The sequence below is a fragment of the Physella acuta genome, unplaced genomic scaffold (genome assembly GCF_028476545.2).
Source record: "Physella acuta isolate Inbredline_101_S28 unplaced genomic scaffold, ASM2847654v3 ptg000496l, whole genome shotgun sequence".
Lineage (NCBI taxonomy): Eukaryota > Metazoa > Mollusca > Gastropoda > Physidae > Physella > Physella acuta.
Genome location: NW_026732015.1, coordinates 436,112 through 508,200, shown reverse-complemented (window position 1 = coordinate 508,200; position 72,089 = coordinate 436,112). Strand labels below are relative to the sequence as shown.

Here is a 72,089-nt window from a genome sequence, read left to right as displayed (position 1 = left end):
AGAGATAGAGAGATAGAGAGATAGAGAGATAGAGAGATAGAGAGATAGAAAGATGGAGAGATGGAGATATGGAGAAAGAGAGATAGAGAGATAGAGAGATAGACGGATAGAGAGATAGACGGATAGAGAGATAGAGAGATAGAGAGATAGAGTTGTAGAGAGGTAGAGAGAAAGATATAGAGTGATTGGGAGAGATAGAGACAGAGAGATAGAGAAAGAGATACATAAATAGAAAAATTGATAGATCGATAGATCGATCAAAAGATTTAAATACATGTTCTTGAATGTATTGATTCGATTGATGCTGTTGCAAATAAAATGCGTATATATAAAATGCTTATATATATATATATATATATATATATATATATATATATATATATATATATATATATATATATATATATATATATATATATATAATACACATTTTTAAAAATAGATGTTAAAAGGTTTTTTTATATAATTAGATACTGGATCAATCAAAGTAGCAGTATATTGGGATATCGAAAACATACAAATACCAAGAGGCGCATCCGTTGCACGTTTTAAAGAGCTAGTTGATGAATTCATGCTCACAAAACAAGAAACGTCTAAAGAACTTGAATATAAGGTTGAAACTTTTGTGGCCTGCGCAGCCAATTTTGATCGACTGAATGTACGGAGAGAGGACTTTGAAAGTTTACAGGTAATTTTATCTATATATGTAACAGTAACATGGGAGATGTTTGTTTGATTTGTTTGTTTGCTACTCACACCTATTAGATCGGGTACTTGCAGGTACGCTGCAGGGGAGAGGTTCTAACCGAAGGTTGCTTTTGATTTTCTTTCTAATGAGTAAATTAGAGTCCTCTTAATTATCGAGTTTAAAATCACCGAATTGTAACCTAGTCTGACCGCGACTATACATTTTTTTAAAAGTTTGAATTAGAACGACTATTTGTAGATGTGACAGAAAGTTGGTATTAGAAAAATACTAAATTCTCAGAAATGTCAGGTTTAGGGTTTAAAAATTGAAACGGTTTACTGTTAATTAATAAAGGGATGTACCATGTATTTAAACTTTTAATTTCCCACGTTCTTTGACTGGACAGACAAATAAACAAAGAAAATATTTGGATAAACGTATATTTCTTTTAAAATGTATACTAAACGGTTTTAAATAGTTGTCAAAGTTAATTAATAATAAAAAAAAAATTATTGATAGAATATGTAAACAAAGCATATGCGACACAAACAAACAATGCCGTTTATTGCATATTTTGCGCATTTTCCATTATACTTTTTAAATAGGGCAATGCAAAATTATTTAAACACTGCTATTGCATTATTAAAACGTGCATTTAGTACAACGCGTTAATACGAAAACTCAAAGAAAGAGAAATGCAATCTTTGACGGTTAAATATATATGATTAATTAATAATTAGAATAATAAAATTGTGTAAACTTATACGTTGTTGTTTAACGAAATTTTTAAAAAAATAGTAATGTGAGGTGTATATATAACGGAGAGTCCACATATATTAAAATATACGAAAAACACACACATGTAAGAAACAAACATTTATACATACATACGTGAGTACGTACATATAAAAATAAACTCAATCAATTATTATACAATTTTTAAATTATTTTTTTTTATCCAGATAACAAAGGTTCCGGTGGCACAAGGACGAAATAGTGCAGACAATAAAATTATTGAATTAGCAGGACAATTTTGTAGTAAATACAAAAACTTTGCACAAATTTGGATCATTTCAAGTATGTTATCACCTGTTTCATTTATGTAATTTATATTTCAATCTGTGTATTAAAAAAGTTCCCATGCATCATTTATATAATGGTTAAAAGGATAGTGAAAATCCGCAAGGCGAAGTGTATTTGTATGTTTATTTTCGATTTTAAAGAAAACATTGGAACTGGGGCTACTACTCGCTCTACATAAAACATATTAGAAAAAAAAAATTAAAATAATATTCTCTCTCTGTAAACATTTGTTTAAAAACTATTTATCCGTAGTTTTGCTGTTGTAAACTCTATTTGTAAAGAACTCAGGCAGAACGAATCAACCTAATCAGCAAGTCTCTTTTTGGGTTACCTTATTTTCTTTCTCTACGGCTGATATATATATATATATATATATATATATATATATATATATATATATATATATATATATATATATATATATATATATATATATATATATATATATATATATATATATATATATATATATATATATACTATGTTTGTGTTTAATAATTTGCAGGTGATAAAAAACTTCTGAAAAACGTAGTTCAATTGGCAAGAAGACAAAAAACGACAATTTATTTCATTTTTAAACAGGAACTTAGAGATATTCTTAACATAGTATCGGAAGATTACCGGTACTCGGTTCAAGGAATTTGGAAAGTATGTACCTAAGCAACGTTAAATCCCAGTATTATGTGGTCAGTACAAATTAATTTAAGTTTGCTTTTTCAGCGCTTTCGCTTATAAAATACAAACATGTTATACGGACTGACACGTGTAACATAGGAATATAGTAAAAAAAAGCTCGACATAATCGAAATAGATTAACACATCTAAAGTGTTCAATATATAAATTAATAATTTACAAACTTAATACTAAATGTTTTATATAACACAATTCATTTTCCAAACTTATAAGGTTAATACACGGCATGTGCATTAAACAAAATTAAAGAAAATGATCACCCTTTAAAAAAATTCTAGTTGTTTCTGATAATTAATACTTTTAGTCATTTAGTTTTAATTACTTCCCTTGAAGTACAAAAAAAACACAATTAGTTCCCTTTTAAAAATATTACATCAGGGGGGTGGGGAAATACGTTCTATTACTTTTTTTATGTTGGGAAAAATATTTACATAATTTAGCATGGATTGATAAAGTGCAATGTAGTACGTAAAACAAAAATCAATTTGCCTTTTATTTAATGTATGCACTGAACGTACTGTTTACTAAATATAATTTGTAATACATAACAGTTTAGAAGCCGTTCCTCTATGTTTACTTCTATCTTTCCGTTTGCGGATAAACTTGGGTATTATAGTCGTTCACTTTATTGTATCATGAACACCTAACGGCGACCGGGCAGGGTGCTATTTGGCGTCCCGGGCCTATGATGCCTAAGTTTGTTTTAAACAGTGCGATAAAATATGGATTAGAAGGGTTACTATAATCGAAAACTAAATCGAATCCAGTGCGTCCTCCTGTGCCCAAACAGAAAGCTATGTGGCGCCCGGGACTTTCTTCAGCGCTATTGCTACCACGTTCGTTTAATTGAGTGCAATAGAATATTGATAAGTTGGGGTAATAAAAGTATTTGCTAAGTTGAATCAGGATGTTCCGCCGGCGCCCCGGTAGGTAGAAATTTTGGCGCTAAACTGTGAGCACTTGCGTTTATATTTGTATTTTAGTTTGTATTTATAGTCTGCGTTATTGTTTGCGTTTGCGTTAGCGTTTGTATTTGTATTTGTGTATTTGTTTTTGTTTGGTTTTCTGTTTCTGTTTCTGTTTGAGGTTTTGTTTGGGTTAGTGTTTGTATTTGCGTTATGTTTGTATTTGTGTTTGTGCTTTGGAATTAGTTGGTTGTGGTTAGGATTAATTCGAAAAGTAATATATTTCATAAATCTGGGTATTGCCAGATATATGCCGCTTAATAAACAAGCAAATCATGATCCTTTACAGATAGGTAATTTTACAGAGGCCTGTGTTGGGCTTGGCCGGGACGGCTAGTATTTTACAAAGTGTGAAATAAGTACAAAAAGACTTCCGGTTGAATTAAGGCTTTATATAATTAAACAAAAAATTACTAGCAATATAAAATAATTTAGCTAACAGTTTTAATTTTAATTTGAGCTAAATTGGATTAGTAGTCAGTGTGTTGAGATGATAAAGGATGTTATGTGACTAAATATAAATAATTGATTCCGCTATACCCCATTGAGCGCTATTGTGTATTTTATCACAGAAAACAATTGTTGTGATTTTCATTGTTTTACTTTCCCAGGCTATGCCGGAAAAATATGGTTCCCAAACAGCTTTAATATTTTTTAAATGTAGCTATAATTTTATTGTTTACCATAATTTTTTAAAGATTTAAATAACTAACCAGCATGATTACAAAGACGTTCAAGCCTATTGATGAAAATGAACCCATGATAAGTTGATTTATGGGGTTGTATATTTGTATAAGAAAAATTGTCAGGAATTAATTTCAAGAATTAACTAAAATGGTAATTAAAGAAATGCGAGCTGACCCGCGCCGTCAGCATACGCCGCTATTTAGTTGTTTTATTTTCTACTTTTCAGTAATTCATAATTTTTTATTTCAACACTACCAATACTGCGACAGAAAATATTTTGCTTTAAAACACTACTGCAGCTCGCGAAGGGCAATTATCCTAACCCTCCCTTCCTCCACCGCCCTCATCCACCCTTGTGAAAGCAGTTTACATACGACAATAAAAAGATCAAGCCGAACTTATTGTTACCTCCCCTTAGTTTAAGATAGTTTAAAAACGAAATTATCTGCCCCTTATAGCTTTCACGTATTCGAACCGGCTCTACAATTGTAAACATTTGGCGTGAGCCACATCTCACCAGACGGGTGCGGGTGGGATTGCTAGCGATCTGCCTACAAAGCGAGGTAGGGGGCGATTCCGCGTGCTTAAGTTGTGTCCCGAAAAGCCCCTCCATGAAGAAGAAAAATGTCAAGGTAGATAATTACTTCTCTTATGTGTAGAAAATCAATGTAAACATTCAAAGTTCTAAAATACCTTTCTAATCGTCAATTACAGCTACCACTTTCATGATCATTTCACTGTCCACATTTTTATCTAGCTTTTGATATTCGTAATACAGAAGTGACATAATAGACACATGTTTTGATAAATAAAGTAATTTGACTTTTTGAGAAAATCTTTTTCGTTAATCTTCACTTGTAATAGAATCTAGTTTTTGTTTTGAGACAAGTGATACAATAGGAAAATGATAATGCATTAAGCAATGTACTCGTGTTTAAAGAAATGTAATTTTTGTTATCATCATTTTTTTTTCTTCTTTTCTTAGCGCACATATACAAAAATGCCAATGGAAACAAATTTAAATGATACAGAGCTCATGATGAATCATACGGTGGATGTAGAGTATGCATAAAATATGTTTTTATTTCAAATCTTAACCATGCTAATAACAAAACTGATTCCATATATAAATATAACAAGAGCCATACGATTTGTACCTGGCTTATCTAGCAAATTATAACTCATAATCTTAAAATAGATTTTAAAAATAATTTACGGTTTAGCAAATGAATTTTCCAAATCAGCATTTTTAAATTTATTTTTAAAATTTTTAAATTTATTCCTAAAAACAAAATTTAATCGGTGTCTAAGTTACCCTTCCGATTTCATTTAATTTTCATTTTCAGCGTTCTAAAACTTGATTTAAAGAAAAAGGTTTACATCATCGACGACATTAAATATTTTGGTATGCATGCATTTGAAATTAAAATTTCGATTAATGCAATAGTAGAATATATTTGTAGATTGTAGGCTACTTTTATTCGATTTGAAAACTAAGTATAATACCAAGATTGTCGAAAACTGGGTGAAAAATTGCAATTTAAAAATTTACTAATAAATAACATTTAATATCTACAATTTATTATTACAATAAATGTATTTATCATATAAGTTCGTTATTATTTTTCATGACTACACGTGAGTATCCTAAAATAGAAATGCTACATTATTATACATAATTTTAATACATATATTTACTTTTATTTTTTAAAAAAACATACATTTTTTAATATAAAGGTTTTAATTGATTTTTTGCAACTTAAACTATCTACTTTACAGATGCTGACCATGACGTAAGTGATCACAATATGTTGTTTTGTAGACCTTAATTATAAAATGTAATATTGTCACTTTTTATCAGTTATTTGAATAAAAATTCAAATTCACATTCATATAACCAAAATACATTATATTAACATAAATATACAAATTACGTCTAAACTTTTGTAGTTGTATACTTTTGTAGTTCTATTGATCTACTAGGCATGCTGCCCAGCTTCGCTTAGGCTTTCAAAAACATTGAGAATTTGAATGCTTAATTAATTCGCCCGAGGGTCGGTCTACGACCTCAGGAGTTATAAAGAGGTTCATACGTGGACAATTTTTTTTTCGATTTATAGCTCATATAAGGCGCCGGTCAGTTGAGGTCTGTTTTGACCCCCTCATCGTAGACCCTTAAGCCAACCGGCATCGGCCCCCGTGTTCTGTCGCCCCAAGGCAAGATCCTGCCAAATTTGAAGCGCCTGCGGCGCCGGGAAGTGCCCGATGTCGGGCACCCGAAAACGTTTCTTCATATATTATAGAGATTAGCAAATTGCATAGATAAACAAAGATTTCCAAAGTAGTTCCTTTCTTTATAGTCTAAAATAGGAAGATTCACATATAAAAAAAATTAGGTTTGACTTGGTGTGTCTCTTGGTGCGTTCTTGTCCCAAGTTTAAATACTTTTCCGGTTGCATAAATAATACTGTTTCTCTACATTCGAATACGCCTTTATTTTTTATTTTTCTTCTTTAAATAACATTGTGGTTATACATTTAAAACATCTAACATATTATTTTCAACAAAAGTCCGTATAAAAATCTCCATATAGCGCTGTAGTTTCTGACGTGATGTCCGGCGAAAATATTTTGCGGACAGAGAGAGAGAGGTGCGAACGTGGCCTTTTATATATTAGGATACTCTTTAACTTTGATAGTTCCTTAATTCTAATATAAACATTTATACTTACAAAAATTCACGAATATACGAATACAATTATTCTTTTATATTATTATGTCCTTATGTACATATAAAAATGTATCTATGTACTAATATATTAATATGTACAGATAAGTACTATTCTATATATATATATATATATATATATATATATATATATATATATATATATATATATATATATATATAATTTATATATATATATATATATATATATATATATATATATATATATATATATATATATATATATATATATATATATATAATTTATATATATATATATATATATATATATATATATATATATATATATATATATATATATATATATATTTATACATATATGTATATGCTTAGATGATTATATGATGAAATGCCAAAAGATAAAAGCTATTATATACATATAAATAAATGTTTAGCATTATTTACACATATATTTATATATATATATATTTATATACATACACACTTATGTATATTTATAAATATATATATATATATATATATATATATATATATATATATATATATATATATATATATGTATGTATACCTGTATAATTGTATATGGATATATGTTTACATGGTTTAAACTTTAATACTTAGACAATTAAGTCACCATTTTTACTTCAGGTTAGACCACCTCAGGTTTTATCTGTTTGGAAAGCAGGAAGGGTTATATTATTCTGCAAAAAAAGGAACACAACTAGGTATTTTGTAATTTGATTAATGCGCTTATTTATTTAAAAATTTAAAAAAATAAATTGCCAGTAATGACAAAACTTAATTTATGCAGTCTTATCTGTGCACTAGTTCGAGCTATCACCCGATCAAAAAAATCTTTAACTCAATAGTATTTGAGACACATTTAAATACACGATCACAGCATTACCAAGCTAAATCATTTCGAGTGTAATATATGACTAAAATGAATGTATATATTTTTTTCACGCATTTTTTTCTTTCTCATATGCAGAGTATAGAGAAAGTATTGAAATCGTGCAAAAAATATAGAGATGTTTGCAAATCTCGACGATTTACAACTCCCTGAGTCGGAAAAACCTAGTTTTGCAATATTGTCCGTATAACTGTCTTTGGATGTGTATGTGTATGTGAGCATGTGTGTCTGTGAACACGATAACTTGAATACCGTTATAGCTAGGTTGATGAAATTTCATTTACAAGTATTATGTCATATTCGTAGTTCTATATCAACTTTTCAGCGATTTCTGATAAACGGAAGTGGAAATTATTCTACTTTTAATTTTTCAAAAGCCTAAAACATGAGACCGATAAATGTAATTTCATATGTAAGTAAAATATCTAATTATCTGTCTTCTGTAAAATTATGAGTAATATCCGTTGACTGGAAGTAGTAATTTACGATTTCTCAAAAAAGGCATGTGAATTTATAAAGTACTATTAATATTCCGCACTACTATATACAGATTTTTTGGCGTTCACTTATTGTGTAATTCTTGTTTCTACGAGATTCTATTGTATTTTTAAATGTTTCAGTAATTAAAAATGGATTTAAAATCATGTCTATAACCCGAGGTGCCATCCCCCTTAGTGTTATATAAGAATATTCCAGAAAATTTAGGAGAGATTACTCCTGGTTTATTATCTTAATAAAAAGTTGGGTGAGACTATTTTTTTAAAATGCTATTCAAAAGTGTACATTTTTAAAAAATTTATAAATGTATTTATCAATTGTTAATTTATCAATTTAAAATTTTTAAGATACTAAACTTAATAAAGGAAACCTTAAGAAATGACAATGAGCAACAATTTAATACAACTGGAAGGATTGACACATTTTGTTATCCATGAAAATAGTTGCCAAACATCTTCTGACAATTAATTTAGTTTGCTACTAACATATGGTATTTGTTGCAATGGATTAAGTTAAATTATGCTAATTTGATTTCGAATTTAGTATAGTCTACCTATAAAATATAAAATATGTCTGGCCGATTAAAAGTATGAAAAACTTCTCTTTGGGGGCTTTATAATTCATTTTCTTTAAAATATGGATCTAAGTTTAGCCCAAAAGTGCCTATCTTCAAAAAATTATATAGAACTGCATCAGCCTGATTATAAACCATAAAGGCCTATATATATATATATATATATATATATATATATATATATATATATATATAAACACATATATACTTATAGCATCTTTTTTCTTAAGGTATGGGGCGGGTGACGCCATTTGGTGCCCCACACGGCCTAGCAATGCAAATTTTAGTATTAGGCCTACATTGTTCATTTTAACGCATTATATAAACTAGTATACCGCTAGTATATTATATACTGTTTTAAAAATAGATATAGGCCTACTTCAACTTACTACTTAAGGATCAAAGAATACGCCTAAGCCTTACTTTCACTTTATTTGTACTGGTGCTAATTATTTAATCATATGTGTTGTACAAGTAAGTAGTGGTTAAGTACCCTTTCAAACCTGACGGTCTACAGGGCAAGTGAAATAGAATTCACCTGTTTCTGTTACCTCGGCATATTCAGGGATAGTGTGGTCAGCACTATGCACAGCCGCCTCTACTTACCCTAACGCGAGTTAGGTACCCATCAGAGCTGGGTGGACTGAGGGACGGTCTACTGACTTGAACCAGGATTCGAACTCGAGACTTACGAGTGACTTTGATTCTAATAATGTTTGATTTGTGTTTTTTGCCTTTTTTCTCTCCTTATAAAAGATCACATAGAATATCACATCTCTATTAATAATGTATTTGCATTGCTCACTAAAATTGGTCAAGTATTGACATAACGACTAAAATAAGTATTTATAAATAAAGGCTAATCTTTTAATAACTTACCGCGTATGTGTATAAAATGATAAATAAATTCAAATTGGCATTTTATTGTAAAATATGTATGCTATGTACAGTTTAAGATCGGAAATTGCATTTAATTTGCAGCTAATCTAAGGGATGCATTAAACTATAGTTAGCAAAGAAAATATCTGCAACTAAATTCACACTAAGTGATGTACAATTTCTTTATTTCAGAGTTGATAATCTCAGGAACGTGAAAAAATTTCAATTGAACAATCTTAAAGTTCATCTATGTATGTTATTGCAATCATATATTTTGCATTTATGTTATGTAGTTTAACATAATTTACACTTTAAATACATTTTCTAAGGGGTCTTCCATAAATGACGTCACGCTTTTTTGAAGATTTTTACCTCTCCCCCTCCCCTCCGTCACGCGTCGTCACAAAAAGCCAGACCCCCACCCTAAAATGACGTCACACCTCAACCTACAACCCCCCTCAAAATTGCAGTTGATTTTTTTTAAAACATCGATATTTTTCCAAAATCTTGTCTAAACTATTACAATTTATTAAAACATTTATCTAAAATGCGAAATAACGTCTAAAATTCGTTTTCTAACATTGCTTTTTTATAATGCAAAAATGTGACGTCGCAACAGCTGAACCCCCCCCCCCCCTTTCTCCCCCTCATCACACATCGTCACAAAATTACGGACCCCCCCCTCCCCCCTACAAGTGTGACGTCATTTATGGATGACCTCTAACAACATATACCCAATTTTTAAATGGTACATTTTTACTTTTAATTATAAATTATACAGCTATGCATGAAGAATTCATGGATGCCAAGAACTTATAACAGTATGTTAACGTAAGTATATTTTAACTATGTTATATTTAAAGCACAATAATTGTTTTCAGTAACGTTAATCCCGGTTAATATTTTATTGGTTTCTTTGCGATTTACCAAATGTGATCAACTCGTTTTTTCAGGAAGCTCCATACATCGTCTTACCTATTTCTTTGATCACATTTTGAGAAAGTGAATTCCTGTCTGCAAAATAAGCGCCTTAGTAAACTTAGTAAACGGAAATTATAAAATAACTTCTCAAGCTCATTATTTATTACCTTTTCTGATTATGCAAGCCCACTTTAATATATAAAGAAAGTCTTAGATATATAGCCTACTTATTATTTTCTCACAAATGTTTCACTCATATACACAGTATTTAAAGCCTTTGTTTTAATAATAGCAAACTTGTCTTAAATAAAAATTATGAATGAACTTTATTTAGCTATAAAAAATGAATAAGTAAATTTTATCTTTTATTTTATTTATTTTGATTATAGGTATACTATATGTTTACAAAGTAGTTATTTTGTCATATGCCTATAGTAGGATAACTTTCTAACAATATGTGTACGGCAGTGTACGCCATTTAGCTTTTGGACAAATGTCTCATCGCTGTATTTTTAGGAGTTCATAAATGTTTCCTTAATAAGCCGCTAGATCATTTCTTTTTTAATAGAATATACAGTCATATAGAACAACTTTTCTGTAAGATGTTTTCGTCTATCCTATATCTGTTTCTTTATATTTAATAAAATACATTTGAATGTACTGAATGTTTTTTTTTTGGCTTACAATTCATGTTTACACAGTGGTTTAAAAATATAATTGTGTTTCACATAAAAATGTATCAGCTGTGTTGGATGAATAATCCCCTCGTTTTATAAAGCGGTGATTCACAAAAATAAACCGGGAGTGATCTCCCCCTAAACTTTCTCGAATATCTATTTATATAATTCTCTTCTGGGAGCCGTTATAAAACAAGCTGCAAGTGCGCCTTACAATCCCCTCTCTTCTTCATCCTTTACTAGGTATAAATCAACCTCCCCCACCCCCACATGGCCTGGTGAGCTGTGGTTCACGCTTAATGTTTATATTATTAGAGACCGTCCAAATAAATGACCACATGGCCTCAACCTGCACAAATTACGCCTACCCCTCACTGACATTCTTCCGATGTGTCATTCATCTTCCGTCTTTGATGCTCAGGCTGAACACTCCCACGCTATAGAACACTACGACAAACTCAACACAGAACAAAAGCACGCTGTTGACACTGTTTTGGACGCTGCATACACAGACTCCCGTCCGCGACAAACTTGCTTCTTCTTAGATGGTCCGACAGGAACAGGGAAAACCTTTGTCTATAAAACTCTGATCCATACCATCAGAGCCAGGGGACTTTCCTGTAACAGTTGCATCTACAGGAATAGCAGCAACATAGTTACCGGGTGGACGTACTGCACATTCGGTATTTAAAATCCCGTTGAAGCTCACTCATACTTCCACATGCAATATCAAACATATTTCGCAACACGCCGAACATATTCTGCAATCCAAATTCATTATATGAGACATGCATACGTATTTCAAGTAGTCGACAGATTGTTACGAGACCTCACATGTGAGACGCACCCATTTGGAGGGAAAACAATTCTATTTGGTGGAGATTTCCGACAAATACTCCCCGTCATTCCGCGTGGCTCCCGAGCACTCACTGTCGCCAGTTACGTGTAAATGCAGTGTGGACACGTTGTTTAAACTACGTATAAATGTACCGTGGGAACGAAGATTAAACTCATTTTATAAATGTAGTGTGCATACGTAACCTTGATTAAACTTAACAAAAATAAAAGTAGTGTGGGGACATAGTGTGAGTTTTTGTTTCATATTTTGTAAAATATTTACCTAGTTGTTTCATGCAATACGTTTCCTGGGCCTAATCAAATTGTATTTTTAAAGATTATTTGTCGTAGTACACATAACTCTTATTGATCAAAATTTTAACTACTATATTTAAGTAGCACAAAGTATCGAATGATATTCCGTGTTAAAAAACCCTATTAAAAAACCACGTGATCTAATTGTGTCCTAGCTTGTACAGCCATTCATACTTTTCACACCTCTAATCCTATTAAATGTAAGCTAACGACAACGTCGATACTAACATTTTTTAAAGATTGGTATCGATTTTCATAAAATTCGATCCAGATTTGGTGAGTGAAATAAAGAAAAAAAACTGACATACAAGTTGTATCAAGCCCGGCTTCTAAAGAGAAATTGTTATATAATAAAAATGCATATATAACTAATACACCAAGTTGTGGAAAACAATAACTTGCTTTATTTTTAATGGCTTTTTTTTATAACACAGAGAACGTGGCTAATATAATAGTTCGTGGCTTCGCAAATATTGGAATATTAATTTAGCTCACTGTCCATGTCAGTTTAAGCAGAATTTTCGACAATGATAGATCGTGGATGATAATGTGAGAATATCTCTTGTTAAAAAAAATAAACATCTAAATTTAAAAACTACTATATCCAAGTACCATATACTCTAATAAATGTGGAGACAACAAGATAAAGGAAATCTTAACAATAGCTGGATAAGATGGCGATAGAAGGTGAATTCATTTCACGGTTTGCTGATTTGCTGATATCGTAGATTGAGAACTTAAAAGGGGCAAATGACTAAGCTTGAGAGATCACAAGCTAATAGATGAATTTGAACACAAATATTTTAGTCTTAGCCTATTTAGTGTCGACTTCATTTTTAATGAGTAACTAAAAATGAAAAGAAATTATCACAAGACCATTTTCATGACAAATTATTTTACTTTATTCACGAATCATAAGAAAATTTAAAAAAAAATGTATTAAAACGTAAAAAAGTAAATTTCGTATTGTATAACTTTGCTAAAGCTAGATGGTGGTATAACTACAGATAAAAGTCTGGACGCTTGCTAATGGAGAATATATTTCCTTTAATGGGAAGTTCATTGACAGGTTTTAGCTCTACAACATACAACCTGTCTTCAATGTTTGTCATTATGTGTGTTTTGTATTTCCCCTCCCAGCTCTCGTTTGGAGCTAACAAGCGTTACAGTAGGTAATGACACCAGGGCATAGTTGATTTTACAGTTTTAACTTACAAAAAAAAAATACACTATGTGCTGATAGATACAGCATAAGGAATAGAATAACTGGAGTAACACATAGGCTACAAATTTATAATTACACATAGACAATTTTTACTGGAATTGCCCACATACACCGTTCACAATGGCTGTAGTGGTTTAGCAGCATTGAATCATCAATCATTAATTTTTTTGTTTTTTTCTAATATCCTTACCTATTACTTTTCTAATTTGCCTTATCTTTGAACAGTTATTAGTCTTGTAAAATAGCAAGGTAAAAGAGCAACGTTAAATAAACTGCATTTACTTCCCTTAGATTGTTTACATGTTGTTACATTTAAATGTTATATTTCTGACTTTTCTGTGACGCGACCATTTTAGTAGGAACCAATTTGAAAACAACTAAATAGTGAGTGACCAGATAATAGCATAACTTTGCTTGCTTGGAAAACCTTTAAATACAATTTATTTCCTTGTTGTAGTTCTAGAACGGTTGCACACGACCCAGATGTGACGTCATCAGCAACACTAACACTAGTTATATAATGTTCTATGTATTTGCCACCATGATGAACAGAGGCCTTGTCTGTACAATCTGGAAGCGTTGTTGGCTCTTGTGTTTCTGATGCCTTGGTTTTTGCTGACAAACTTTTGCGGTATAGACCGATTGTTGCTTTACATTTGACCAAAGCATCTATATTAAAACTGAGACAGTAAAGTCCGTCTGTGGGTACTGTAAACTCTCCAGTCGTTGGTTGAAAACATCCGCCAGTATTACATAACACTTTACTAAACTTTATAATGACATCTCCAGTGGTTAGAAAAAAATAATGGTTTATGCTGGCACTAAACGCCACACCAGATCGACAACAACTTGTTTCTGTAGGAAATAAAGAGACGATCACGTTACCACTTGTTCATTGATAACATATGACCTTATCAAGTTAAGTGAAGGCTTAAGGTACTCTATAATGCTTGTGTGTAAAGACTCGCATGATTACATTCGTACATTTAAACAAAAATGTGATATAATACATTTTTACCTGCATAATTTAGTTCTCTAGTGTAAAAAACATAAATAAATATATTTTGCCTATTTACTCACCTAATGCATTGAGCTTTTCAGTTAACTGAAAAAGTAGATGAAATAAATATAAAGACCCACTCTTATTGTATTATCAAGTTAGAAGAATTGCCAAGCGTGTCATATGGAAAATTGATTATAGTGTTGGAACCTAATAAAAATATCAAACAGACATTTTATCTTTAAAGCTATAGCCGACAGAAAATCAGAAAATTTAGTCGCCATGATAATAATTAAATAAATCAGTGACGTCACAAAACAGGTGAAACGTTTAAATTTTTCGTGAACATAAATACTTGTTTCGAACTTATATAATTATAGGTGTGTATCTACAAATGAATATATCAATACATAAATAGCGTCTTTAAATATTTTTTTTTAAGATTGGTCTCTACAAAAATACCTATTTTACAGTTCTACACATAGTACTAATGCCCTCATTTAACGGAGCAGACAAACTATTAAATAAATATACTCACGTATAAACATGTATATACAGTTATTTTATTTTTATTGCATTATTCACATTATTACACCTTTTTTACTTTCTCGTCTACAGAGTATAAAGGAGTATTGTAATCGTGCAAAAATCGATGTTTTAGACCTCCCTGAGTCGGAAAAACTTAATTTTGCAATCTTGTCTATGTGACTGTGTGTGTGTGTGTGTCTGTATGTCTGTCTGTGACACTATAGCTTGAGAACCGTTATAGATAAGTTGATGAAATTTCATATATCAGTATTGTATAGAATATGTAATTCTATATCAACTCAGTGATTTGATTTCTGGTAAATGTTAGTGGAACCTACTAAACTTTTGGTTTTTTTTTTTTAAATCCTATAATCTGTATACTGCTTTAAGTAAGATATAATGAATTTCCTATATTTTAGTAAAATATCTCATTTTCTATTTTCTGACAATTTCGAATAATTTCCGGTGAATGGAAGTAATACTTTACCCTATTTCCAATTTCTAAAAAAAACCGCATTAGAATTTATTTTAACTTGATTCCTCTGTCTTTGTTTATAAATAACTAATGTTCCGCACTATTATACACGGATTATTTGATGACCATTCGGTGTGCAATTCTTTTTGGAAAGATTCTCTTCTATTAATAAAAAAATCTCTCCCGGCGGAACAGATGTTTATTTCTCTAAAAGCGAATAAAACTAACAATAACACTGTCCCGTTGAATTATTTTAGTGTTTGGGGTAACACTATTAGATACACCTAGACAAACGACGAACTTAAAGGCTAGTGCCTGATTCAACAACCGAGCCAGTCACGGACTAAAACTCAGTATCACTTCCTCTTGGTACAGTTAAGTGTATTATGCTATAAATATTTATCAAAGATCTTACATGCAAAGAATAAAATGTTCTTATTAAAGTAGTTTTTCCTGAAAGACCAACATGCACCCTTTAGTTATTCAAGCAAATCAATTAATAATATTAGCAGTACTTCTAAACAACTGAGTTCATTTTACTTTTTCCATCTACAATAAATGATTGTTATGAAGTTATACTTTTTAAAAGAGGAACAGTTAATACGTTAGAAAGAGACAGTGAAGAATGTTTTTGACTAAGAAACATTTTACTTTATTTAACACATCGTTTTCTAACGAGATTTTGATTCTGGATTAACCATGGCCAATTAACTAAATATTTCTATTGCAAATAATGTGTCTTCTTAAATTTCCAAAATAAATAATATATTTACCGTTGTGATAAAATACCAGAATAACTGAGTTAAAAATAATTGTAAAAAACAGGTTATTCAGTACAGTTTACAATTGAATTTTCCCAAAGAACTAACGTAAAATAAACATATCAAATACCTGAACAGCGTTTTGTTCTCTTAATTTCATCAGTTGACTGAAGAGTTTTTGTAAAGACTCAAATTGTGAAAATCGTTTTGCCAGTACTTGACACATGGCTCCAGTCTGTACAGATATAAAAGTGTTAGTTTGGTTGTTACGGATATGTGGTTGTCTTTAATTTATAAGGGTTTATTAAGTTGTTACTGGGCTGTGAGTGTTTAAAATGTTACTAGCCATCAGTACCTGTTACACGTAAATTATACGCCTACATTTGTTTTTAATGTTATAGGCCTACTTGTTTTTGGACTATATTTCTTAAAATAGTTGTTGGTCAAAACGTTATGTTCTTTACACCACGTTGAACGATATTAGTGACAAATCAGTTAAATAACTAAATAGCTAAAATCCGACACATTTAATTTAACATAGGCTATCTTACCTTTTAGAAAATAATTAAAACGAAATTATATACATTATTAGTCTACACTTAGTCATACTAAATGCTCACACTGATCAATGACCTAAATGATTCCTTTAAAAACCAAGCAATTCAAGGATATTTTTGCTGTTTTTAAAATAGTTTTTTTTTTTGCCTGAGAAAATGTTATCAGTTTCATAGCGCACTTCTTCCTTAGTAGATTTATAGATTTAAATCAAACTTAAAATAAATAATTAATTTCTTAATTTCAAAAAGTGGAATATGTGGGCAGTAAATCATATTGAAGATGACATCATTCGTTTTTTTGTATCACTTTCGATATTAGAATTCAATTTGATATTTGTCCTAAGAGCAATGACTCTATAAGCGCTTTGTACTTTACGAAGTTTAAACTTTTTTATTTACATTGTTTTTAATTATATTTTTCTATTTATTTCAAGTGAAGATATTCTTTTTTGCCAGTAATAGTTTTAGTGCTACTAATATGCACTCTAGAGCGTTTTTGTCTAAGCAATAAACACTTTTTTCGGTTGCATAATCGAAGATCTGTTTCTATATTTCAACATTCATTCATTTTATTTTTCGTCTTTAAATAAAATTTAATTCATACATTTAATACATCATACATATTTCCTAAAAAGTCCGTATCTTTAAGTTTTCCATATATTGCTGAATGTACTGATGTAATAGCCTCGGAAAATACACTGCGGACATGTAAAGAGAGAGAGAGGAATGGGTGCGCCCATATGTTTTATATATAAATTAAGGGGATAATTTAAATGTTACCTATCTTAGCTTTCTATTTTCTAAATAAAGTTTTCTTTAAGAGATAATGTAATAGTCATCGTCTATTATTTTTAAGGGTTTAATTTCGAATGGACATAACAGAACGTGTTAAAGATAAGAATATATATCCACCTTTAATTCCCCATTTGTTAATTTTTCATCAGTTCTAGACAAACTTTCTGATATTTCTTGGACAGAAGTTTCATTATCATTTGTTTTCTTGACCAGATCTTTAGTGACCACACTTAACTCTTCTATGTGTTTCTTGTTGTCGCAGCTAGCTTCATTTATTTCTTGTATTGACGTCATCATTTGCCTCATGTTATCAGAATGTCTTTGTGTCGCGTTATATTGTTCTTCTACTTTTTCTGTCAACACATCCAAGTTTTTCTCTATTTCAGCTACCCTTCTGTCTTGTTGTTTTGATTTCTTTGCTTGAGATTTTTGCTTGCCTTCAAAACGTGTGAGTTTATCATTGACTGTGTTGATATTTTCTTCTATCTGGAGATATTTTCTTTCTAGTGAACTCGTTGTTGCGTCAGTGACGTCTAGCTTGTGTAGCAGAGACTGGATCTCTTCTATGGTCACTGGATACAACATGTAAAGTCCGATTTAAAATACAAAATATATTGATAAATTGATTAAAGGATGAAAAGAGTATAATTTAATTTAATTTTCAACCTATCATTTCTGTTTTAATTGTGTTTTATAATTCTTATTGCATCATATTACTGCGTTTTAAACATATAATTGTTATTATAATTTTTTGGGATGTTTAAAATCTATAGCATACAATACGTAATTTAAAAGAAACAAAACAATATGGATAATGCTATCTAAATAGCCGAATAATGATGCTATTTACTATTGTTAAAAAATCATAATGAATATCAGGTCGCATAGTGTCTAAATTCTAAAATCAAACATAATGTTACTACCACTGTAGTCTAATATATCACTCACCAAACTTGCTGCATGTTTTGTCCTCTATGTTGTATTGTTGTGACGGCTCTAGTGAAGCTACAACATTTGTTCTGGTGATTGGTGAGTTGGTGGAGGAAATGTTGGCTTCTGTCTGTCCTGAACTCTCTGATCCATACAGGTGGGCGCCTGATGTAAAGGTACATGATCGTTACGTTACCAAAAAATATCATAATGCGTATATTATAATTTATATATGCGTATTTTGCTACTTTAAGATGTTCAGATTTTCTTATTACTTTATGTTTAGAATTTTGCATTATAATATTTTGATTGTTTAAATAGCTATTATCTTTTTTCTAAGAGTTTATTCAACCGTGATATAATTTGACTCAACTAAATCATAGGTGCAGCCCCTCCTAACCCCCCCCCCCCCCAGAGGAAAGTCTACCTCACCCAAGAAAGAAATGGAATATATATAGAAAATATATACATTCAACAGTGTCCGACACCACCCCCCCCCCCCACCCGACCCCCGCCCTGAAATTTCAAGCGCTCCCCGAAGAAATAAGTCTGGAAAAAACACTGCATGTAGCACTGGCTTTAACAAAGCATACTTATAAACAAAAAGCATGAATAAATTAGTAACGTTACACCTAGTACCTAACAACGCCGACATTTGTTCTAATGTTGAACTATTTGTGTCCTCTAAGTGTAGCATCATTTCTTTAAAAGTTGTTCTGTCATCGTCTTTTAGCCAGCATTGGCATTCTGCAATGGTCTGTAATTAGACAAGTAATTAATTAAAGTGTCATTGAGAATGTGTTGCAATACTTTTAATTTAAAATATTTTATTAGTGAAGTAGTTTATTTAAGGTGTAAATAACAATGTTAACAATTAAATTAATGAAGACCTTTTAAAGAAAAACAAATTGTGTTTGACTTACTTGATTTAACGAGATTAACATCGGATTTATAACATCTCTCAGACTGTCCAGATGTTTTAGAAGCAGTGAAATAGTTTGTACCTGGTACAGTGGTCGCATCTAGTAAAAATCAACAATATAGGCTTATGTTAATCACCATACATTTGTACATAGACGACTGCTTGTATTTGATTAGTTTTAAAAAGTCGAACAAAAACCCAATCTTTTAATTGAAGAACGATGGAATAAAATATATTTTGACCTGCATTTAAAAATATACCTACAACTTACCTTATTGTGATGTCTTCTATAATAAAGGTTTATGTATTTGAATGTCTTCTTTCAGTGTTGTTTTGTTTGATGATTTGATAAAACACCACTTACTGTTTCGATTTCTTCAACTATAGTTGGAAAGAAAAGTATCAACGGGTTTTTCCGATATTATGTTTACGCATAGACTTGCCAGATTTTTAGAGATTAAATTAGACAAATTTAATTTATGCGTGCAACAGTTATGTTTTCCGCGACAGCACATTTAGATTTTCTTGTGATAACGCAACCATTGAAATTTACTTTTGGTATACAATTTTCTTTATTTTATTTAAAACATTTTAGTCTGTTAATTAAAAAAAAATCTTTTAAAGAACCACATCTTATGACTGCATACATGTGTTTAATCAACAAACAAGCTAATTATCATATTCTTCATTATAAATATTTGCGATAATAAATAAATTATGCAAAAATACATGTTTTAAATACTTATATTAACTGTTGCTTAACTTGTCAATGTTTTACCGGTTACTTCTCTTTAACCGTCACAAATCTCAGTGTTTTTGACTCCGTTTTATCTCGCCTACTCATTGATTAAATTTTTCATGTCACGCTTCTGCTTAAACCATACATCAGGGGCGGAACCAGAGGCTTAGCGACCCCTCCCGGCGCCGGGGACAAACGTTTCGATTTGCACCCCCCCCTCTCAAGATTTTGATTTGCACCCCCCCCCCCTCATAATTTCCATTTGCACCCCCCTCAAACTTTCAATTTCCACCCCCCTCAACCTTTCAATTTATTTTTCCAACCCATTTTGGCGCCCCCTAAGGTCGGCGCCCGGGGACATATGTCCCCCCCCGCCCCCCCTTGCTACGCTACTGGGCGGAACTACAGTGCCGCCAGATCCCACAATGCGGGAGGGGGGTAGGGCAGGCCGTTTGGGGCACACAACCGACCGTAATCAATTTTTTTATAGTGCAAAAAGAATTTTCTTGTAAAAAAAAAAAACATATGTACTACAGTAGTTATGTTCTACAGTGGCTAACACAAGCTGTTTCGTAAAAGAAAAAAATTATATATACATGAATAGTAGTGTGAAAGATAGGCAAACTTTCAAAGCACTTCCATGACTTATTTTGCTTGTTTAAATAGTCAAATATTTGTGCTCTTAACAACCTTTTAATAGATTTGCACTAAATAAATTAAGAAGCCATAACTTCTCTTAATTATTTTCTTAAATACGTAATAAAGAATGACATAGTATAAAAAGGAAATGTATTTAAAACTAATAATATAAAAAAATCAACATAAAAATAAACATCAGGCGAAAACCATTCCACAAACAAAGCTTTCATGCTTCATATTCTTTTGACCGACTTGTAATTTAGGAAGTATCATGTTACACATTAAACCATAGGATTTCAAAACAGACTAATATCACTCACATAAATAACGTGTTGTAGTAACACTTTTTAATTAAAAAAAACAATTAAGAATTAATAATTTTTTAAAAACTCAAATCAGCCCGTTTTGAGTATTCTATGTTCGCATTTTCATATTTTGTTTGTATATATATATATATATATATATATATATATATATATATATATATATATATATATATATATATATATATATATATATATATATATATATATGTGGGGCCCAAATTTGTTTTTTTGCGGGGTGTCCCTTTTTCTAGTTCCGCCACTGCCACACCTCCATCAAACATTCCACATGTAATGTTTTTTTGAATCTTCTATAATAGCAGTCTAACATACAAAGAAACATAAACCACACCTCCATCAAACAATCTAAAGTACTTTAGCAACAATAGTAATAGTTGGAAAATTCAAACAAACAATTACAACATTTAGACAAAACAAAGATTTACTTCAAACATTTTTTCTTACATTTTTCATTTTTTAAATAAAAATGTTAATCAAACTGTTTATCTCATTCAACTGTTGTCGTGTGTTCTTCATTAAACTGAATTACGACCTTTTTTAAAATAAATATCAACATTAATGTAACATGTAATATTTTTTGAATCTCCTAATAACACTATTCTTTTCTTAACACTTTCTACTTCAGCATATTTTGTACCGTTGCCCCTGAAACAGGTTGGATTACATCCGGAGACTTTTTATAATAGTAATATTCTTCTAATTACCAGCAACTTTGAGGATTACACATTGTGTCAGGGACGTCGAGGGGCGCTCTCGGGAGCCCCTGATTACACTAACGCAGAGGCGCCACGTACGGCCCCTGGCTACAACTAACGTAGGCGCCATAGTGCTCAATGAAAAACCCAGAGCGCAAAATAGCATCCGGAGACAATGATGCAGATTGCGTCAATCGCTTAAGTGACAAAAATCAACAGTATTTTTTCTTTAGCATGTAGATAAAATGAATATTTCACATGTTATAAACATCAGTGTGGCTGATGCGATTTTTTTAGCGTTACTAATGGTGTATTACTAGAAGCTCTGATTGGATCGTTTAAAAATAGATGCTAATTGCATCATTCGCAAAGTGACGAAACTGTACAGAAGTGTACCTTTTTATTTTGATTTGAGTTGCACATCTAAACTTAATTTTTTACGGAAATATTTTCATTATTTTGAGAACTGTAAGCTTTGGAATTGTTTGGATTTTTTACGGGCAAAAAGAAACAACCAAGTGTAAATAATATAAACTTTGTTAATTTTACTGATTTAAAGGAAAAAGGTATTACAGCAGCCCGCGTGAGCCTTTGGGGTCCGAAACTGAAATTTTTGTTTGCAGCCATATCACATCCTTCCACATCTACCGCACTGTTTAGAGCTACTTAGGTGCCATTGCGCGCACGGAAAAGCCCAGGGCGCCACATTTGAACATTGCAGGGGCGCCGGGGGACGCGCCTGGTTCGATATAGTCACTGATTATTGTTGCCTATCGTATCTTTAGTGTATAGTTTTTAATGAACATAGGCGCCATAGTGTTCGCAAGGAAAGCCTGGACGCTTTGGGTCTTGCAATCTACGGGGCGCCGACGGTAGAGCCTCTTGAAGTTTAAACGCTGAGTATAGTATTACTCCTTACCCGCTAAGCAGGGCGCACGATTAGCGGATGAAAAATTGTGTATTGACGAAATCAGACCCTTGCAGGCGCCACCAATATCATGTTTTTGTTATTTTGTTCACAGAAACTTTCTCGTGAGTATTCTCATCAACTCCCCAGAGTTTCATGGCAAACAGATGAAAGGTGTCGAACCGCAGCCGACTTTTATTTTATATAACGTGTATAGAGAAAAATCGAATCCTCCTGGGGCGCCGCCCTTGCCAAATTAAAAAAATATGTTTTTAGCAGAATCCTTCCTTGTAGTGTTCTAATCAACTCCCCGATGTTGAATATCGATCGGATGAACGGTGTTAACCTGCAATCGACTTTTATTTTTTATATACCGTAGGCCTATATAGAGAAAAATCGCTCCCTCCCGTGTCGCCGCCCTTGCGAAATTAAAACTTTTTTTCTACAGAACCCTTCCCCGGAGTGTTCTAATGAACTCACCAAAGTTTGATGGCAATCGGATGAACGCTGTCAAACCAAAATCGACTTTTATTTTTATATACCGTATATAGAGAAAAACAAATCGCGCCCTGCTGGGTCGCTACCACTGCGAATCTGTAATTTTTTTTTCGCAAAAACCTCCCCATGAGTATTCTCAACAACTTTCCAAAGATTCACGGCGATGTGTTGAGAGGTTTAGTATTGCATAAAAGACACAAAGACAGATATACATTGCTTTATATATATATATATATATATATATATATATATATATATATATATATATATATATATCTCAAAATATCTCAGACAAAATATCACACGGACAGATGATATCAGGACAAATGATCTTAGGACAAATGATCTCAAGAACAAACAAGAAAGAAAGATACCAGAGCAAAATATATCAGGACAAACGATATCATTGAAAATTGATATCAGACACAATATCTCAGACAAAATATCTCACAGCAGAATTTTAGTAGTATGTACGATGATTTTAGTTGATTTGATCTAGTTTGTCCACCTGAAACGGCAGTAATTATCTCGTGTTTGGCAAGCCCACCTACGCTGTCTATAAAAAAAAAATTATTTAATGTTCGCAGACTAATCTTAATTTCAAAAAGTTTAGTGCAATATAACAAATTCAACGGCAAACTTTCTCACAATTTTTATATAGTCCTATAAACAATATTAAACATAGTAAACAAAACAATAGGACACTCAATTAAAAAATGTTCACTGGGCAGGTGAAATAGATTTCACCTGTTTCTGTAACCTAAGAATATGAATGGATAGTGTAGTCAGACCCATGCTAAGCCGAAATCGGTGTTTTTGAAAGGCAAGAAACATGTTGTCTGAGGTATGACGTCTTTTTGAAAGTGGGATCTGACTTTTTGTCCACCCACACATGTTTGCTTAATTCTTCTATAATAGCAGTCCAACATACAATCTTATGTAAACCTTATATCCATCGATCACATGTTTGTTCACATTCTAGAAAATACAGACAACCAACAGACGCGATGTTATTTTTTACAATCTAGAAAAGACAGACATCCAACAGACACTATGTTTATTTATAAACCGATAACTATAAGTATTAGTCTGACCACAATCCACTATAATTTAATCCATTAAAATTAGGGTTATAGTTAACTTTACTGTGTGAATAGTCCGACCTGAATTTGCTGTCTTCCATATACGCAACGTGCTCTGAAGAGTGCTTGTTAGTGTTCCAGTCATCCTGCACCTCCTGAGAGAGAGCCCCACTGTGTGAATGGTCCGAACTGAATCCTAAGTGTATGCATTTTACCATAGACCAATCGTAATATGAATAGAGCTTGTTAGTGTTCCAGCCATCCTGCACCTCCTGAGAGAGACCCCTACTGTTTGAATGGTCTGATTTCAATCCTGTGTCTTTTTTTTCCACATTTCCACCGTACTCTGAACAGTAAATGTCAGTGTACTTGTGCCAGCCATCCCAGACATCCTGAGAGAGAGCCCCACTGTGTGAATGGTTCGACAACCACCGACACCCCAGTCTGTAGACCTCAGCCCCACTGCTACCTGGACAGGTACACGTTGTGTACGTGTACCTGGTCAAGTCTCGAATAACCACCTGCCTGTGTACCCAGTGACCTACAGAGACCTGCTTAGAACAGCCATGGGGATGTGACACTATAATGGTCAGCTTGTCCACTTTACTACCTTTGTATTTGTCCCTTACTTTCCTCCAAAGACCACCAAACCGCCACACCATTTTTTTCAGTTTAACCCCTACATCAAAATCATGTGTAACACAAGATACACTATACCAGTCTTGTGCAGTGTTTGACCCACCTACACTCCACCCATAAATCTTGACCACTGGACTTTTATCATCATCAAAGCACAACCTACAGCTGGACTGTCTCGCCTCACTCTCATCAAAAACCACATGTCTGGCTGTCACCACATTTACACACCACCACACTTTGCAGGGCGTGTCCGAGTGGTCACATTCAGGACATGGACATGTTCTGTAGCCGTACATTCCCTCTGTGTACTTGGTCACGTTTGACACCCTACCAGTCCCTGTCCTCAGTGAGTTCTGTCCCTTGGTGTTGTAGCAAGGATATGGATCTTTAGTGTCTGGTACAAACTCTGGTCTGTCTTCACTGGTGAACTTAACGGCTATCCTGACAGTTAGGTTAGCCTGGGCTTTAATGAGATCATAGAGGTCTTTGTCACTTTATTACTTTATTTCTGTAAACATTTGATAATTATAAAACATGACAACTATCGACAACAACCAAATGTCACAACCATCTCAACCATCACCATCGTGAAAAAATAAAAACTCCAAATGTTTTCACCACAAGGACTTCATCAGCACGAAATCATTGATCAGCCAAATTTATATGTTAAGTTTAATTAGAACATTTGTTTCTTTCAAAGTGGAATATCAATGCATTACCTGTATAATATTTTGATATGTTTTCTACAGGTGTCATCAAGTGGTGGGGATCTGGATTATGCCCTTCTTCACTTGCCATGCTGTTGTGATCATCTTCAGGTTTTGTAGCTGTTGATGAATTCCCCATTTTAAATCTGTAAACGAATAGGGTCAATATAATCAAAAGCCAGTATTGATAAGATTTGATAATTAAGAGTTGTGAAGTAATTTTTACTTTCTCGTTTATTCGTAGTTTAGAAAAAGTCTTTTTACAGCTAGGTTGATGAAATTTCTTACATAAGTATTATATCAAAATCTTAGTCCCGTACCCAATTTGTGCGATTTCCGCTAACCGGAAGTGTAACTTTTTCTACTTTCAATTTTTCAAAAGCCTATTACTTGAGTACTATTTCAGATAGACTAATGAAATTTCACATGTAAGTAAGTAATTTTCGCCATTTCCGATTTTAAAAAAAAAACGCATGTGAATTTATAAACCACAAATTATATTCCGCACTATTATACATATTTTGTTTTGCGTTCACTTGAAGTGCAATTCTATTTTCTACGAGATTCTATTCTTTTTAAAAAAGTTTAAGTAATTAGAATTGATTATAAATCATGCCTGTATCCCGAGTTGCCATCCCCTGTTGTTTTAGATAAGAATATTCGAGAAAAATTAGGGGAGATCACTCCCGGTTTATTTTTTTACATTGTAATAGATGTTGTTTTTTTTTTATTTTAATATAAACAAATTTTGATTTGAGTTGCCCTTCTAAACTTAATTTTTTACGGAAATATTTTCATTATTTTGAGAACTGGAAGCTTTGGAATTGTTTGGATTTTTTACGGACAAATATAAACAACCAAGTGTAAATAATATAAACTTTGTTAATTTTCCTGATTTAAAGAAAAAAGGTATTAACAGGGCCCTTAGCAGCCCGCGTGAGCCTTTGGGGTCAGAAACTGAAATTTCTGTTTGCAGCCATATCACATCATTCCACATCTACCGACAGACAGACAGACAGACAGACAGACAGACAGACAGACAGACAGACAGACAGACAGACAGACAGACAGACAGACAGACAGACAGACAGACAGACAGACAGACAGACAGACAGACAGACAGACAGACAGACAGACAGACAGACAGACAGACAGACAGACAGACAGACAGACAGACAGACAGACAGACAGACAGACAGACAGACAGACAGACAGACAGACAGACAGACAGACAGACAGACAGACAGACAGACAGGCAGGCAGGCAGGCAGGCAGGCAGGCAGGCAGACAGACAGACAGACAGACAGACAGACAGACAGACAGACAGACAGACAGACAGACAGACAGACAGACAGACAGACAGACAGACAGACAGACAGACAGACAGACAGACAGACAGACAGACAGACAGACAGACAGACAGACAGACAGACAGACAGACAGACAGACAGACAGACAGACAGACAGACAGACAGACAGACAGACAGACAGACAGACAGACAGACAGACAGACAGACAGACAGACAGACAGACAGACAGACAGACAGACAGACAGACAGACAGACATGCAGGCAGACAGACAGACAGACAGACATGCAGGCAGACAGGCAGACAGACAGGCAGAAGAATAACGTTAAATGAAAGATTCTGAAAAGCGTTGGTAGTTTCTTGAATTCTAGTAAAGGCAATCAATACATGTAGCTGGACGTTTTCAGGAAAGACACTTGACCAAATGCCTATTGCAGAATGAACTCTTTCCCGAAATCTAAAAGACCCGAATGGACACTTGCCCGAATATGACAAACGCCCGAAAGACACTATAAATCAGATACATAATTAATAAAAAAAAATAATAAAGTTAAAATATCGCAGAATTTACCTTCAGTCTGTTGTACACAGTTGACCAGTGCAAACAATAATTATTGACTGCTGACTTTATAAACGGATTTTTACACGGCCTGGTTCAGTGGGCGTAATCAACGACGCAGTTACACGGAGCAAACAATGTATTACACAGGTTCCCAAGGTCTTTTAGGGGGGTCGCCAACTGGTATACTAAACCTTAGTAATTTGAAACAAAACATATATTTTAGAAGAATTTTTGAAATTCGGCTTCATTAACATCACTGGAAATGTAATAGAGAAGAAACAATACGCACTGTACAAAGTTGTTCTCATTCACTAATCTATGAAATCTTCAAAACTAAAATGCCATTTGAGACGAGTCATTCGGAACACACCAAAAAATATATGGAGTTCTTTCGTTGCTATGAAGCTAGTTGCAAACGTCAGAGACTTGATCGAACAGGAAGTTTTCACCAGCATTAGTACAAACATCAAATGAAGCCGCGATAGAAAATGCCAAGCAAAAAAAAAAACGATATGAGAAAATCTAATCAAACGCTGCATGTACGTAAATGTTAAATAACACATTGTTATCGAAATTAAGCTTTCACCATTGTTTGCTTTTCAAGTTGATAAATCAACAGACGTGTGTTCGTGTTCGCAGTTGCTGGTCTGTGTCTGTATTCATGCGGATGATAGCAAAGATGAGTTGCTCTTTTGTGAAGATAGCATTAAGAAAATAAATACCTTTTTTGAAACTGGATGATTAAAATGGGTTAGAACGGCTGTGGGGGTTTGTACGGATAGTGTGCCATCTATGTTTAGCTCAAAATTGGGCTTTCAGAAAACAGAAAAGATTTTGCTCTCTAACAACTGCCCTAACCAATCGACATCAAGAGTCCATTGTTAGTATAAGTCGTAAATTATATAAAATATGGAGCCTTCAAAGAACTGAGCAAAAACATTAATATAGATCAGGGGTTCTGCTCTTCTAAACTACAATGCGCTGGCTGTCAAACGAAATGTTGTAAATTGTGTTTTTGAATTGAAATCTGAAATCAAATTGTTCTTGGAAGTGCAAAGCAAACAACAAGACTTTTTGGTATACTTAAAACGACATAGAGTGGTTGGAGAGAGTATCATACCTAGCAGATGTGTTCGAACATCAAGATAAGCTTAACCTGAAGCTTCAGGGAAAATGAACGAACATTACAACTTTCCATGATAATCTCGGGGCATTTTTATCAAAGCTGCAAAATCGGTAAAGAAAATAAATCTTGGAAATATTGTAAATTTGAGAAACTCTGCGGTGTGGTAGATGAATCTGATTGTGAGATAATTAAAATTTTGAAAGAAGCGATTTCTGGGCATCTTGAATCTCTTGAAAACGAACTGCATCGCTATTTCTCTGAGCTGAAAAAAGAAGAATCTGCATTTACGCATTACCCATTCTCTTCTTCCCTTGATGTTGCAAGTGCAAGCATTCCCGATGAATTACAAGATGAATTCTTTGATTTGAAGAATGATTCCGAGTAAGATGAAAACCTGTAGACACAATTTTGGTGTAGTATTCACCATTCATACCCAAACGTAAAATTGATTGACTTTTCGAGAATATATTTTCAACACTATTCTTCGATTAAAAATAAAATTAAGATAATTATAATGACATAGGTTGGCGTTAACAATTTTTTTTAAAAAATAAAAACTTAACCACGAAGGCTTAGTGAATAGTATGCATTTTTACTCATGCTATTGAAATAGTTATCAAGAGTAGTTCATATTGAAAGTCTAGTAGACAATCTTATTTTAGTGCTTATTAATTTCCATACTAATTTTGGCTTTTTAATTCTATGTGGGTCGCGGGTCAATTACTTTTTATAAAAGGGGGTCGCCACTCGAAAAAAGTTTGGGAGCCACTGTATTAACAGATCCTTGTTTGCACTGCTTTAGTAGGCTACTGTTTAGTATACTGGGAAATAGTGGGTGGCGGTAAAATGATGTAGCCAAATATGTTGGTAAATTAAAGATTTAAATTATTAGAGTTTATATATGTTTATATTGTACTTCAAGCAAGTGTCGATACAATTAGCATGTTGGTACTTTAAATTTTTTCAAATAAAACCTAAACCAAATAAACTAGTAATGGCTTTACTGCTGTCGATGCCCTACATATGTCTTTGTTCTACCTTATTTCCCCTTTCTGCCTAAACCTCTAATCTATTTTAACTATTAAAAAAAAACAACACATCTTAGAAAACATATTTTACATATTCCGTTTACTAATCGCCAAAGTATTGTGTATTACATTAAACCTCGTATGAATGTAGTTTTTGTCATCCATTATACAAAGACATTCAGTAGCGTAGCGAGGGGGGGGGCATATCTCCCCGGGCGCCGACCTTAGGGGCACCAAAATGGGTTGGAAAAATAAATTGGAAGGTTGTGGGGTGTGCACATCGAAAGTTTGAGAGGGGAATGCAAATCTCGAAATCTTGAGGGGGTGTTGCAAATCGAAAGTTTGAGGGGGGGGGGGGGTGAAAATCGAAAAGTTGAGGGGGGGGGATGCAAATTGAAAAGTTTGTCCCCGGGCACCGGGAAGGGTCGCTACGCCTCTGAAGACATTTATAATAAATAAACCAGTATCTTTACACAGAGTCTCTTGTGCTATCTTTTCGACACAACCCTGGTGAACACGGAAATGGACACTAAGTTCAAGTGGGGTTTTTTTGTTAGTCGTTCTTTAAATGTGTTTTAGTAGGCTTTTAAAAATATATCCGCATTAAATCTACATTAAGAAAAGCTCAGCTATATCAAATGTACGGGTGTAATTAATTAAATCATTGCAAACATTGCAGAACTTTAGCTTTTATTTAAATATTCTTTAAATGTCAATTTATGTAACTACGCTAATTTCATAAGATACTATGATAAAAGTCAGTGCAGTTGTTACGCCAGGAAACTACTTTGAAGGGAAGAGGGAAACATTAGACCTGACTGCGCCAGCAGAGATAAACACAAAAATAATTATCAAACAAAAACTAAATGACGAAAAACTGTTTAAAATGACATTAAAGATAGTACACCTGACACAACCTTTACCCCACCCACCAATTCCTCTCGAATTAATCAATTTCAGGTGGTTATGTATATCAACTTACAATACATTGGAGAATAAAATACAGGACCTGAAACAAACTGCCCTTTTCAAAGTTCACGTGATCTTTATTTTAATCTCAAGAGTTTATGAAATGACTATGCAACATGACACATTTTTTTCTAACAAGCACATGGAATGATAAATAGGATAAATAAACAATAATTAGAATAATTACTCTCTTAGACCGTGACGACACTCCCAGCGTCTGATAAAATTTTCTCTATTTAATTCGTTGTTTTTCAGAATCCAAGATTTTAATCGTAACTCTAGGTCAAGATAACGCTAAAGCGGCAATTTTTCGTTGTATTTCTTCTTGTAGATTTCTCGTTTAAAAAATTAATTCCAGTAAAACTTGAAAATAATTACATAATTTGAAGTTTAGATCCCCTCCTCCCCTGTCCATACGCGTCCATTATTTATTAGGCCCTCCCCATTGTTAACATACACACAATTGTAATAGTTCACTCAAAACAAAGATCTACTTCCAATAAACTAATTCGGTTTCACGTATAGTGCATATGCACAATCGAGACGCTGATAATTTAACACCATGTCATGTTTTTTATCAACGGATATTTCTACTCTTTCCACAATTTTATATTCAATGGAGATTCTAGAATGTGCTTAACATGATACGTTAAGTATTTATAGTTTGTAAAAATAAGTTGATTTTTTTCCATTTAACAAATAAAAATTGAATAAGGGTATAAAATATGCTGTGAATTTTGACCATGGTTTAGCTATTTTCAAACTAAATAATTAGTAAAATTGTGTGTACTATTGGCTTGATTTTTTTATGTCAGTAAACTGTGAAGTCTAATTGCCTTTGTTGAAACGTTGGTACAATTAGCATCCTAATTTTTTTTATCGGTATCACACAAGTGGATCATCAATGTTTACCCTTTGTATTATACATTAAATGGACCGACGCGCTAGACAGAAATTGGTTATATGGTGGATATCAATGAGTCGACACTCATAGGTTTCTAGTAACGTCTAAAGTTGTCTCGTGAGTATAGAACACGTGGAACTGATACATTCGAACACATAATGATACGTGGTGGAGGAAGTTCATCGTTCGTATTTGACAATTCTTTTACCTGACATACATAAGCAATAGCATCTTTAGGATTGCTAAGTATTTTGACTGACTTAAGATAACTTTCATTATTAAGGATATTTTATCAAAGAAAAAACAACATTGTATGCCATGTGGTGTTTTTTTATGATTGCGAATCGAAATTTAAAGCACGTATGTATAACTTTAAGAAAGCTATAACTATCAAAGACCAGTGTTAGGTGTCGTCCGTAAATCACGTCACGCTTAGGGGGAGAGATCCGTAATTGTGTGACAGTTTGTTGATGGGGAGAAGTTTCAAATGGTGTGACGTCACACTTTTGCATTTAAAAAAAACAATGTAAGAAAACGTGGTTTAGCCGTTATTTCGCGCTTTAGAAAAACTGTTTTAATGAGTTGTAATAGGAATTGATAAAAATACTCTATTTTAACAGAGTTCAGACTATATTTTGGAAAATTATCGATGTTTTAAGAAACATTCAACTGCAATTTTGAGGGGGGGGGGGGGGTCGTTATTGTAAAGTCTGGGAAACTTATCTATACATTGTTCCAGAATCATCCAAAATTGTCACTGCCAAAAGAATACCAGTAACACTCACTATCCTCGTTTTAAAGCTATCATCTTGATCTACACTTTAGGCTTCTAACGGGATTTATTTATTGTTGTATGGATAGATGTCTAATGAATTGCAAAAGCTTAATTTTAATTAAAATTGCAAAACTAGTGTCAGCTTTTACACATCTAAGGACTTATAAGTACCCTGCTAATTACCTTTAAGTGATAAAATATATAAGAAAAAAGCAAAGACTGGTGTCTATTTGTCAGTTTCTAAGTTGATAGTGTCATCAGACTGGCACTGATAGTAAAAACTAAATAAGTCCCTAATCTAAGATCTGTCAAACTCATTGAGTGAATTTGAAAAACCATTTGGCATTTACAACATAAAATAAGATATTTTGTAAACTGAATGTAAGTAGTGGGCTTATGGCAAAAGTGTCTCTTACGTAGCTCTATTGGTGTATAGTTAATAACAAGTAGACCACCCTGGGTGGGAGTGGGGGGTGTTTATGTAAACATTATTTTATTTAAAAAGTTTGAGTGGGAGTTGTAGGCTGAGGCATAACGTCACTTTTATATATATATATATATATATATATATATATATATATATATATATATATATATATATATATATATATATATATATATATATATATATGGAACTTTGCATTAACACATTTTACTTTTAGTTCACTACTAGTGAGATTAAGTTGTGTAAATTGTTACATCGAGTTTTTAAAACATTTTTGTCCCTCCCCCCCCCCCAACCCCCGAAGATGTGCGGATGAAAAACACAACGTAAGTGCCCTTTAAATATAGGCCTAGTTGTTAAGAGAATACATTTGCAATAAAATACTTTAAAAAAACTTTTTTCTTGTGGACTAAAAAGTAGAAAATAAATTTTTCTTCCGACCCTAGGGGATCTACCAATGACTGCTCGTAGATTTTGTGCTTCTTCGAGCTGTGCAGGTTCTTGTGATGACTGTTCATACATTTGATGACAAAAACGTGGGTACGTTCACCATCAAATTTCCAAAATTCGTGTGTTGTGTGCCCGACCCACATCACACACACACACACACACACACACACTGGGGGGGGGGGGGGGGGTGACACTACGAAGTGCCGCATCGGTTATACCCGGCCTAGCGACGTCACTGGCCTAACGGCTGACGAAGGGGCCCAATGATAATTTTTGCATAGGGGCCCGAAATTCCTCGCTACGCCACTGATAGATCCACAACAATAATGACCTTAATCCACAGTAATCACTGCAGACTTAATAGTAAGGATAATTATCTACAGTTTGTTTATAATACAGTGGGATGTACCATTGTTTTCTTTATAGTTTACGTTTACCACGTGGTGTCTCAGCACCCCCCCCCCTTTGAAATAATTTTCGATTAGTACTTAAAAGACTATTTAACTTTAATTCATCACTAATGGATCTGGAAAAAAAAGGCATTTCATTCTATAAATTTTGCATTTTTTTTGTCTTTGGGGTCACCCGTTGCGGTCTGCACCCCACCCCGCCCCGCCTTCGCTACGCTTCTGCGTTAGGCTACAGGGGAGTTAAAGTTAAACGAAGTGATCAACTTCTACTTACGATGGATATTTTTTAATATATAAATATACTGGAGGAAATATTTTGTATTTTATATGTCCTGATTATGTATTTATACTATATTATTTTGTAGGCCTACTAATGCTAAAAAATTATTAAAAAGTTACAGGCTTACATTTAATTTGTTCTTTTTGTAAGTAACCAAACACAGTAGCATCATAATGTGGGGGCAGGGATGCTGTACGCATCTGATGAAACCATTTATGCCTGACACCTTGACAATACATTGTGGAATTTACTGTCAAAGCTATGTTATATCCAGCTAAAATAATAAAAGATAAGTGAGATTGGGCTTAACCTTGCCGAAAATATAAAATTGTTGCGAACGATGGGATGACACCTTTAGCAAACGCACAGGGGAACATCCAAACTTGTAACGCCACTAACCATGCACATTTTTTTAAAATTGCTGATGATGTATACAGATATGTTTTGTTGGTTTTTTTTTCATGCTTTTAATTTTGCAAAATGGTCAATAAGTTCATTGCGATCTATTTCAGCTTCTACTGTAAGTTCCATACTTAGGATGACAAAGCTACTGACACAATGGGCATATCTACAATTTGTTTCATAACAAATTAACATTATCATAATGAAATTTAAAAATACCATCATAGATATTAGAATCTCCTTCTCGATCACCGTGAAATGTTAAAGAATGTTTAAACCAACTAGCTTACCCGTTCGCGTTGTTGCGATCTAGTCTTACATACCAGGGTGGCAAAACAATTTGTAATGGTTTCATCAACACGTTACCAATTGTGTATTTGTAGTAGTGTGTCCTTGTTTTTCTAAAACTGTATCACCCCGTGTCCCTAGTGTATGGCGCTCATTAAAACAGATACCGTGTTACACGACCGCCGGGGCGCCGGCCAAAGCGCTTGTGCAGTTTGACCGCTGGATAAAGTACTAACGCTGTTCCGCTCTTCCGGACACCTAACCAAGGTGCAAAGATAGTGGCTGGGAAACTCCGAGTGTCAAACCGCACCGCTTTACTGCCGGGGCGTCGTCGTTCGAAATAAAATAATTAATTGCAGATTTCTTCCCAAAAGTCAGAGTTTCTTTCATGCACCATTTCAGAAAAATATCTGGAATAAAAACACTGCCTGGAATATTCTCAACGACTTTCCAAAGTTTTTTGGCGATTGGATGAAAACTAAAAAGTTATAGTGTTAATAGTGCCGTATTGATTGAAGATTAATTAGATTAAAAAATAGTAATTATGGTAAAATTAGTAGAAAAACATTGATAAATGTTAAACTTCGCTTGTTGTGAAAACACTGTCCATGGTAGTTGTTTTTTTTTAAAAAATGTTCAGTTGTTAACATCGATGTTTAGTAGGATGGAATTTCGGGGAGGGCAGACAGTTGGGAGGGAGGTGCAGGTCTGTGGGGAGGGGGAGGGGGGGAGGAAGGTGGTGGTATGGAATGTTCCAGTAAGTTGAAGTTTTTAGCAATGCATTTTAACTTGCTAGTCAAAGTTCAAGTTTATTTATAGGCTGATTCTCTCAATGTCTTGCACGCACGACAAAGTGATATCGCCTGTAGTGTTATTATAACGAATGGGCTCTGTTTGACCCCCCCCCCCCCACACACACTGAATCCCACTGCCGATACGGGGGGGAGGGGGGCTTTTTGGAACTTTTAACCTTTTTCTTTTTTAAAATTATTTATATATAACAAATATCAAAATTGCATTGTAAAATTTTAACAAATTTTTTGAGGGAAAAGGTCCCTATGTGCCTTGGGCCCCTATGCCTTGCTTGCGCTAGCTTTACGATAGCTACGCCACTGGGATCTATGTAAATAAAGTTGAAAGTTAAAAAATACTGTTAATCTTGTTCCTGAATGAAAGAACCCACAATAACGAACGTATTGTCATATCGACAAAATACGAGTTGTTACATAAAAATAGAAGACAATTTTCAAGAAGTTCTGTCTGTTGTGTTATCTTGTTTACACAGAGACGGTGAAAACGGAAATGGCACAAAAAGATAAGTTCAAGTGGGTTTGAACTTCAGTTTATTGCTCAAGTTGGTTTCAAATGTTTCTGTCAAGTAAATTTGCATTAGTAATACGTTTAGTTTTTAATTATTCTAGGCTGCATTTACATTTTATAAACACAATTTTTAAGAGTAACTCAAACCTTAATTCTAGCGGTCATTTGTCTTCAACGAGACAAACCGATATATGTAATCTAGTGAATGTAATGTATTTCTTGTTACACATTTTTACATTATAGCATTGAGGTGCCATTTATCATGTCAACGTGTTACGATACGTCACATTTGTTCGTTTATTGTTATGGTAGAGTTCAGGTAGACCCGTTTAAAATAAGTATAAATATCGCTATAGTGCATTATAAACAAGGGGTATTATTCAACCGTTGTCTGTATAATGTCATAATGTATTAAGTCGTTTGTGCTGCTTCTAATTGCTATACTGCCTACATACGTTAAGTATGGCGTAATTTTATTCAAGTGTAGATTTTCCGACTCAATATAAAAATAACTTGATTAGGAAAAAAACATTATGTTCAAAACGTATGTAGGCCTATACGTTTAATGCAATTTGAACTTACTACAAAATGTTATTGCAGTTAGTGTAATGTAATACGGTTAGAAAACCACATTTTATGCATTCTGTATAATTTAATAACCCCGGAAAATAAATGCATGCATGTGCAGTCACTGTTACAAAACACATGTGTATACATCGGCCTATTAAATCTATAAAAGTAATTAAAACTATGAGACAGAGAGGTAATAAACAGGAAGTGAGGCCATTAAACTAGACAATCGACATCACACAATGTTTACACTCAAATGAATTATTTTATAAGCATGGTGCATTGATAGAAAGGTACAACTAGAATTCAAACACTTAGGCTTGATTATTTTATTTTATTTTATTTAATAAAGGTATCCAATAAATAGTAGAGTGACCAATGCTTTTGTTTATAGCTATTAGAATATTAGTGTAATTTTATATAATTAAATATAATCAATTGTTTTCATATACTAGGTGCATTATTAGATTAAAGCTAGTTATTGAATCTTTTTTTATGTCCGTTAGCTGATTACATATTTGAAAACGAATAAAAAACAAATCCTAAAATTTGCAAACTTAATTAAAAGCACACAATTTATTTTTAAAAATGTTAGTGTAAATGATTTCATATTTAAACATTGCACAATCAAGTAAATATTTCATGATTTTACCAATGCAGATTTTTCTACTCTTAACATCACCATGTCTTCATTTGAATTAAACTATGCATCGTACATGTAATTGATGTGGTCTTAATATATTGTAAAGTTTTTTTACTAAAATTACATTCCATTTTAGACAACTTTTTCTTATGAAAACATATTCAAATAAAAATGGCAAAATATTGTGAAAATTTACAATCAGTCGTCATGAAACATTTCCAGACACGCCCATTTAGCAAAAAAAAAAACAACAACATATATTGCAGCTGTGATTGGAGAATGGTAAAACATAAATCAGTCAAAGAAAGGCAAAAAACAACGTTAATAAATAATTGTACATGTGCAATTTCCACACGAAAAACGTTTGGAAAAACATTTCCCGTGGAGATCAATAACATAAATGTATGGCGCTTAACGAACTCGTACAAACACCGCTAATGCTATCGAGTATGTAGTGTGATGTATGAGTATTCGAGTATCTGAGTACGAGTGAATGTTTGTGTTGATAAATAAGGTAGGGCGTACGGAATAGTGACATGCATTGAAAGACAGCTTTGTTTATTTTTCATGTAAAATCGTGTTGCTCTGGAAAGCAGTAGCGTAGCGAGGGGGGAGGACATATGTTCCCGGGCGCCGACCTTAGGGGGCGCCAAAATGGGTTGGAAAAATAAATTGAAAGGTTGAGGGCGGGGGGAGGGTGCAAATCGAAAGTTTGAAGGGGGTGCAAATCGAAAGTTTGAGGGGGGGGGGTGCAAATCGAAATCTAGAGGTGGGGGTGCAAATCGAAAGTTTGAGGAGGGGATGCAAATCGAAAAGTTTGTCCCCTGTCGCCGGGGAGGGTCGCTACGTCTCTGTTGGAAAGAGACTGTGTGGTTTAGATGATTTTAAATGTAATCTAGTCTAAGGTATTTTAAGGAAATGCATTCTCGTCTAGTTGATTGAACCAAAAAGTAGTCTCGATACGATAGATGGTGACGTTTTGTGGTAGAAACTGGTTGCTATGGCAAGCAAGCTAGAGAGTTTGGGCTAGGAAGTGAATGTGATATATACTTTATAAGATGTAAACAATAATTCTAATTGTATCCTGAATTACTGAATCAAGTAGTTAAACAAAAATCGGAAGTGTAGAATGATAGGTGTTTTTTTAATGTAATCATTATTATTTGACCCGATGTGAAGTGCGATGACCGAATCTGGTAGTAGAAACTTCGCAAAGAAAATCATACGAGCATGAAAATAGAGCTAGAGGTCAACCCTCGCACCAACCCGTTACAGTCTTGTTTGTTTGCATTTTACAAAAAGCAGGCACCAACAAGTCTCAGTCCATGTCCACCCCACTATAATTTATTCCATAATAGTATCCACTGTGAGGATGGTCAGATATCCAATCACTCCCCAGTCTGTAGACCAGAGCCCCACTACTGCCTGGGCAGGTACAAGTTGTGTACGAGTACCAGGTCCCCTTACCCTTCTCCAGCAACTTTTGCATCCAATGACCTATAGAGACCTGCTTAGAACAGCCATGAGGATGTGACACTATAATAGTCAGCCTGTCTACATCACTTCGATTCTGATATTTGTCTCTTAATTTATCATGTAGACCTTTGTATCGCCCTACCATATCCTTTAGCATATCACCTACATCGACGTCATGTGTCACATAATGCACCTCACACGTGTCTCTCTCAGTGTTTGACGCACCCACCCTCCACCCATAAATCTTGACCACTGGACTTTGATCATCATCAAACCACAACCTACAGCTGGACTCTCTCACCTCACTCTCATCAAAAACCACATGTCTCGCTGTAAGCACAGCAACATTCCACCACACATTTCTGGGTGTGGCAGACTTGATACATTCAGGACATGGACAAGTTCTGTAGGTCATAAATCTCTGGTCCATTTTCTCTGTGTACTTGGTCACATGCCACACCCTCCCAGTCCCTGTCCTCATTGAGGTTTGACCCCTGTTCTTGTAGAAAGGATATGGATATTTAGTGCCTGGTAAAAACTCTGGTCTGTTTTGACTACTGACATGAACGGCTATCCTTACCGTTAGTTTAGCCAGGGCTTTTGTAAAGACAAGCATGACATTTTTACGGTAACTAAAAGGAAAATGTTGAACTTTCAATTTATTAACAGGTACAAACATTTTATGACCAGGATTTTTCTTGCAGTTTGCCAGATGTGTGTGTAGATCAGCCTCACTTTCACCTTGAACACATTCTTGTACTTCATGTGTACCTGCACAGGTAAACAAATGAATTCTATTACTGTTAATATTGCTTTAGCTGTTAAACGTGGACAAACATAAAGCATGATTACAATATACAGCTTCACAACCATCTCAACAATCACCATCGTGCATTAAAAAATAAAAAAAAAACTTCATCAGCACTAAACCTTTAAAAAACATAAATAATTGCTTTTGTGATAAAAACCAATTTTTCACATTAAAAATAAATAAAAGGACATTACCTTCAAAATATTTTGATATGTTTTCTACACTAGACATGCTGTTGGCGCAATCTAGACTTATCTCTCCTTTACTGACCATAATGTCACATTCAGGCTTAAAATGTGTTAAAGAATTTCCCATTTTATACCTGTAAATGAATTAGGTAAATAACTTCAAAGCAAATATTTATATAATTGTAATTGGACTGCTAACCCGTAAGTCTCGAGTTCGAATCCGGGTTCAAGTAAGTAGACCGCCCCTGAGTCTACCCAAAACTAATGGGTACCTAATTCACGTTAGGGAAAATAAAGGCGAAAGGGTTTAGTGCTGACCACACTATACCTACATATGACGAGGTCACAGAAACAAGTGAACTCTATTTCACTTGCCACATAGACCGTCAGATTTGAAAGGGAACTTTACTTACTTACTGAATGGAATAGTTTACATTTAAATACATAGTTTATCAATAAAATAACTGTTTTGCTTTTATTTTAATAAATAAAAGAAAAATAGTCAACGATTACATAAATAAAAATATGCACAGTGAAAAACTTTAAGTGAATACTAGAGTACCCGTTATCCTTGGGTTTCTGGGGTGTCCATAAATGATATCACGTTTTTTTTGACGATTTTCATCTTTCCCCCCCCCCCCTCCTACACAATTTCACTCATTGTCACTAAAAGCTAGACCCCACATTAAAAAAGACATAACTCAACATGTTTTTGTCATTTAAAACACTGATTTCGGCTGAGCTGTATTCTGACCACATTATCATTTTACATGCTGATGTCACATAAATTGTTGAACTCTCCTTTACCTAATCCGTGTCCCGCCAAGTCCCGAAAGGCAACTTTATAATTTACACCTGAACTTACATGTTTAGTCTTTTAGAAATATCGATTTCTTACAATAATATTTTATAAGTTCATACCTCATTTAAAAAATAAAGCAATCAATTATAAAGCTAACGTCAAACTAATAATAATGAATTAGAACAAATTCCGTGCGTTGCGATTTCTCACTGCATATTCTATAAGGGACAATAAAAGAAAAAACAACATTGACCATTGGGTGAAAATATATTGGGTTATTTTACTTAAAGACAGCATATAAGAAAGTTAAATTCCAATTTCATTGCTAAACAAACTAAGATTTATATAAAATAAGTCAGGCCTGAAAAAAGTTTAAAAAAGAAACCTCATTATTGACCTAGATTCTAGATCTAAAATCTAGTATCTAGGGCTAGATCTAGCTCTAGCTCTACACTTACGGACAGACGACATATGGCTTATATCTAGTTTATCATTAGCTCAAGATAAGTTCCTTATATTCTCGAATTAGATGGTACGTGAAGGTAAAAAGCACAGGTTTATATAAAAAACTAGCTGTTTCCCGTGCTCGGTCACGGTGACTCTTTTTTTAAAATGTGCCAACTTAAGAACACAACAGAACAGAACAGAACACAAACACAAACACAAACACAAACACAACTCAACACAACACAAACACAACACAACACATACACAACAAAAACACAAACACAACACAACACAAACACAACACAAACAATCCACAAACACAACACAAACACAACACAAACAATCCATAAACACAACACAAACACAACACAAACACAACACAAACACAACACAAACACAACACAAACACAACACAAACACAACACAAACACAACACAAACACAATACAAACACAACACAAACACAACACAAACACAACACAAACACAACACAAACACAACACAAACACAACACAATCACAACACAAACACATACACAAACACAACACAAACACAACACAAACACAACACAAACACAACAACCCCCCCCACCCCAAAACAAAATATTATTGATATAGATACTATCTACTTTTATCATTGCCGACCCCCCCCCCCCCCCCGCTAACCCATCGAAAAAGACACTATTAACTTAGTGCCTGTTGTATTTTTCCATCAATGGGCCATTTATCTAATGCTACATGTATTTGCAGTAGTTTCTTACACGTGAAATTTAGGCCTATATATTTTAAATGTTAAACATGTTTGAGAAAATATTTTATAAAATAGTTATTGGTCAAATTACATTGTGCCTTACTATACGTTGAACGATATTAGTGACTAAGCAAAGACTGAAAAATCCCACCCATTTAAAATAAAATAGGTTACCAATACTTTTAGGAAAAACAAATGAAATACATTATTAGTTAACACAACACCAAATTAAATGCACACGCTGATTAAGAGAATTGAATGATTTGGTTAAAAACCCGGCTGTTCAATTGTAGTTATGTTTTTTTTTAAGTCATTTGTATTAGTTTAGGTCGAAAAAATTGTATAACGTTCATAGCGTACGTTTTGATAAGTAGATTTAAACCAAATTTGAATGAAAAAGTTTATTTCTTTATATTCTAAACTTGGAAGATGACGCCTTGGTTTTGTGTTCTTTCCGTAGTTTAAACATATGGCATGTAACGTATCCGGTTGCATGTGTCTCTACATTGGAATATGCCATTATTTTTATTCTTTTAAAAAAAAATTTAGTTTTAACATTTAAAACATCCACCGTATTATTTTCAACGACATTCCGTATCTTTAAGGTCTCCATATACAGCTGAACATGCTGATCATATAGTATAAAAATGTTGCAGACAGAGAGAGAGCGAGAGAGAGAGGGAGAGAGAGTAAATGAGAGAGAGAGAGAGAGAGAGAAGCGCACACACGATCTTTTATATATTAGACTTTTTATGAGCTTTTTTGCGGTATATTTCCACTTAAAATAATGTTGCGCCACCACAGTTTTAGTTCCCCAATGAATAAATAGATGACGCTGGTGTTAAGCAAAATTACCTTGATTTTCTTACAGTTTCTAATACTGTTGACTCTCTACAAGCTCCCTAATAAAAGTCAATAGTATTATCTAATCAATAGTAATATAACTTTTACTTCGGCGCCCCACGTTTTTCATCGCTTATAGTAGAGTGATCGCTTGCAGTATTGTGATGTATAGAATTTATTTTCTACTTTTTAGTTCAATCAGAAAACGTGGGTTTTTTAAAACTTTTTTAATGATAATTATTACTTTTGTTACCGCAATGTATTCCCCACACCTCATGACAAAGACAAACTCAAAAATAACAAAAAGCATCACAACAAAAAACAGTCACGATCTTACAATATAAACACAGTACTTACACATTTTACTGATTCCGAAACACCACCCCTCCCGTTTAATCAGTTTTAAATAATCACTCACACAGCAACTATTCCTGAGAAGGAAAAACATTTGTAAAATAAAAGGGAGAAAACTGCTTATATATTCTATCTCCATAAGTCGGTTATGTCCCTTATCAAGTATACGTCTAAAAGAGACAATTAATTTTTGTCCACATAACGGGACAAAATCCGGGAAAAATTCACCCCTACTCCACCCTTCTTTAAACAGATTTCTAGTAGCCCGGTTACTAACATTGTATTATTTTTCCACATCTTGCTCATATCATGATTTTGATGTTTATTCCTCTCTCATTATCGGTGTTTCTTCCAGACTTTTTTCTCGGTGGGGGGGGGGGGGGGCTTTTGAGTAAAAATGTATGTTTACTATATAAAATCCATCTCGTTCGAAGAGATGCCTGGAAGAAACTCTGTTCCTTGTTAATAAAATACAACTCTTATATGGCATTTTTAAACTCGTTTCCCTACCTTATATGTGAATATATTGCTCATATCGAAATAAAATATTCATTTCGTTCTTATTATAAATACCTCACAATTTGTCACTTGTCATTAATTGACAGTGTTAAAATAATTTTTTTTCGTATGTAAATATGAAAATATTATTTATGTTATTATTTTTAAATGGATAATAAAAGTATTTTTTTTTTAAATTGTCAAAAATACGTCTTTGTTTTGTAATTTTGCTTCAATTGGGATATTGGAGTCAACGACATGGGAATAGAGTGTTTAGGGTCTGACCCTAAAATTGGTTGGGGTCACTGTCTGGTGTTTAGGGTCTGACCTTGGTATTGGTGGGGGTCACCGACTATGGTTTAGGGGTTGACCCTGAGATTGGTGGGGGTCAGCAACTGGGGTTAAGGGTCTGACCTTGATATTGGTGGGGGTCACCGACCTGGTTTAAGTGTGTTTAGGGGTTGACCCTGAGATTGGTGTGGGTCCCCGACTAGTGTTAATTAAGTGTGTCTAGGGGTTGACCCTAATATTGGTGGGGATCACCAACTGGGGTTAAGTGTGTCTAAGGGCTGACCCTAATATTGGTGGGGATCACCAACTGGGGTTAAGTGTGTCTAAGGGCTTACCCTAATATTGGTGGGGATCACCAACTGGGGTTAAGTGTGTCTAGGGGCTGACCCTAATATTGGTGGGGGTCATCAACTGGGGTTAAGTGTGTTTAGAGGCTGACGCTGAAATAAAACACCTAAAACATTCAGTTTTACAGTACCATTGTGGCACACCTTATGTGCAGTCAATTGAAGCCACTAGCTACACAGGTACATTGGCTTTCCCGCGCTATCTAACAATCTGGTGATGGCAATCTCGTATCGAACGATGATGTTGTCAACAATATTTTACGCCGACAACCATTACGATGTCAACGGGCTGTAAGTTGGCTTTGTGTAATATGACAAAGTGTGAGATGACTAAGTGTAAGCTGATGTATTGTAAGATGACTAATGATGACTAGATGTAAACGATTAAGTGTAAGAGTACTAAATGTAAGATGACTAGGTGTAACATGACTACGTGTAAGATGACTAAGTGTAAGATGATTAGGTGCAAGATGATTAGACGTAAGATGACTAAGTGTAAGATAGTTAGGTGTAAGATGACTAAGTGTAAGAAGACTGGGTGTAAGATGACTCAGTGTAAGATGACAAAGTGTAATATGACGAAGTGTAAGATCACTAAGTGTAAGTTGATTAAGTGTAATATGACTTGATGTAAGATGAGCTATACATGATTATGCTAACGATCACTGTTATGTCTAAATGGTATAAGATAATTTATGGCTCTTAAAAAATTGTTGTTGCCTGGTTAGGTTAATGTTCCCTTGAAACTGAACTTGTTTCAGTCAAATAAACAATACAAAACTTTATACAAAAACGACTTTTTTCCATTAAACATTAAATCGAAAAGAAAAGCTTCGGTCGTTCAAACCGTTCCACGTTTTGATATGGTGGTCTTTATTTTAGATATGTTGATCAAACTAGCGATACACGTGGCGTGGTACATTAGCCTGACAGTTTTGTTTGTGTGGGTTCAAGTATTCAAGCGTGACTTGATCCAGACTAGATACAGCCGAAGTGGCATTTGATGCAGTTGTTCGACGTTAAGGAATGACACAACAAACTATGAAAACCAATTATATATTAATTTATCGACAAAAAAAATTTATGATCAGCCTTTAAATGATCGAAGCGTTGTGTGTACAATACGCCTTTGAAAGAACTATGCAGTGCTATCCTGATTATATGCAGCAACAAGTGTTTCACAAATTGCGTTTTATCATAAATAATAAACGCCTTTCTATGAAACAGTTTTTGATTTAATGATTGGTGTTTTATATTTTAGTGTTAGTGTTTTCTTTCTGAATGTTTAGATTTAGAATAGATCGTTATTTTTACATTTTATGACGTCTGATGTTTGGTGCTAATGTAACTAGTCGTCTTGTAGCGTAAAGCCAAACACAATGGTGATAGATGACGACTTGTACAGTAAAAATTGTGCAGCTGAAATGCTTCACTCTTTACATTAAGCATTTTTACGTTAGAGAAATATCGCATCAGTGGTGCATTTCTCAATGAATAATCAATGTGTTTTTTATATTGCTTTAATGAACGTTGAGTTGTGTAAAAGACCAAGACATCCACGCATGGGTGCACACAAACAAGTCAGGTAAAACTAAAATAAATGAACCGTGTAAAAGTAATTTAAAATGTAATCTTTTCAGATATCAATAGAACAAATGACGTATGACTTCTACACTTGATTCTTATGCTTTAGAAAGTTATGTTACATTTTACAGCACGTTATAGATTCTTGCAAAAGTTACGTTTATATTGTTATGTTTTGTTAGATTTTTTCATTCAAAATCATCAGGTGCATTTATCTTTGTATGTTACCTATTTAGCTATGCATCTGGAAAGTGCTATGTCATTTACCGTTCCTTATGTTAATGTAACATATAGGGCAGACCTTTGCTTCTGGCAATGAAGTGAACTTCACAAAGGTAGCCATACGTACATGACAACACTCATGTAACTTTATATGTTGAAAAACAAATATAAAAACCTGTAAAAGTACAAACTTTTATAAATTCACTGAAAACAAGAAAATATAAATAATTTTCTATCATTCGTAAAAGCTTTTGTCTCTCATGAGAATTCATATTGACTATAGGCCTATAGTTCTAGAAACTATGTATCTTAAGGAAACTGACGTCAACTGTTTTCAATAGTTCTGGTTTAGTTTAGTCTTGTAACAGAGTCTGATATATGTTTGTCACGTGGTGTAGTATGTAGTGGTGTCGTCTTGTCGTCTCTTGTAGTGGTTGCATCATGCGGTCGTACCTGTTAACTACAACAACAGGTAATAACAAAAATTAATAAATCATTCAACCATGCAGAAGACGCAATCAGCAAGCCATAAAATTTTATCTAGATCAAACATGACCTGTAACGAGGTGATTCGTGACATTATAAATACCATATGAAATTTGTCTTTAAGAGAATGTAGGTTGTTATATTTGTCAGAACTTGTGAGTGTTTTTTTTTTAAAAACGGTTTGACAATTTTTTTCTGTTTTGTTCCAGATTGACTTGATTATAGTAGTGCCTTATTTTCTATTTTATAGGCTCGAAAGATTACTTTTGTGAATGTTTGTTTTTAGTTAGATCATTCGAAATGTAATTTAATATAATATTTAAAGATACGCTTTTAAATATGTAGAATTCGAAAATTATAATTTTATAAATAAAACTTCTGTATTGAAAAATCTAAATGTTGTTCAAATAATATGCATGTTGTTGTGAAGCATTTGCAGCAGAAAATATTTTAATCTGACGTAGGATGACTCATTGCCCGTGTTTAGTTGTAGTGTATTGGAATAGTTTTTATTGTCATAACTTGAAACTGTGGTCTGATGATGAAGAGGATTGTTGTGGTCTGATGCTGACAAACAGCCTTTGCTCATATAAGTTGTAAATAGTTGTTTTTTAAATGGTCTAGCAATATCGTTAACATGACTGTCTTTAAAAGTGAATCGATAAGAACATAAGATTTCACAAAGAAAATAAGCTGTGGCTAGAACTTATGTTATTCATTTATCCCCAAGAACCCTGATATTTAATGATTTATGCAAGAAAGAAAAGTGTTAGAACTAGCAAGAAGCTCTGATCTAATTAAATGTTTGAAATATATTTTTCATTTTTATAATTTTAACTTGTGCATAAGAAAATTGAACTCGTTTTTCTTTTATTTCGTTCGTGCTTTAATGTTATAAAGAGTAACATTGTGACAATTGTCGGGGTAACATGTAATGTAAATGTTACTTTGCTTTAGATATATAGCTAATTTTTATTTATCAATTGTAATTCTTGTGAATCTAATTTGGTCTCTCCCATGAATTATAAACATTTATTCCAAATAATGTCGTGATACGCCTATCTGGAAGTTTATTTTTTCAATATATCAATATAGAATTCCAAACTTGTACAGGTTAAACAGCTTAACACTGATTACACTATTGACAATCTAGAAACCTTTTTATTTTGATTGTGTCGTCCCGTTACTTTTTATCATAGTTGTTTTATTCCGTGGCTCTACTTAGTCTTTTGATTTTACTTTGTCCCGATGCTTTACTCTGTCCCGGGGCTCTACTCTGTCCCGTGGCTCTACTCTGTCCCGTGGCTCTACTCTGTCCCGTGGCTCTACTCTGTCCCGTGGCTCTACTCTGTCCCGTGGCTCTACTCTGTCCCGTGGCTCTACTCTGTCCCGTGGCTCTACTAAGTCCCGTGGCTCTACTCTGTCCTGTGGCTCTACTCTGTCCCGTGGCTCTACTCTGTCCCGTGGCTCTACTCTGTCCCGTGGCTCTTCTAAGTCCCGTGGCTCTACTCTGTCCTGTGGCTCTACTCTGTCCCGTGGCTCTACTAAGTCCCGTGGCTCTACTCTGTCCCGGGGCTCTACTCTGTCCCGTGGCTCTACTCTGTCCCGTGGCTCTACTCTGTCCCGTGGCTCTACTCTGTCCCGTGGCTCTACTCTGTCCCGTGGCTCTACTCTGTCCCGTGGCTCTACTCTGTCCCGTGGCTCTACTCTGTCCCGTGGCTCTACTCTGTCCCGTGGCTCTACTCTGTCCTGTGGCTCTACTCTGTCCTGTGGCTTTACTCTGTCCAGTGGCTCTGTCCCGTGGCTCTACTCTGTCCCGTGGCTCTACTCTGTCCCGTGGCTCTACTCTGTCACTTTGTTCTACTCTGTCCAATCGCTCTACTAGGTCCCGTGGCTCTACTCTGTCCCGTGGCTCTACTCTGTCCCGTGGCTCTACTCTGTCCCGTGGCTCTACTTTGTCCCGTGGCTCTACTATGTCCCGTGGCTCTACTCTGTCCCGTGGCTCTACTCTTTCCATTTGTTCTACTCTGTCCCGTGGCTCTACTCTGTCCCTTGGCTCTACTATGTCCCGTGGCTCTACTCTGTCCCGTGACTCTATTCTGTCCCGTGGCTCTACTCTGTCCCATGGCTCTACTCTGTCCCGTGGCTCTGTCCCGTGGCTCTACTCTGTCCCGTGACTCTATTCTGTCCCGTGGCTCTACTCTGTCCCGTGGCTCTACTCTGTCACGTGGCTCTGTCCCGTGGCTCTACTCTGTCCCGTGGCTCTACTATGTCCCGTGGCTCTACTCTGTCCCATGGCTCTACTCTGTCCCGTGGCTCTGTCCCGTGGCTCTACTCTGTCCCGTGGCTCTACTCTGTCCCGTGGCTCTACTCTGTCACGTGGCTCTGTCCCGTGGCTCTACTCTGTCCCGTGGCTCTACTCTGTCCCGTGGCTCTACTCTGTCCCGTGGCTCTACTATGTCCCGTGGCTCTACTCTGTCCCGTGGCTCTACTCTGTCCCGTGGCTCTACTCTGTCCCGTGGCTCTACTCTCTCCCGTGGCTCTACTCTGTCCCGTGGCTCTACTCTGTCCCGTGGCTCTACTCTGTCCCGTGGCTCTGTCCTGTGGCTCTGTCCCGTGGCTCTACTCTGTCCCGTGGCTCTACTCTGTCCCGTGGCTCTACTCTGTCCCGTGGCTCTGTCCCATGGCTCTATTCTGTCCCGTGGCTCTACTCTTTCCATTTGTTCTACTCTGTCCCGTGGCTCTACTCTGTCCCGTGGCTCTGTCCCGTGGCTCTACTCTGTCCCGTGGCTCTACTCTGTCCCGTGGCTCTACTCTGTCCCGTGGCTCTGTCCCATGGCTCTACTCTGTCCCGTGGCTCTACTCTGTCCCTTTGTTCTACTTTGTCCAGTCGCTCTACTATGTCCCTTTGTTCTACTCTGTCCATTCGCTCTACTCTGTCCTGTGGCTCTATTATGTCCCGTGGCTCTACTCTGTCCAGTGGCTCTACTCTTTCCATTTGTTCTACTCTATCCCGTGGCTCTACTCTGTCCCGTGGCTCTGTCCCGTGGCTCTACTCTGTCCCGTGGCTCTACTATGTCCCGTGGCTCTACTCTGTCCCGTGGCTCTATTCTGTCCCGTGGAACTACTATGTCCCGTGGCTCTACTCTGTCCCGTGGCTCTACTCTGTCCCGTGGCTCTACTCCGTCCCGTGGCTCTACTCTGTCCCGTGGCTCTGTCCGATGGCTCTGTCCCGTGGCTCTTCTCTGTCCCGTGGTTCTACTCTGTCCCGTGGCTCTACTCTGACCCGTGGCTCTACTCTGTCCCGTGGCTCTACTCTGTCCCGTGGCTCTACTCTGTCCCGTGGCTCTATTCTGTCCCGTGGCTCTGTCCGATGGCTCTGTCCCGTGGCTCTACTCTGTCCCGTGGCTCTACTCTGTCCCGTGGCTCTACTCAGTCCCATGGCTCTACTCTGTCCCGTGGCTCTACTCTGTCCCGTGGCTCTACTCTGTCCCGTGGCTCTACTCTGTCCCGTGGCTCTACTCTGTCCCGTGGCTCTATTATGTCCTGTGGCTCTACTCTGTCCCGTGGCTCTACTCTGTCCCGTGGCTCTATTATGTCCTGTGGCTCTACTCTGTCCCGTGGCTCTACTCTGTCCCGTGGCTCTACTCTGACCCTTGGCTCTACTCTGTCCCGTGGCTCTACTCTGTCACGTGGCGCTACTCTGTCCCGTGGCTCTACTCTGTCCCGTGGCTCTATTATGTCCTGTGGCTCTACTCTGTCCCGTGGCTCTACTCTGACCCTTGGCTCTACTCTGTCCCGTGGCTCTATTATGTCCTGTGGCTCTACTCTGTCCCGTGGCTCTACTCTGACCCTTGGATCTACTCTGTCCCGTAGCTTTACTTTGCCCTGTGGCTCAATATTTATTTTGATTAAATATTGTATCGCGTTAACCAGAAGAGGATAAAAGTAGAAATCACAATAAAATATTGTAGCTGTTAAAGTTCCTGCAGGTAACGGCACCAGATCGCTGATATATCATCAGATTATTAAAGTAGTTTAGACAAATCTTGTATATTAGTATGTTATGTTGTCTAAATGATATTTTGTATAATAATAATGTGTGTATCTTTTTTTCAGCAAACAGCTATACGACACTTCAGAAGCCAATATTGTGTATACCGTAAAGCTGTTGCACAAATATGTGGACCTTAATTGTCATTATTATCCAGTGTATCATCACACAAGGTTAGTTAGAATTACTACAATAAGTAAGTTGTTCATCAAATTAGGTTTGTGCGAGCGAGGTAGAAGTAGTCATGGTCAGAGTTTCTTCCATGTATCTCTTTGGGGGTGGGGTGGGAGAAGAAAGTCTATTCCCCCCCCCCCCCACAACGAAATGGTATTTATATAGAAATGACATACTTTTACCAGTGTCACAACCCCCCCATCCGATAATATCAAGTGCCACCCCCCCCCCCTAAAACCGGACAAAATATGTCTGAAAAAATATTTGGGGAGGTGGGGGGTGGGGTAATGCTGCAAAATGTATACTTTATTGTATGAGTTTGATAGTATCTCAGTCAGAGTTTCTTCCAGGCATCTCTTCGGGGGGGCTTAGCCCCCCCGAAAATTTTTTACCGCCCCCCCCCCCGAACGAAATGAAATTTATATAATTTATATAGAAAATATATACTTTTAACAGTGTCCGCCCCCCCCCCTCGAAGAAAGTTTACCGCCCCCCGCCCCCCCCCCCCCCCGAAAATTTCAAGTGCCCCCCCCCCCCCCGGAGAAAAAAGTCTGGAAGAAACACTGATCTCAGTGCGAAAGAATTTGTGTGTAAATAAATAAATAGCTATAAATGGAATAACATAGCTGAAGAAAAAGGAATGTAAGTGAAGGATTTGTGTAGAATCTTTATTCTCTTGAAATAAAGTTCACTACTGTCTAGGCTATGTAACGATAGGTAGTTTGTTCGTCTAGACTCTATGCAATTGTAATGATAAGTAGCCTAGTTCATGCCAATGAATAGAAATGTAGTCTTGTTAAACCCATAGTAAAAAAAAAGTTCGCGTCTAGTCTATTGAAAGATAATGAAGCGTTTGTGTATAACTGATCCAGCAACAGAAGTACGCCCAGCAACATTTTACTTCTCTAACTAGGAGGTAGCTACTAACATAAGGACGTTAAATAATGAGACATGTAGGGTCTTAAGTATAGGAATAGAACTCCGACCTCCTGGATAAGTGACAGTGTGCTAAACGACCCAACCACGTCTTTACAACTTAACGATTAAATTTTCGAAAATTGAATATATATTTCTTCACTTACAGTCAAGACAACGAACCCAATAAAACAAACCCAGTATAAAGCTGTTGATGACATAAACTTGACCACGCTTCCCATCAATGTAGAGTTTGACCAAGTCAGTCTTTTGTCCTGCGCCCATCTTTGTTCAAATTCCAACAAAACGTGCTACAGCTACATCTACAACAAAACCACAAGACATTGTAGCCTGGGTAAGTTCACATGTTTTAAGTTTTTGAAATCATTTTCTTAGAATCACATGTATGAAACTGATATACAGATCATACCGTGTTGTAAAATGCAACATTATTCTAGAAAGATTTTTGTGATAAGAATGACATATACTTAAAGAGGCAGAATTAACTTTAAATTATATAAAATTTTACAGTCACTGTCTTACCCAGTTGTAACCAAAACAAATAGTCACATAAACATTAGGATAAAAAGGGCAAACATCAAACTATTCCCATGCTTTACTTTAAGTTGTCTTAAAAGCTCATTGGAATAGTCAAATAAAGGGCTCCTAACACTCATGTAAATAGTCGACTAAGAGCCCCATACATCAACTTTGATATTCCAAAGCTGTGCATATATTCTAGTAAAATAATAATTGAATATAGGGCCAAACACATTTTAAATAGTCTAATGGTTGCGTGCGAACTTTTTCATTAAAGGTAAATAAAATTTGCAAGTAATCAAAGATTGGGGGGGGGGGGGGAGGGGAGGTAAGAATTTGTTTTTAAACAAGCTTTTGGGAAGAACTTTTAATGTATCAGCTTTAAAATAAAAAAAAGCAAGCTCAATTTTAAGCACTATGGGTCGACTAGGCAATACGACGCTTTTAAAAGAGAAACAAGAGAAATCTATGAAGAAGTTTTGAAAATTTAGTAAGGCAGTTTAATGAAAAAAAAATTACTATTTAAAAATCAATGTTTAGCCAGCAGGAAACCACAACCAGATTTCGGGTGTTGTTTTTTACTATTTTTTATAATTTCAAGCCCTTAATATTTGCCGTATGCTGATTTGTCTTGTAATGTATATAATTTAAAAATAGGTTCAGTTACAAAACGATTAAAGACACGTCTAATTCGATTTAGTAAATGACTATAGTAATCTATCGTATCCATAGGCCATAGCACTCTTTAAAACGAACGTTTGCACCATAGCGTACGCGTGGAAGCACTGGGCGCCAAATGGCACCCTTCCGGGATTCCTACCTTGCGAAATTTATAGACGCTAAGAAGTAAAGTTCACATTCAAGTTGATCTATGTGGCCTATGTTGACAACACAAAAACAGAATTCCGAAAATATACTTTCATTTAACCTAAAATGTGTAGGCTATGTTTGTAGTTGAGCGCTTTACTGTTCGACCTATACACAACAAAACTGAATTCTTTTTCTCTGATATTTAACACAGACGTTTAATGACAAAACTAAAGCATACCCACATTGTAAAAACAGCCTTTGATAGGGATCGCCCATAAATGACGCCATACTCTTAGGGAAGGGGTTCCGTAATTTTTTGACAGTGTGTGATAAGGGGGTAGGTGGTTCATATGTGTGACGTCACACTTTTGTATTATAAAAAAGTAATGTTTGAAAACGAATTTTAGCCGTTATTTCGCGTTTTAGAAAACTGTTTCAATAAATTGGAATTGGAATTGATTAAAATACTATATGTTGATAAAGATCAGACAAGATTTTCGAAAAGTATAGTATTTTGAGACAAATTCAACTGCAATTTTGATCGGGGTTTGTAGGCTGAGGTGTGATTTCATTATAGGGTGGGGGGGTCTGGCTTTTTGAGACGATTTGTGACGGAGGGGAAGGGGGCAGGTAAAAATAGTTTTAAAAAAGCGTGTCTTCACTTATGGATGACTCCTTACGACGTATTCTTTCTAAACAGTATAGGGTTTTTCATTTTGAAATCTTTGATTAGATGTCCAAGTATTTCCAACTAATCGCCCACAATCTTTTTCAGTCAAAACTAATTTGAGTTTCTTCATAAGAAAAATAATTTGTAAAATGACCTGTCTGCTATTTCGGCCAAGTATCAAGTATTTGGACGATGATAATGTGTTTTAGACCATCTGGATGTCATATTATGATGAACATTTACCTACAGATTTTAACAAAATAAAATCTGTAAATGACGAAATTATTTTTGTAATATACTTTATATACTTGATTTTGGTTTCATGTAACAGGTTCTTGGCTAGTCCCACTGAAAGCTTCACAACAAAAAGTTCAGGGAAAAATTTTCTCAAGTGGCAAGTTTTGTAACACAACCAGAAACATCACGGTCCTGTCTGATGGTTCCATCTCATATACAGACTTCTTGTTTTGCACAGGTGATGTAAAAAGTAGTGTTATATATCACGTGTTTTTATATGATAAAAAAATGTGTGCAAGCATATTATAATTTGATAAATAATATGATATTTTAATTTTTCAAAAATGTATCTTAATTAGCGTTACATAACATGTTACAAATATCCACAATGTGTGCTCATATTATTCATCTATTTGATTGTGGTGACCAGACCCCCAACAACGTCACTGTTAGTTCCAATACTTTGCTGTTAAATCTGTATACTACTAAAACTCTAGTTGTTTACATGTTTGTATATATAATTCTTTTTTTGCTCGTCTGTTTGGTTACAGGAGAGAATTTGCACTGTGTATAGAGCTGAAAAATAGGTATTTAGGTAGAGAATAATGTAATTTTTTTACCAAAATGACAATAACAAATTCATTTAAAGACGTTAAAAAATTTAATAATATATTCATTGGTAGTTAAACCACTTAAATTATAAACATCAGAACAAACGCATTGTTTTCTCAAAAACTGAAAAACTTTCAACGGCTTAGTGACGTCGCTTGATGTTAAGATCAAACAAAAAATAGTTTTACAGAAAAATACATGGACTTACAGTGACGACTGTTGAAATGTATATGTATAATGGCAACTTATACCGAAAAACGAACTGGCCAAAATAAAATTATTAGTTAAAACGTGAAAACAAAATCATAATTAGCTAAAAAGAAAAACATACAACAATAAGTAATACACAATAAACCAAATTCAATTAATAAAAGTCTTTATTAAACTATTAGCAAATATTACAGATCTTATAATTAGAGAATGCAATGAATGTATCAAGATCTAGATCTAGATTCTAGATTTAAAATCTAGATCTAGAGCTACGGAAAAAACTACTCTTAAGCCAGCAGTAGCTTCTAAATATGGATCTGGCCTCTCTAGTTCTGGAATCTCTGCCAATAATGAGTAACTACACTAAACTATTTCAGGCGTTAATTATTTTATATAAATCTTTCTTTGTTCAGCTGTGGAACTGGATAATTTGGGATATAATTTAATTTGAAAAAAATGCCCTATTCTCGTAATTCAACTTTCCTACGCGGACTCTCTATTAAAACTATTCCACTACTTTTGCACCTAATCGGAAAATATTTTTTTTATATTAAAGATGTCAATTATAAATTTGCCTATTGGGACTTTGCGGGACACGGGCAGGTGAAGTAGAGTTCACATGTTTCTGTGTTCTCCGCATACGAATAGATAGTGTTGTCAGAAACATGCTCCGCCGAAATCAATGTTTTTAAGACATTAACATGTTGCCTGAGGCGTGACGTCTTTTTGAATGTGGGGTCTGACTTTTTGTTAAGATATGTGACAGTGGGAAGGGACGGGGAAAGATAAAAATCATAAAATAAACAAGACGTCATTTAATGGATGATCCCCGAAACACACGTTTATTAAAAAATTAAGTGTAGTCTTGCAGACACTAAAACTGGTATCGTACTTATTCATTTATTAGGTCAGCGCGATCTATGCTTAGGAGTAGACAGCAGTAACTCTCGGCAATTGGTGACTCTAAGCTCTGGACTTCAGGTCATGTGTGACACAGTGACAGACGGTGGAGGATGGACCATTTTCCAAAGACGTGTTTCTGGGACTGTAGATTTTTATAGGAACTGGACGGAATACAAAAATGGGTTTGGTGATTTCAGTTCGGGTAATTTTTACCTGGGCAATGAAAACATTTATCTATTAACGTATACAAACGCAACAGAACTGAGAGTAGATATGGTCTTTGATGGAACAAATTATTTCGCCAAGTATTCCAGGTTTACCATTTCTAGCGAGGAAGACGGCTACAGGCTATATGTTGGTGGCTACACAGGAAATGCTAACAATAGTCTAGGCTACCACAACGGTATGATGTTTTCAACGTTTGACCGCAAAAATGACGCTTGGAATTATAACTGTGTGGCTTACAGTCACGGAGGGTGGTGGTTTAGAGCTTGCCTGTACTGTTTCCTCAACGCCGTTTGGGGTACAGACAAATTAATGTGGTCATCCATGAAAAATGTGACAGTTAGTGAAATGAAATTTAGATCAACGTACCATAACTTTCCTGTTTAATTTTCTAAGAAATATATAGGCAATTGAAAGGTTTGTTATCTCATTTTATCGGTGTTATAATTTTATTATCTACCTTATTTTTTTAAATATGTAAGGTGTATATTGTTTGTGATCATACATTTATATGTTAAAAAGCTATCTTTTATTTTGAAAATCAGCACATTCCTGTTTTTTAGGTTTGAATTGTAAATCATTGGACGCCCAGTGCCGGCGTCAGGGTATTTAGCGCCCTAGGGCCTAGGCAAAACTTATTAAAAGCGCCCGACCCCCTCAATTTTTTTTTGCGCCTCCGTACTATCAGAGGCGTAGCGACCCTTCCCTGCGCTACGGGCAACTTTCTATTTGCACCCCCCCCCCCTCAAACTTTCGATTTGCTACCCCCCCCCCCTCAAACTATCGATTTGCACCCCCCTCCATTTTTAATTTGTTTTTCCAACCCATTTTGGCGCCCCCCTACGGACAGCACCCCCCTACGGACAGCGCCCTAGTCGACCGCCTAGTTCGCTTTAGAGGTAGCGCCGGCCCTGTGGACGCCATCAGATAAATAAATAAATATTCATTGTATAATGTTTTATAATCATTTCATTGATAGATCCAAAAGAACATTTAAAAAATTAATGAACGTTGCAACTACATTTAGGGCACATTTTTATCAACTATTTTTCTTATCAACCACTGTATTCACAAGTAAACAATTGTGTAAATAATGTTTATTTTGATATTTGTTTTGTTATATTATCAACACCATTAAATATTATGTGTCAACATAGTTTTTCAATCCTCGCCCTGTTGACCCGAAAATCACACCTGCTTGTCATTCTGGATTTACTTCTCTAGCCTTTTGACAGCCCAGGAAGAATCTGCAAGGGAGATTTTTTTATGATTGGAATTTCTTTACTTAATACAACCTTAATGTTCTTCTAATAACTTCTATACTTTAGCCAAGCTAGATGTTTTATAACTTCTATTCCTAAGTTAAACTTGATGTTTTATGACTTACATACTTTAACTAAACTTAATGTATTAAACTTCTAAGCTTTAAGTAAAGTTAATGATTTATAACAGGGGTCTCCAAACTTTTCAGCCCTAGGGCCGTTTTAACTATTAAATATTATTTCGGGGGCCAGAGTTCCTTACATGCATCTCTTTGGGGTGGCGGTGTCCCCCCCCCTGCCCCCCCCCCCTCCCCCAACGAAATATAATTTATATAGAAAAATATACACATTTAAATCCCCCCCCCCACTCCAGGAGAAAAAGTCTGAAAGAAACACTGTCGGGGGTCGAGAACACACTCGAGTTCCAAGTTTATTCTCCTTGGGCAAATACAAAAACCCACCCGCCATTTTTAAACTTGTCTCCGAGGAAGTCATTTGCTTTCAATTCAATGGACCTCCATCTGCAGTTTATCTGGGGCAACTGGTTACAATTGCTTCAAATGAGTTTTGAAACAGTCTCACTTCTTCTGCCTTTGAATCCTAGTCAGAAAACTGCTACTGAAACTGCAGTTGAAGGTCCTTGATGATCTCGCATACAAATTATGTGGGGAACTCAGCTGTTGCTTCAGCCATGAAGACCTTGCACTGCTGAAAGTGCGTCAAGTTGTTGCCCTGTACTTGTTCCAAAAACATGGAACAGCTGTCCAGCGACTCATCCATTGCAATTGAAAAATTGCGAAACTTGTTTGCAATTTTCACTATTTGAGTGACAATGTTTTCGTCAATGTCTGCAACACTGCGGGCAATGGTATTTGCACGTAAAGATACATTTTCAAATTGTTTTGAATTTTCGGGGCAAGGTTCCTCAGCCACCTCTAACAATCATTTTTTTCCGTGAACAAATAGATCACCGCGGGCCGGATGAGAGGACCTCGCGGGCCGCAAACGGCCCGCGGGCCGTAGTTTGGAGACCCCTGATTTATAACAACTATACTTTCAATACACACTTTCTACTCTTAAAGAGATCGTGTAGTGAAGAAATGTAAAATTACACGGTAGGCCTACACATCAAATCAATTTATTAGAAAGGGGAATTTATACCATAAGCAACGAGAAGAAGCAAGATCAGATGCACTCAAATATTCAAATCTACCTAATCAATTATTTTTTAACCAAGAAAAATAAACAGAAATGTTTTTTTTTTAAACTGTGAACATATTTGTAGATTTCTCTAAATCAAAAGCCTATGATTTTATTATTCGTTTGTAGCTTAATGTAACAACTTAATTATTGCTACACGTAGCTGCACTTATTGCTTTACATAATAATAATGTTTTGAAATATTGTGTCATTTTAAAGGAAATGTAGCTTTCTCACTCATTTTTTCTTGATTATTAAAAACTTGTATTTGCAAATGTATTATATGTGTTTTATATCATGTTTACTTACTTCTTCATATTTTGTATAATATTGTGAAATAACTACATGTTTATGGACTATTTTGTGTTTATTTTTAATTTAGGCCTGCCTAGCACCTCATAATAAATGTATACATGCACAGCCACTTGTAGAAAACCTTAGTGTGATCCACTTTCTTATCATAAATTAACGTCTAAACTATGACACAGTGGGTTGAATAACTGGATGTTACGACATTAAAATATACATGTTTGCTCTCACCAAACATCTCTCATGTATAGCAAACAGTGTGGCTAAATACAACTACAAAATGGTAGTGAGGGTTAAAACAAATATTTTTTGAAAATATATGATTATTTTTTTTTATTAATAAGGAGCATTTTATCTGCTGTGTAAAACTTTGAAAACATATATTTTCTTTTTTACATTTCATTAAACACATTACTTGTAATAGGTGTTTTCTTTATAAACAAAAACAAATTAAATTGTTTTCTTCAATTGACAAAATGTTTTGGCTTTTGAAATCTAAATCAGTTATTTTGTAAAACTTTTTTTTTCTGATGACGAGAAACTCTAAAGTACAGAGCAACACACTAGGATCATGTTTAGGTGCTGACCCTCAGATTGGGGTCACTGACTGGGATTTAGTGTATTTAGGGTCTGACCCTGAGATTGGTTGGGGTCACTGACTGAGATTTAGTGTGTTTAGGGTCTGACCCTGAGTTTGGTGGGGGTCACTGACTGAGATTTAGTGTATTTAGGGTCTGACCCTGAGTTTGGTGGGGGTCACTGACTGAGATTTAGTGTGTTTAGGGTCTGACCCTGAGTTTGGTGGGGGTCACTGACTGAGATTTAGTGTATTTAGGGTCTGACCCTGAGTTTGGTGGGGGTCACTGACTGAGATTTAGTGTGTTTAGGGGCTGACGATGAGTTTGGTGGGGGTCACTGACTGGGGTTTAGTGTGTTTAGGGGCTGACGCTGAAATAAAACCCCTAAAACATTAAGTTTTACAATACCATTGTGGGACACCTTATGTGCAGTCAATCGAAGCCACTAGCTACACAGGTACATTGGCTTTACCGCGCTATCTAACAATCTGGTGATGGCAATCTCGTATCGAACGATGATGTTGCATACAATATTTGACGCCGATAACCACAACAATGTCACCGGGCTGTAAGTTGGCTTTGTGTAATATGACTAAGGGTGAGATGACTAAGTATAAGATGATTAAGTGTAATATGTCATGGAACCGACTAAGTGTAAGATGAGCTATACATGATTATGTTGACGATCACTGTTATGTATACATGGTGTAAGATAATGTATGGCTCTTAAATTGTTGATGCCATGTTTTGGTTATGTTTCGTTGAAACTGAACTTGCTTCAGTCAAATAAACAATACAAAACTCTATACAAAAACGACTACTTTCCTTTAATCATTAAATTGAAAACAAAAGCTTCGGTCGTTCAAACCGTTCCACATTTTGATATTGTGGTCTTTATTTTAGTTATCTTGATCAAACTAGCGATACACGTTGCGTGGTACATTAGCCTGACTATTTTGTTTGTATGGGTTCAAGTATTCAAACGTGACTTGATCCAGACTAGATACAGCCGAAGTGACATTTGTTGCAGTTGTCTGACATAAAGGGATGACACAACAAATTATGGAAACCAATTGGATATTAATGTATCGACAAAAATAATGTATGATCAGCCTTTAACTGATCGTTGCGTTTTGTGTACAAAATGTCAAACATAATGGTACTAGAAAACGACTTGTACAGTAAAAATTGTACTTGTAAAATGCTTCACTCTTTATATTAAGCATCTGTACGTTTGAGAAATATCGCATCAGTGGTGCCTTTCTAAATGAATAATCAATGTGTATTTTATATTGTTGTAGTAAACATTGAGTTGTGTAGAAGACCAAGATATCCACGCATGGGTGCACACCAACAAGACTGATAAAACTAATGAACCGTGTAAAATTAATTTAAAATGTAATCTTTTCAGATATCAATAGAATAAATGACGTATGACTTCTACACTTGATTCTTATGCTTTAGAAATTTATGTTACAGTTATAGATTCTTGCAAAAGTTACGTTTATGTTGTTATGCTTTGTTAGATTTTTTCTTTCAAAATCATCAGGTGCATTTATCTTTGTATGTTACCTATTTAGCTATGCATCTGGAAAGTGCTATGTCATTTACCGTTCCTTATGTTAATGTAACATAGGGCAGACCTTTGCTTCTGGCAATGAAGTGAACTTCACAAAGGTAGCCATACGTACATGACAACACTCATGTAACTTTATATGTTGAAAAACAAATATAAAAACCTCTAAAAGTACAAACTTTTATTAAATGCACTGAAAACAAGAAAATATAAATAATTTTCTATCATTCGTAAAAGCTTTAGTCTCTCATGAGAATTCATATTGACTATAGGCCTATATTTCTAGAAACTATATATCCTAAGGAAACTGACGTCAACTGTTTTCAATAGTTCTGGTTTAGTTTAGTCTTGTGACAGAGTCTAATATATGTTTGTCACGTGGTGTAGTATGTAGTAGTGTCGTCTTGTCGTCTCTTGTAGTGGTTGTATCGAGCGGTCGTACCTGTTAACTACAACAACAGGTAATAACAAAAATAATAAATCATTCAACCATGCAGAAGACGCCATCAGCAAGCCATAACATTTTATCTAGATCAAACATAACTTGTGACGGGGTGATTTGAGACATTATAACTACAATTGGCTATTTGTCTTTCTCTGCTGAGAAAACACCAGTGGTCACCCCCTATGGTCAAACCCCCTATGATCAAACCCCCTATGGTCAAAGGCCCGCTGTGGTCAAACCCCCTGTGGTCAAAGCCCCGCTGTGGTCAAACCCCCTGTGGTCAAATCCCCTATGGTCAAAGCTCCGCTGTGGTCAAACCCCTTATGGTCAAACCCCCTATGGTCAAAGCACCTGTGGTCCTAGGACCGACTCGTTGACCGTGTTAAGTTGTAGTGTATTGGAATAATTTTTATTGTCATAACTTGAATGTGTCGACTGATGCTGTAGAGGAGTGTTGTGGTCTGATGATGACAAACAGGTTTTACTCATATGAGTTGTAAATAGTCCCGTGGCTCTACTCTGTCCCGTGGCTCTACTCTATCTCGTGGCTCTACTCTTTACCGTTATTCGTCATAAAGACTTCAATAATGTTTTCAAAACATTCACACAAATACCAGCATCATTTTAATTATATTTTACAGTGCAACAATTGTGTTGGTTCCTTTGATCAGAGGGTCGCTTGGCCACACCTGCATATATACCAGGGGTCGGCAACCTGCGGCTCGCGAGCCGCATGCGGCTCTTTTGATGTCAAGTGGCGTCTCTCAAGTTCCATGCACAAATATTAGAAATTATTGTATCATTTTATTTTCAAATCCCATAACAAATTATATACAGTAAAGAAACAAAAGTTTAAACATAATAAAAACACGAATCAGCGAATGAGAATAGGTGGGAGTAGAGAGTATTCGGACGGCTGACAGTCGCTTGGGCACCAAGCCCAGCCCCACAGCCTTGCAATGCTTGCCACTTCCCGAGTGTCGACTTTTTCCAATATCGTTAAGTGGGGAATGTTATTTTATTCAAAATGCATTTCCCTATCTGTCAGTAATCGTAAATATGACCTGAGTGACGTAGTTTTTTTAGTTGTTAGCTTCCTACGGTTGAGCTAGGTACTGGACTGTGGGGCACGAGTTTACCCTAGGCTATGTGGGGTGGAAGATAAGCTAGGTGAGAACCAAAGGACAGAAGCGACCGATTCACGGTAATCAAACCGATATTTAAGCCAGTTAGTCGAAGTTTGCCGTTTTGAGGCCTGCCTGGCTAAAGGGAGACACCTCCTGCGCCGGTGATGTCAGTAAAGAAAAAAAAAGTTAAGAGCTTCAAAAGTGGATTGGGATAGTCCTATAATTATATTATTTGATAACTAAGCTTATCATAGCAGAGCTAGCTAAAATAATTTAATATGTTTTGTGCGAAACACTTGTATGTTTTTATATGAATAAATATTATTTCATATTTATATCTATTTATTTTAAAATAAAAAAAATTAAACTTATTTACCTAATCCTAATCAAATACCAAACATTGAAATAAAAATGTTAGTGGCTCTTTAAAACCTGGAACTTTTTGTAAATTGTTACTTTTGGATCTTCCGTCTCAAAAGGTTGCCGACCCCTGATATATACTTATCTATATTCCATTTAAAATACAAACAAATGTGCATGGTAGCAAACAGGCCCTTTTATGCACTAGCGAAAACACGTTGTAATTGTAAACATAAACTGCGCTGTTGAATAAATACATGTAGTACACTACTGAATTCTAGTTTTAGCGCTACTGTCATAAAACATGTCGCAACCACCGATGGTTGCTATAAAACACCACAACTAACGTCACCAAACTGGAAGACAGTACAGAAATACCAGACAGAACACGTTTTATGTTTTTCATGGTTTTCTTATTTTAAATTTAGCAGTGAGCCATCTTATGCTTCATATATATATATATATATATATATATATATATATATATATATATATAAATCATATAAATCTAGAGATTATTTTATACACAGGAAAGATTTATACCACCTAGTAGAATACACGTAGACCAGCTGAACAAACATGTGGACCACATTCTTTATAATAGCCCAGTGTATCATTACACAAGGTTAGTTATGTGTCGTAAGTTATATGTTACGTTCTATTTTAATAAGTAGACACGATGCAGCCAATGATATAGGAAATATTTAATGTATTAATGTACAGCATTTAACAGATATGAAATAAGCACTGCTATACATCATCATTTATTACAGGATATCGTATGTATATGAAATACATTTTATCTGTATGACTGAACACGGCATATCAATGAAAGTAATGCCAACCGCCTTTAATTACCCTGAATATAATGTAGGGCTTACAATGTGTTTTCTGTACCCTTAGTCCAGTCAATCGACCAAATAAAACAAACAGAGTATAAAGCTGTAGTTTGGAGACCCCTGATTTACATCACTGGACACGGCATGTCAATAAAAGTAATGCCAATTGCATTTAATTCCTCTAAATAACATGTAGGGCCTACACTGTGTTTTCTTTACACTTAGTCCAATCAAACAACTCGGTAAAACAAACCGAGTATAAAGCTGTTGATGACACAAACTTGACCACGCTGCCCGTCTATGAAGAGTTTAACCAAGTCAGTCTTTTGTCCTGCGCCTCACGTTGTTCAAGTTCCAACAAAACGTGCTACAGCTACATCTACAACCAATCCACAAGACATTGTAGCTTGGGTATGTTTATATGTTTTACGTGTTTGTTTTATAATATGACAATCTTATCAAAAGTGTTCTATTTTATAATACTTTTAAAGTGTCGCTTACACATGAAATCTATATCATGCATACAGTCCTTAATAGAGATCACGAAAAAGAAAACAAGTTGTCCTGTGTATGATTATTGAAAAAATATTGTTTCACCGTATTGTAATAGTTATAGGGCTGGTAAGTAGGTCACTAACCAGTTCTATGGCTCATGCAGGTTTTATTGAGCCCTATTGTGTGCGGCGATACTGCAATAGTTTTAGCGACAACGGAAATGTAATAGTTCAAGTAGCTACGTTACTTTAATAGTCCTATTGAATACGATATTGCAATAGTTCTCGTGGTCGACACTACTTTAATATTTCTAGTGTTCGACACTACTGTAGCGTACTTGTGTACTACAGCACTGCAACAGTTAAAATTTACGACCACGGTGTAATAGTTCCATTACTTAGGACATGAGTCAAAACCTCTAACTTGTCTAATATTGAAAAAGTAAGTTCTTACTTCTTATAACTGATCCTTGAACAAAGTAGGGAAATTGCATAGGGTATGTAATTACCTCACACCTACTGTTGATAAAATTAATTTCAAATTCTAAAAACAATTGCAGTGTCGGACATCCTTAATGTTTTTATTACTGACGGAAAAATCGATAAATAGTTGACACATTTTCAAAAAAGTGTAAAATATTTTAAAAAGTGCATGTGTTAGGAAGATTGAACAGTGATGCAGAAAAAAATAAAATAATTGCTTTCAAAGTAGAAGAGTTCCTTTAAAATCGAATCAGGAATCAAAGTAAATGACCTCTTATAATTAGGAAATGATTAAGTTTTTTGTAAACTAATTCACTTTAAAAACAAATTTAGTGTATTGAGTTACCCAAACAATCACTTAATAGATTTTTTAAATTTAAAAAAACGAACATTGACATGCCACTCATATAAGTCCCCGTGTGTGGCAGCTCTATGTGTACTGCCCCCTATGTCAATTGGACAGACGCTTTAACAATTTTTGTTCTGCTAATCCTTTCAACTGATGGAGTCAAATGTTCTTAGATAACTGAAATAGGACGTTTGGCCAGCCTTCCCTTGGCTTTTCATACGTAACTACACAAAATTTAATATTTACTTGACTTTAGTGTTGCTAGTTTGAAGAAAAATAAATGCGAATATAAGAATTGTGATAATCATAAATATGTTAGGTGTAATGTGTGTAAGGAAAAACAAGCTGTGTGGGTACTGTGTGGGGTGGTGTTGTGCGAGTTGACTGTTTGCTATCTGGCGAGGGACAATTACCCCAAACATAAAAAATTATTTCAATGGAACTTGTGTTCTGTCGTTATACTCCGGATAGGGAGTGGAACATTACCATAGATTTGCCACAGGTCTAACACGTTTTATAAACTAGTGTACGATATATAGGCCTACCAACTTAATTGTCAAATTAACTCACCTCATTTTTTAACACTCACTACCCGCCACCAATATCTCAAAATATTTTTTTCTATTGAAATGTATTTAAATGTAATATATCCGTTCTTGCTCCCAAAATGCCACTTTACTTGTTATAATACGTGTTGTTTAATTAAGAAAAGTGTAATTTTACATGACAACGAACGCATAATAACATTGAAGGATAATGCAAGAAATAAACTACTTTTATTAAGTGTGTTTACCTAGATAATCAACCTATGTCCTTCATTTAATGTCACGATATATATAAATACATTCTCACAATATATTTCAAGTTTGGTTTGATATAACAGGTTCCTGGCTAGTCCCATTGAACACGTCAGACACAAATGTTCAAGGAGAGATATGGTCTACTGGAAAGTTCTGTAACACAACCAGAAACATCACAGTCCTGTCTGATGGTTCCATCTCAGAAAATGACTTCCAGTTTTGCACAGGTAATGTATTTATGTAATCTTTTTATTATTTGTTGTGTCTCCATTTGAATATTGAAGTTTCATCATTTCACAAAGCATGTTTTCTAAATTTAAAACAACTAATATAATGCATATACCTCAGTGCTTTGCTATATATATCTTTTCTATTGTGTAGTTCTATGGTGTCCTCTCACCCATTCTCTCCAATACTCTATTAAAAACTTATGAAATAAAAACGACATACTTTTTAAAGGCAAGCGAGGACTATGTATAGGAGTAGACAGTAATGACCCTTGACCTTTGGTGAACCTAACCTCTGAACTTCAGGTCATGTGTGACACAGTGACTGACGGTGGAGGATGGACCATTTTTCAAAGACGTGTTTCTGGGACTGTAGATTTTTTCAGGAACTGGACGGAATACAAAATTGGGTTTGGTGATTTCAGTTCAGGTAATTTTTACCTGGGTAATGAAAACATTTATCTCTTAACGTCAAACCGTCTAACAGAACTTAGAGTGGATATGATCTTCAATGGGACAAAATATTTCGGCAAGTATTCCAGCTTCAACATTTCTAGCGAGGCAGACGGCTTTAGGCTACACGTGGGAAACTTCACTGGAAATGCTGGTGATGGTCTAGCCTACCACAATGGTAGGATGTTTTCAACGTTTGACCGCAATAATGGCAATGCTGGTGGAAACTGTGCAGCTGACCGTCGCGGAGCGTGGTGGTTTGGATACTGCGATAACTCTCATCTTAACGCTGGTTGGGGTACAAGATTTGTATACTGGTATTCCATGTATAATGAATCATTCAGTGAAATGAAATTTAGATCTGTTTAACGTCATTATAAGTTTAAATCTTCAATGAAGAATTAACTATGCTGCTTATTTTTCTGTAGCGAATATATACGCTATTGAAAGCTTTGTAATCTTTAAATTTTCTGTTATGATAATCTTTTGCTTTAATTTATTTCAAGTGAAAGAAAAAAAAATGTTAACGGGTTATTCCGTTATTAAAAAGTTGTATGTTGTTATTATACAACTTATAGACATGCATATATAAATTAAAGTATGTATGTGGATATGTATTTTGTTCATTACCATTCATCGATTACGATGTAATATGGGAAGAATACTCCTGGGAAGGTTTCTTCTCCACGAGGGCAACAAAATTATAATAAGTGATATTATTAAATTGGCCGAACCTAGCCGCAAAAAAGACACGCATGCGCAATGGAGAGAAACTACCGCCTTCATTCGTAACGCTGTGTTCGATGGTACTGGGCATGTGTGTGTTTACAAACAAACCGCAGAACCCTAACCCTAACTCTAACGCTAACCCTAGCGCAGCTATTAAGGTCACTGCGCAGAACAATCGCGTTTCGTAATTTCTGCCGAAACATCTTTTTTCCTAATGGTCACTTGGTATTAAATTTTGAATAATAAAAGGAAGCTTTGATTTTTAATTGAAAATTAAATTACATTGGTTATTTCCCTTTGTTAATATTGGTGTGACTTTATGAAACCTCGACCTATTACTTTTAAGCATTTTTATCTGTGATAGGGAGGGTGTGGGGAGGTGGGCGGTTCATAAATTGTATTGTTTTTCATTTGTCTAGATGGTAAACGTGCCAATAGTTAGTGTGCTGTTGGGTGACACGAATTTCCCGCGTCTACCTAAATGTGGTCAGTTGGTTGGTCGCCCAGTATAGGGGCAGGTCGCGTCGTATACCAGGGTATCCTCGTTCCACGCGGTCAGGTGGCCAATTAGCACCTTGTCATTTATATTTGTTACAAAGATTGCCCTACAAGAGGGATTTGTCAGGCCACTATAATCTATTCCCAAACCATAATATAGTGGCGCCAGGTTGGTGTCACTTCAGTAGTTCTACCTGTTGCTCCCAAAAGAGCAGGCGTCTCTTCTTACACCAGAACGGTCGACGACGGGTGCGGAGGGGATTAAAGTACATTGAAAGTTCATGTTGTTTTTTCTGATGCAACAACGACAGCGATATGTATAGACAGAACATTAGGTCACGCGTATAAAATTACGTGATGGTAACATTTGAATCTAATATATAAAGCTCAGTTCTGTAACGTGTGGCAAAAAACAAAAAAGTTTGTCGTTGACACTTCTACGGATTTAAGTGTTAGATTTTTTATCGTGCTCATAGTCTAAATTTACGAGTCAAAAAATTACCATTGAAAGTCTTTAAAAACAATTTTCACTCTATTTACTTAGAAGAAGAATTTTCAATTATGAACGCGACATAAAATTTTTAAAAAGTGTATCGACGTTTATAAAATTTCTAAAATTGTGTCGGAAATGTATTGACTGCACAGTTACTTCCCTTTAATAAAAAAAAAATTCTTAAGAAGAAAAAATTTACATTTTATTATTACTTTGTTTTTGGTGTTAAGAAAAAAAAATAATTACATAATTAGCGGGGATTGATTAAGTGCAATGTCGTTAGGTATTTTTAACACCGCCTTTTATTTATTCTATACACTGAACATACTGTTCAATAATTTTTTTTTAAATCAATAACATTTAATAAGCCAGGTCCTACAAATCCTATATGTTTATTTCTTTCCATTTACGGATAAGCTTGGAGTATTATCATTTTTGTTCACTAAATTGAAACAGGCGCGTCCGCCGGCGCCCTTGCACGGTTCGATTTGGCACCCTGGGCTATCATGTGAGCGCTATGCTGCATAATTTTGTTTTGAACAGTGCGATAGACTATGGATAAGAAAGGTTACTATAGTCTTTAAGTGAATCAAATCCGGGCGTCCTCCGGCACCCCGACAGGGTGCTATTTGGCGCCCCGGGCCTTCCGGTGTACGCTATGGTATCTACGTTCGCGTGAGTTCAAAAGACTATGAATAAGTTATGCACTATAGGCGTTTACTAAGTTCAATCAGGCGGTGACGTCATGGTGCGTCCTCTGGCGCCCAGACAGGGTGCTTTTTGGGGTCCCGGGCCTCCCGTGTTCGGTTTCGCGCCTACGTTCATTAAAGTGAGTGCAAAAGGCTATGAATAAGTTGGGGTACTATAGTCGTTTATTAAGTTGAAGCAGGCGATTCAGCCCCGTGAGCACTTTGCGTTTATATTCGCGTTAGTGTTTTCTTTGTGTTTAGGTTGGGTTTGCGTTAGTGGTTGCGTTTTGATTTGGTTCGTTTTTGTTCTTTCTTTTTTCGTTTGTGTTTTATTTTCATTGGGTTTGTGTTTGTGTTTGTGTTTGAGGTTGGTTTTGCGTTTGGATTTGGTTTGTTTTCGTTTGTTTTTTCTTTTGTGTTTTTTTCTTTGTGTTTGTGTTTGTGGTTGGTTTTGTGTTTGGATTTGGTTTGTTTTCGTTTGCTTTTTTCTTTGTGTTCGTATTGGTGTTTGTGTTTGTGGTTGGTTTGTTGTAAGTTTTTGTTTTCGTTTGTATTTGTAATTGTGTTAGCGTTATGTTTGCGTTTTGTTGTTTTGGTTTTGGTTGGTGGTGGTTTGGGTGGGCAATGCCGGGTTTATGATGATTACTAAACACACAGGTGATGGTCTTTAACAGAAGGGTTTTTCACAGAAGCCAGAGCAGGGCCTGGCCGGGACGGCTAGTCTAATATATAAAGCTCAGTTCTGTAACGTGTGGCAAAAAAAAATTTGTCGTTGACAGTTCTACGGATTTAAGTGTTAGATTTTTTATCGTGCTCAAAGTCTAAATTTACGAGTCGAAAAATTACCATTGAAAGTCTTTAAAACAATTTTCATTCTATTTACTTAGAAGAATAATTTTCAATTATGAACACGACATAAAATTTTTAAAAAGTGTATCGACGTTTATAAAATTTCTAAAATTGTGTCGGAAATGTATTGACTGCAAAGTTACTTCCCTTTAATGAAAAATAAATCCTTAAGAAGAGAGAATTAACATTTTATTACTTTGTTTTTGGTGTTAAGAAAAAAAAAATAATTACACAATTAGCGGGGATTGATTAAGTGCAATGTCGTTAGGTATTTTTAACACTGCCTTTTATTTATTCTATACACTGAACATACTGTTCAATAATTATTATTTTTTTTTAAAATCAATAACATTTAATAAGCCAGGTCCTACAAATCATATACGTTTATTTCTTTCCATTTACGGATAAGCTTGGAGTATTATCATTTTTGTTCACTAAATTGAAACAGGCGCGTCCGCCGGCGCCCCTGCACGGTTTGATTTGGCACCCTGGGCTATCATGTGAGCGCTATGCTGCATAATTTTGTTTTAAACAGTGCGATAGACTATGGATAAGAAAGGTTACTATAGTCTTTAATTGAATCAAATCCGGGCGTCCTCCGGCACCCCGACAGGGTGCTATTTGGCGCCCCGGGCCTTCCGGTGTACGCTATGGTATCTACGTTCGCGTGAGTTCAAAAGACTAAATAAGTTATGCACTATTGGCGTTTACTAAGTTCAATCAGGCGGTGACGTCATGGTGCGTCCTCTGGCGCCCAGACAGGGTGCTTTTTGGGGTCCCGGGCCTCCCGTGTTCGGTTTCGCGCCTACGTTCATTAAAGTGAGTGCAAAAGACTATGAATAAGTTGGGGTACTATAGTCGTTTATTAAGTTGAAGTAGGCGATTCAGCCCCGTGAGCACTTTGCGTTTATATTCGCGTTAGTGTTTTCTTTGTGTTTAGGTTGGGTTTGCGTTAGTGGTTGCGTTTTGATTTGGTTCGTTTTTGTTCTTTCTTTTTTCGTTTTCGTTTGTGTTTTATTTTCATTGGGTTTGTGTTTGTATTTGTGTTTGAGGTTGGTTTTGCGTTTGGATTTGGTTTGTTTTCGTTTGTTTTTTCTTTTGTGTTTTTTTTCTTTGGGTTTGTGGTTGGTTTTGCGTTTGTATTTGGTTTGTTTTCGTTTGCTTTTTCGTTTGTTTTTTTCTTTGGGTTTGTGTTTGTGGTTGGTTTTGTGTTTGGATTTGGTTTGTTTTCGTTTGCTTTTTTCTTTGTGTTCGTATTGGTGTTTGTGGTTGTGGTTGGTTTGTTGTAAGTTTTTGTTTTCGTTTGTATTTGTAATTGTGTTAGCGTTATGTTTGCGTTTTGTTGTTTTGGTTTTGGTTGGTTGTGGTTTGGGTGGGCAATGCCGGGTTTATGATGATTACTAAACACACAGGTGATGGTCTTTAACGGAAGGGTTTTTCACAGAAGCCAGAGCAGGGCCTGGCCGGGACGGCTAGTGACATCATAAAGAGTGTAATGGAAACATTTGTTCTGAGATCGCGTCAGTGCGCGTGAAGAGTAGGCTACACTAGTTCTTTGTAATAGACAATTTTTTTAAAGTTACAAAAACAGAACTTTCGTACAAGTTTTGTTTTGTTTTATGTACCGTTAGAGCCAACAGAAAAATAAACCGGGAGTGATCTCCCCTAAACTTTCTCGAATATTCTTATATAAAATAACAGGGGATGGAAACTCGGGCTATAGACATGATTTTTAATCCATTTTAAATACTTAAAGTTTTAAAAATAGAATAAAATCTCGTAGACAAATTAATTGCACACCAAGTGAACGCAAATAAAAAAAGCGCATAATAGTGCGCAATATTATTAGTACTTTTAAAATTTACATTAGTTTTTTGAGAAATCGGAAGTAGCGTAAATTACTACTTCCAGTCAACGGAAATTACTCAAAAATTAACAGAAGGTAGAGAATTAGATCTTTTACTTACATGTGAAATTTCATTTATCTATCTGAAATAGTACTCAAGTTATAGGCTTTTAAAAAATTCAAAGTAGGAAAAGTACCACTTCCGGTTATCGGAAATCGCTCAAAAGTTGATACGGATCTACGATTTTGATAAAATACTTATATATGAAATTTCATCAACCTAGCTGTAACGGTACTCAAGTTATCGTGTTTACACACGGACAGACACACACACAGACACACACACACACACAGACATACGGACAAGATTGCAAAATTATGTTTTTCCGTATCAGTGAGGTGTAAAACGTCGAGATTTGTAAAAATCTCGATTTTTTTTTTTGCACGATTACAATACTTTCTCTATACTACGTATATACGAGAAAGTAATAAACAAATAAACATTTTATCGCTATTTATAATTATATCATTAATCGATTCAATAGAACTTTCAATCAAGTCAATGTTTTACATGTTTTAAACTACTTTTTATTACATTCAAGGATTATTTTATAAACCACTGTGTTTACAGGCATACACATTTTAAAATGAAAATAGCATGTGCTTGTAGTA

The 72,089-nt window shown here is 35.1% G+C and overlaps 2 protein-coding genes and 2 long non-coding RNA genes across 4 annotated transcripts; 2 read left to right on the top strand and 2 right to left on the bottom strand.

The window, feature by feature from the left end:
- Positions 1–7,457: 7,457 nt before the first annotated feature.
- Positions 7,458–10,897, top strand: LOC131944540 (uncharacterized). The gene is made up of 4 exons (XR_009387045.1): positions 7,458–7,551; positions 9,883–9,941; positions 10,472–10,521; positions 10,644–10,897. It is a non-coding gene; the product is annotated as an uncharacterized LOC131944540 (long non-coding RNA).
- Positions 10,898–11,829: 932 nt separating this feature from the next.
- On the bottom strand, positions 11,830–18,366 carry LOC131944539 (uncharacterized protein MCAP_0864-like). Its single transcript, XM_059305213.1, has 4 exons — positions 17,899–18,366; positions 16,560–16,664; positions 14,746–14,770; positions 11,830–11,960 (listed from the first exon to the last, which is right to left on the bottom strand). Exons 1-4 carry the CDS (start codon positions 18,364–18,366, stop codon positions 11,830–11,832), a joined length of 729 nt encoding a protein of 242 aa, XP_059161196.1.
- A 1,034-nt stretch (positions 18,367–19,400) lies between these two features.
- On the bottom strand, positions 19,401–19,972 carry LOC131944536 (uncharacterized). The gene is made up of 3 exons (XR_009387044.1): positions 19,905–19,972; positions 19,635–19,733; positions 19,401–19,468 (listed from the first exon to the last, which is right to left on the bottom strand). It is a non-coding gene; the product is annotated as an uncharacterized LOC131944536 (long non-coding RNA).
- Positions 19,973–44,684: 24,712 nt separating this feature from the next.
- On the top strand, positions 44,685–66,682 carry LOC131944538 (uncharacterized). The gene is made up of 5 exons (XM_059305212.1): positions 44,685–44,769; positions 53,956–54,099; positions 55,591–56,109; positions 65,717–65,865; positions 66,167–66,682. Exons 1-5 carry the CDS (start codon positions 44,685–44,687, stop codon positions 66,680–66,682), a joined length of 1,413 nt encoding a protein of 470 aa, XP_059161195.1.
- Positions 66,683–72,089: the final 5,407 nt, after the last annotated feature.

Coding starts and splice junctions, on each gene's coding strand:
- LOC131944539 (XM_059305213.1), bottom strand. CDS start 18,366: ATGTTGTATCCAGTGACCATAGAAGAGATCCAGTCTCTGCTACACAAG. Junction 16,665..17,898: donor TAACAAATGGGGAATTAAAG/GTGGATATATAT, acceptor ATATCTGTACAG/ACTGGAGCCATGTGTCAAGT. Junction 14,771..16,559: donor GAGAACAAAACGCTGTTCAG/GTATTTGATATG, acceptor CTACTTTTTCAG/TTAACTGAAAAGCTCAATGC.
- LOC131944538 (XM_059305212.1), top strand. CDS start 44,685: ATGACTAAGTGTAAGAAGACTGGGTGTAAGATGACTCAGTGTAAGATG. Junction 44,770..53,955: donor GAAGTGTAAGATCACTAAGT/GTAAGTTGATTA, acceptor TTCATGTAACAG/GTTCTTGGCTAGTCCCACTG. Junction 65,866..66,166: donor TCCAGTTTTGCACAGGTAAT/GTATTTATGTAA, acceptor TCTGAACTTCAG/GTCATGTGTGACACAGTGAC.